Genomic DNA, 70832 nt, shown 5'->3' with positions numbered 1-70832 from the left:
CAGTAATAGAGTCATTTCTCTTTTTAGTAAAAGTCAACACATTTTTCCACACCTAATTTACTCTCTCTTACTTTTTTCTCTCTTCATCTCTCTACCTTTTTCATTTTCCACTTTATTCTCTCTTTACTTAACTCACCTAACACAATTTTTCTTAATCTCCGTGACAAAAAGAAATGCCTCCATTACTATGGAACGAAGGGAGTACTACTTATATCATGTAGGAAATTCATTGAGAAACAACAAAAAATATGGAAAAATTAAGTTATTTATGAAATAAAATCTGAATCAATAATACATAGAATAAAAAATAGTATTTCATATTTAATCAAATAATACAATAATTATTTTCTTGAAACACTGACATTTAAAATATTATTTCATTATATATCATCGAACTAATTTGTTAATCTAAGCCTAAGTTTAAGAAAACTAGTGTTACCACCCGTGCTATGCACGGGTCAAAGAATTTTCAAATAATGAAAATATATTAACAATTAAATATATTAAAATAAAATATAAAGTAAATAATATAAATATATATTTATGTATAAGAATATAAACTAATTATAAAAACTATTCATAACATTAACATATGAGTTTGTTCTATTCTTCTTGCTGAAATTTGGTGCATTTTTCATGGTTTAGAATTTGCAAAAACACTGGGATCAAGAATGTTGGAGGTAGAGAGCGATAATCTTGTAGTGGTCGCTATGATTACACGGAAATTTGAGGTGAATGTCAGCTGTCGTGCGATAGTGGGAAAGATTGGCAGCTTATTGCTAGAGTTTGATTCGGCATCAGTGAGACATGTGCATCGAGAAGGAAATTTTGCTGCAGATTTCTTGTCACACCATGCATACAACTTTGGGAGAGTAGTGCATGTTCTTGAACAGCCGCCCACAGGCCTTGCTATTTGGTTATTACATGATAGTTTAGGAATTTCTTATGATCGGTAGTATGTAGTTTCATTCGGGCATTGCCCGCTTTCATTACCAAAATAAAATAAAATTATGTACTTATCTTGAGATACTATAAACAAACCATTTCATATGTAGCCTACAATTTATACAATTATAATATCTACAAATGTTTAGCATACAATTTATACAATTATTCATATCATTATAAACAATAACAAAAAAAATATGTATTAATCTCAAAATATTATAAATAAACTATTTCATACTTAGCATACGTGCTATTATAATATTTAATATGAGTGTAGTAATATTAAAATAAAAATAATAATAAAAGAGATGTGTAGATGAAATAAAATAAATATATAAATAAAGGAAAATGTACTATTAAATTAAAAAGAAGCAGGATCCTTTTGAACTAATCTTAAAAAAGGATTTCCACATCTCACACAATTTAATACGAAGTACAATTTTAATTTGTGAAAAAAAATCATACAAATAACTCAATGGAGAACAAATAAAGTTGCACTTTCTCTTGTCGCGGTAGTAAGTTCTGCAAAAGAACCAATCATGAATCATAAAATATACTACTCCCTCCATCCCATGCTACTTGCACATTTCATTTTCGGACTATCTGAAACTATTTGCATTATTTCTATTTTAAATAAATATTATGGTATTTAATTAAGGTATTAGAGTTGTTCGAATTTCCTTTATCAAGTGTTGCCTTATTGCACTTAAAATTTTAATTTAATTACACTAACTACTCATATTCAAATTTACGATGTCAAAGTAAAAAGTGCGAGTAGTATGGGGATGGAGAGAGTAAATGTATACATCATATGCATGCGGGATACATCATTTATATCGGGATAATTACATGTTTCATACAAAATATTTTATATTTGTTTCAATTTAATACAAAAAGTATTAAGTTTACATATTTTATATAAAAAGTTTACTTAGTGTTCCAAAATAATACATTCTGTTAACTCCCTACACCGTTAATTCCAATTACATGGTACATACAAAAGGTTTCATCAATTTTTCAAATTTGTACAAAAAGTTTTAAATTAAAACTTTTCCATTAATTTGTACAAAAAGTTTTAAACTAAAACTCTTCACCATCAAATTAACGAATCGCATTTTATTGTCGAAGCTCTCTCACGTAACATGAAAAATACAACTAAAAAGTTATTTAATTTTTTTGTATAAATTAAATATTGTCTGTTTGAAGCTCAAATTAGTCATTTTGTAAATATGAAATATGGACTTATTCTATATCGTGTTCTATATCGAGTCTATTGAGGAACAACTTTTTTTAAATCACGATCAATTGCTGGAAGAATTGATATTTATTTTTTTAGAGTGATTATCAGTATTAATTCTCTAATTATTTTTTTATTATGATGATAAGTTGGACAAATTATAAATTAATTAATGGTGTTTAAATAATTTAACGGTATGTATTAATTTAAAACACTAATGTAATTTTTTGTATGAAATATGTAAACTTAATATTTTTTTAAGGTAAAATATTTTATATAAAACATGTAATTACCTCCATTTATACCTGTCTTTCAATTGATGCAAGACGCTATGTAAATATTATGACAAATATGTTATATGTGTATGAAGCAAGAATATTTAATCTTTATAAACTACTCCCTCTGTCCGCGAATAGGAGTCCCATTTGTTAGTGGAATAGAGGCCCCACTTGTATATATTAGTTTTAAATGATATGTGAGTGAAATGAGTTAGGTGGAGGTGGGACCCTAGTACCATTTATAGTAAAAGTGAACCGGGACTCTTATTCGCGTATGGACTAAAATAGAAAAACGGGACTCCTTTTCGTGGACGGTCGGAGTAAAATCTTAAACTTCATATTCAATATTAACAAAAATATTATGTTCAGCCCAACTAAATTATTATGAACGGGACTAAATTAATTATTATAGTGGACTAAATGAAATGAAATTGGAAAGCCCAACAATTGAAAACAAAATAAAGAAAAACGGCCCATACCTTTTCACCCAAATAAATTACATTAACATTAAAATCAAATTTAAATTAACAAAACTTTAATAATTGTCTCTAGATAAAAGAAAAAAAAACGCCTAAAATAGATTAATGATCATTAATCATATGTAAAAACATATTTTGAGTACGATATATACTTTAATAACCAATTTATATTAAAATGGTTTAAAATAAAAGAAACAGGAGAATCAAATACTCCATAAAACAAATTGAGTAAAATAATAAATACTCCAACAAAATAGAGAAAACATCATCTATTTCGCGCACACACAAATCCTTCAACCCAACACGCTTACGTTAATCCCGATTGCCTAAAGAAATCCAAATCGAAGAAATCCTCACCTTGCACCACGAAATCAGCCTTACACACTCACCTCATACACACTCGTGATTGAAGGAATCGACCGAAATTCTTCAATCGCCTACACACGCCAACTCAAACGATCGACCAGAAAATCACAAATCAGAGATAAACGGGGCAGCATGCGAGAGGGATGGTGGTGCACTGTTTTATGATGGTCTTGATTAAGTTATGTGTTTCTCTTTAATGATATATGAACTGGTGATTAAATGCATTTCATATTGTGGTTTAAGCATTAGGGTAAAAACCAAATTCAGTTATTTCTTTTGTACACATATACTGATCAATCTACTGCAACTCTGGCATTATTTGGATTAATATGTTTTTCGGAGGAAAATAAACTTTTTTAGGAATCAGCACACATATAACTTTCTGAAGCCAATGTGCTATTCAGAAAGAAAAAATAGACACCAAAACCTACGTTTAATATCTTATGTTTCTTAGGATAAGTTCAGATTGGCTAATGTTATTGTTAAGTATGAATCCTGAAACTAAAACCATTAAATTTCCGAACTTCAGAGATTCCACACATAAAATGAAACCTAACCACATATGTAGAATTCAACTTCGAAGTGCATAAAAACTAATGAATGCTTAAGATAGTAGATTTAATACATTGAATTAATGCAGAGCCAATAACGGACATAAAGAAAAGCTGAACCTAACAACTTGACTATAAAAAAGGATGCCAAACAGCTAAAAAAATAACCAAGAAACAGCAACTAAACAAAAAAAGACTAAGATGACAAAATAAAATAAAAGCCCATAAATCCACTAAAGCTTCGGTTCTGGAGTTTCTCCTTCATCCCTGATATTTGTTGGATCTGGATTTCTCAAGTTGTGAAGATGAAGCTGTGATGAAGGAGAATATCAGGGATTTATCAAGATTGGGACAATATCAGGGATGAAGGAGAAACTCCAGAACCGAAGATGAAGCTGTGATGAAGGAGATCTGATCTGATCCAACAAATAATTCACTTAGCCCAACCACAAATTTATATTCATTAGAATCAACTCGGGAGTAAGATATTTGTTTACAACTTCAGATAAGTTGCAAGCTTTGTTAACAGTAAAAGGATTACTAATCCTAAACTCCAAATCATTCCATATCTGCACCTTAAATAGGACATTCTGACCCAAAAGTTTATCCTGTATTTCTTTAGGAATGTAACCAACAAGTTTATCCTGTATTTCTTTAGGAATGTAACCAACTCCATCATCCTTGAAAATTACAAACAAACAATTTAACAAAAAGACATCAATATTCATCATCTAATATAAAATGAAATGAAATCACACCTGGTTATCAGAACCAACAATATCAGAAACTTTTTACCTAATAAGTGGACACTCTAACGATACCAAAGAAGAAAAGTAGCACTGCTTCTACCATCCACAACACACAAACCTAAACCTTGGAATGGCCCAATCATCATTCTTTGCGCAACGTCACAATAAAAGATATTATCAGCCTTCATAACTTTCTTGACACACGTCTTCCATGCCATATGATACCATTCCCCAAAGTGATACTCCACAGTCTCAATCCTCCCAGATGGAGTATCCGTTAAGATCCTACTGGGAATCAAAACCAGATATAAACTAACAAAAAGTTAATTATCAAAAAAATAGTTAAACTCTAACTAACAAAAACATGTCCTAAATAGGTAGAAACTAAACAAATACCTTAAGACATAAGAGATCATTAATAGATTTAAATACCATATCATCAAACTCAGATTTTATTTAGCCTTCTTTCCAGAATACTTGACAATACAACTTTGACCAAGAAAGGACTACTCATTGGAGATCCTTACAAAATAAATTAAAATTAATTTTAAAAAACAGTCAATAGAATATTCAGAACATTACATACACTTTCCTAGAAGATAAAATAAAAAAAAACACTTCTGAAAATCTTTGAATTCAACAAAATCAGTATTAAAGTACACCTTAGATGCATTACAATGCATGGATATACGAACATAATCTACAGTACAAAAAAGAAACAATAATACAAAAACCAAGTAAAAATAGATGTAAGATTAACTTCAGTACTGCAATTTCTCCTTCATCCTTGCTATTGTCCAGATCTTCAAATGCTGACTCAAACTTATTTTTCTTCGTACAGTGGGAGTGATTTCTCCCAACTAAACTGTATTGCAGCATAATAAATAGAGATGGAGCAGATAGTGGTAAACAAAAAAGTGACAGAAGGAGTATTCATTGAAGAGGAATACAGAAGAAATTTGAGATAGAAGAACATAAAGGTAAAAAAATGCAGTGCATAATACTTTTAGTTGCTAAACCCAGATTCATTATAAGTGATTTTTCAGGAAAGAAGATGCAAGGAAGAAGTTTACAGAAAGAGACAGGAAGAAAAAAAGATCAAAACCAGCAATTTCAGCAGCAAAAATAAAGGAGGTAAACACATAACTGAAGTACAGAAACCTTGGGTTGCTTATTACAGTTGATGACTATGTGTCAAACAGTGAATCTGAAAAAAAAAAAAAAAAAAAAAAAAAAAAAAAAAAAAAAAAAAGAAGAAATAAAAACTAAACTAAACAAACCAATATAAACTAATAAAATGTGGCAGGTTTGAGATAACGAAGGAGAACACATGCAACAAAGAAGATTCAACCAAGAATGAAGCCCATAATATTTGGGAGAGAAGAAATAATAAGATAAAAAAACTGAAGTACCGAATACTTTTGTTCCTGAAGCCAATTGTAAATGATTTTGGAAGATGAATATATGGGTATTTATAGGTGAAAATGTGTGGGCTAATAGGGTAAAGAGCCTGCTCTAGTGTGGAGTTCCCAAAAAAAGCACAATAATAGACCAACAGACCTTCCATATAACAAATACGGAGTACTAAAAAATTTATAAAAGCTTTTATTACATACTAATATTTCGGCTAAAATAAAATTAGCTATGTAGTTCAGAACTATATGCTTCGAACCTTTATATTTAGATTTTGAATTTTTTTTTTTTGCTAATAAAATATATAGTGTTTAAAATACAGTGGATTAAATTTCTTAGACTGCATGATAATAGGCTGTTACACTTTTTCCAAATTTCTGTATAGATTTATTTGTGTTTATAATCAGCAAAGCTTTTAAACATGAATTCTGATATATCAATAATATTTTTTTAGGGACAAAGGCGTTGGAAACTGAGGACAAAGGCGTTGGAAACTGATTTATGGATACAGCAGCTGCTTTGGAAGGATAAATAAATAAGCATTGTAATAGAGTAGTTTTTTCTTTATGCGGTACCACAATAAAGCCTGCAAAAATTATTAAATAGGAGTAAAAAAAGGAATATCAGTTCCCGCCAAAACTATGCCATGTGGCAGTGCAAAAAACTGCCACTTTATATATTGATAGATAAATTTTATATTTATTGATATTTTATTAAGAATTTTAATTTAGTTTCAACTGAAATTTTTAACATCATATGAATATATAGGGTTTATTAATGATAGTATCTGAAATTAAGACAATGTAAATTTATAAATTAATACTGCAAAATTGGATACTTTCATAATAAATAAAATCGATCGATAAATCAAGGTAAAAAACAAATAAAAATTAGGAGAATTAGAATACATTAAAAAAAATATCAGAAAATGAGTCTTATAAGGAAGAAAGGGTCTCATTTTATTATTTTCATATTAATTAATATGGTTGATGATAAGTGTATATTATAAAAAAATTAGAAAGTGTAAAGTATAAAATACTAGAACTTATTAGAAAATTACATAAGAAGTTTGTGAAAAAATGTACCAGAAATTACATGTTAACAATATAATGGAATGACAAAAATGTCCTTTTAGGACTTAAGGGCATTTTACTCAGAAAAAATAAGATACGTGATTATGTTTAAGGTTAGGGTTGTGTGGAGGTATTTTTTTCTCTAGGGCCTAAAGTGACACAAACAGAAACATTAAGAACTTTTTATATAGTTCATTCTTTTTTCTTTGATTGATGTGGAATGGTCGTAATGTGGTATAAAAAAAAACGGTTTCAGTCTTAATTGTGCCAACTAAAAGTCATCAAATGTTTTGAAATTTGAACGATACCCTTTAGTTTTACTGCAATTTTTAGTATCCATGAAACACAAATACTTTATTTTTGGTTTTTATTGTGCCTTTACTTCAAGCGAGCGTGTCTTAAAAGAAATAATAATGGTGGTGATAGCCGTCAATTAAGAGAAATGGCGACGGTAAGTTGCATGGTGGCAGGGAATACTGGAGAAGGGGGAATGAAGTGTCGGGTGGTGGGGATAAGACAATCTCCAATAGCGGCTAGCCCATCGGCTAGCCGATTCACGTCGCTAGCCGATCGGCTAGCTGAACTATTGGAATCGCCAACGCAAAATCGGCGAGAGAATAGGCGAGTGCACGCCGATTTGCGAGCACTGGCCGCCATTGTGGCGTGCCGATCGGCTAGCGATCGGCCAGCGCTATTTTTTAATTTTTTTTTATGCATTTTTTTTTATTGCATTTTTTTAATGTAATTTTTTATACATTTTTTTATTGCATTTTTAATGTATTTTTTTATAATTTTTTTTTAATTATGTAATTTTTAAATAGGCACACAGAAGACGGGCTAGGCCCAATACAAAATTAAGACCTAAAACAGCGAGATCCCCGTTCGGCTAGCGGCAAACTATAACGGATTCAAGACATACTAACATTTTTTAATGTATTTTTTTAATAAATTAATGAGGAGTATAGTGGGGCGGTGGCTCGTGTGTGGAAGCCCGAATTTTTTTTTACTATGTAATTTTTTTTTGATTTCTAGTTAATGTACTTTTTTTATTTAAATAAAATTAACGAATTTTTCCCGTACATGTGTCGTAAATTTAATTCCGTATTTTGTGTTTAATTCCGTAAAATGTAGTTGTTTTTGAATTATTTTTATTGCGGCTAGCCTGTGGCTGGCCTTAGACTAGCCTATTTGAGTGAAATGATGATGTGGCAGGTAGAATTTTAGTGCTGATGACGTGGCAGTGAGAGAGAGTGGCTAGCCTGTGGCTGGCCTAAAGCTATTGAAGATGCTCTAAGAGTGGAAAAAACGCTAGCATTTTTTAATGCTACTATCTTAAGTATTTAATTGATGCGTAAAACTAATGTAATTAATACATTATTAAAAAAGACTGGATATTTTTTTAATACAAAAAAAGACGCTAATGTATTTTTAAGTATACTATTAATGTTTCAAAAAGTTCATAATTCTTGGTGTTCCAACCAAAATTACGAAATACAAATGAAAGCGCTTTAGCAAAATAAAAAAAATAGGTAATTTGTCCTCAATTTAAATACATTTTCTTTTATATTCTAAATTATTATTAATTTTTTAATTTTTTTAACGTAAGTAGTTGCATCTCTATTATTGTATCATTAAAAGATTATTTTGTAGTATATGATACTTGTATCAGCATCTAAATTCATTAATTTTTTAATTGATGAGTGAAAATATGTTAATTTAGTGGAGTACTACGTAATAATTTTAAAATGTGATCGTTTAATAATTCAAAAAAATAATGATCTTTACTAGTGGGGCGTGAAATGATAGTGTAGGAAATAAATTGATAAAAATATGAATGATAACTTGTTAAGGAAAAATAATTAAGTTATTACTCATTACCGATAAATAAAATAGATGTTATATTGAACTAAAAATCTCAGTTAAATCTTATATTCATATTTCTAATTGGATATTTCAATTGATTAATTGGTAATCTCAATTCATTTGATTTCAACCGATCTTCTGATTCGATTAATTTAAGATTTAATTAAATACGTTTAGATTTTATAATTGCAGCACATATTATAATCATAAAATGTATTATTATTAATGATATTATGGGGTAATAAATCATACTCATGTGTTTTACTCAATACTTATTAATATTGTTATGTTGTGATACTCTAGTTATTTTTATTCCATATTATAGAATAACTCAATGTTATTATCAATTAATATATACTAGGGTTTGTGTTAAAATGACAACACCTCTTAAAATGATACCGTGACACCACATATCCAGCAATATTATAAACGCTACACAGCAATATTATAAATGCTACACAACAATTTATAGATTATTTTATAGAGTGTTGGATATTGCTGGTCGAGAAAAAATTGGTGTATATAGTGTTGTATATTGCTGGCCGAGATTTTTACACTTGAGCATTTTTTTTTATTGCCACATGACAACTTATTATTTGTCCACGTGTACAAATGATTGACTAGAAATGGTAGTATGATGTCATTTTAACGCACCCATATATACTAGTACTATATATACTAAAACATATACTAGGATGTACTAGTAGTTATTGATTTGTATACTAGTACGATATACTAATGAGTATATTACGAAATGGTATACTACACACCTTATGTTATGTGAGCTTCTTATATATGCATTACATTCGTTCGACGCACCTTCAATATTATTTATCTGTATTTTATTTTTTTAGTTTAGGTTTAAAACATTAAAAAATATTATTAAAAATTTTAACAACACAAAGTATGTTAATATAAAAACACATACTCCCTACGTAAGCTAATAGGAGTCTCACTTCATTCCGGTACAGTTTTTTAAAAATATTAAGAAAAGAGGGTGAAAGAAAGTTAGTGGAATGTGGATCCCACCGGTATATATATATGAGCGAAATGGGCTAGTGGGATGTTGAGTCTCTTTACCATTTATAGTAATAATGATCCGGGGCTCCGTTTCGCCGACGGAACAAAATGAAATAATGGACTCCTATTCGCGAACGGATGGAGTATATATTAATTAAATTTTTGTTGACATTTTAATATTATCGTATTGATATTTTTAATGTGTAGAATTAATAAGTTATCATAGTTAACAGATTGTGCTAGTTAAACCTAATATGACCTAGTAATTTGGAATCAAGATCCTAGTAATTTGGAATCTAGATCCTAGGGTTTTAATCTATGAAAAAACTAGATTTAAATACTGTAATACCCCGTTCTAATTACATATTTGATGCACTAATCTAGATGCATAAAATAACAAGTGGTATTTGAATGTTTACAATGATAAAAGAAAGTCCGACATCGCGAGCGATTAGTAACTCCTGCTTCCATTTTAGAAAAACCTCCTACATAAGAAAATGACCACGGTAATTAGTAAAATAAATATATATCTACCTATGGGCAAAAGAATAGGAAGTGGGGAAGAGATGAATAGTACCTAGACTTGACCTTCTTTACCACCTGCACCATCCCGGGAGCTCCGCCATCAAACAAGCTCCTTGACTCTACTTCTGCAAACGTGATGAAATTAAATAAAACAATGATGATGTTGGGATAATTTACCGAGAAAGACGCACAGCCATAACTTGTGTAGAGAATTAGAGTATAAAGGAAGGTATCAGCTTCCATTACCGACGCCTACCCAAAATTCTCTTTCACTTCCAAACTTTTATTTTCGAGCAAGTAGACGAAGAAGTTCCCAACCTCCCGATACCAAGTGTTCAAACTCTCTTTAGGAAGGAGGATTCCAAGTCTCGTCATAGAAATCTCTTATCATCCTCTCGAGGTAATGATTATCAAACCACGAGCTAAATCCTTTCAAGTTGTTATAAGCATGCCATGTTAGCATGAATTCATATAGAACATAGAATCACAACCAAGCATGCTCCTAGATAATCAATCTTCAAATTCATGTGCCAATTCATGCTGAGCCTAAGTTACGTACTACTTGTTTGTGCAAAGTCTTGGAATCACATAAAAGGTAGGAAAAACTCCTAAATGTTTGACCAGCACCTTCGGAAGTTTATAACGAAACATATAACCGTTAAAATGAAATTTCCTTCGGTCATAATGAAGTTAGATAAGTTGTTTACCTTCCTTTAAAATTTCAGAACGATCGGACTACGTTTGAACCCCCGATCGTATAGAAAATCGACGCTGCTACTGTAGAAACCGACAGCCACTTCCGAAATTATTTCTGGAAAATCTAACCGTTAAAATTTGATCTCCTTCGGTAAGAATTATCCTTTATGAGTCTTCTACCTTTGGTTAAAATTTCGTGACAATCGGAGGTTGTTTGAATTCCCGATCGTGAAGAAACTCGAGGCTGCACCTTGTGTGGCGAAAATTTAGAAAAGAAAAAGAAAGAGAGAGAGAGAGTTAGGAAGAGAATAGAGATAAATGATGATAAGAAAGAAGTTACGTATAGCAGCTAGTTTGACTCAGTAGGTAATTGAAATAATGATTTTGCTCCCTTGACTTTTGGGCCTTTCAAATATCAAATGAGTGTTAGACTAAAATTAATTAGTCCTTATTTGGAATTCATTATTTATGATTGAATTAATCGCTCGAGATAAAATTCTCTTGAATTAATTTTGAGTAAGTGGGTTTGTATGTAAATCCTCAAGTTTATTAAATTAATTAATCTCTCGATTAATTAATACCAATAATTAAATCTACGGGTTTAATTAAAGTGAATGAGTTTATGAATGAGTTTATTTCTTTGAAGCTAAATAGTTTATTATCTTTTATTGGACAAGGTCCATCGCAAGGAATTTAACTCCAAGTGGGTTAATATTGTCATACGGAGTAAGAAGCATACGAGGTGAACTTTCCTATCCTACAATGGATAAAAGTATGAAGAATTATTTTATGATGATTAAGTATGAAAATAATGTTGTCATGCCTTAAATGTTTTGTTTTATGTATAATGCCTATCTGTTTGGTTATACCGAATGTGCTATGCCAAATAAAGTAAGAAATCGAATTCGGGTCCCAGCAAGGGGAGAGTCCCTACTCGGACTAGTGTACACGTGGACCGTGTGTCATCGAGAGGGTTGGCCGGTCCGGTGCTCGTGGAAAGTGGCCACTTTCCCGGCACATGAAAGTTAAGGTGACCGTAGGAGAACACCATCTCTACGACACAAGATGTACAGATATGGCAAAGAACAGAAAGAACTTAGACTGTGCAGTCGAAAAATGGTATTTAGTAAACTCAGGTCTTTTTAATAAAACCCCTGAGTGTTACTGTGATAATGGCTTGACAATATTTTCAAATGTATTATTGTAGTTTTCGGCAATGTGTTCACTGAGTACTTTTATACTCAGCCCTGCATGTACTTCTAAATGTGCAGGTTGAGCTGTGATGGAGGGAAGGGTGCTAATTAAACCAGACCTACTTATAGTTCCATTCAATACTCTCGGAGGTTCGTGTCTTCATACATGGAACCGCGTTCAGTTCCTTCCGCTGTGCATTAAAGCAAGTGAAATTCTTTATTTCTCTAAAGACTCTGATAATTAACCAGTATATTGTATTGTCCCCGACTCGAGTCATTGTGATCGAGCCATTCTATTCATGTATTCAATGTTTATACTCTACAGTCAGAAAGTTCAACCATGAAGTCCATTTTTTTACCCAACCCGCATTCTTATTATCCACCACAGTCACGGTATATCGAACCTTGCTATAGTAAGCAAAGTTGGGTCGTGACAAATACAGAAACGCAGAACAATATTATACGCGTGACATTTTTAGGTCATTGTTGGTCTATATTTAGGTCATTCTTACAAATAATGACCTAAAATGATCTTTTTATTTTATTTTAAAAGCACTCCAAAGTTGCAACATACACAATTCAAGTTTGCAACATACAGAATCAAAGTTTCATACTAGTCCATGAGAATTCAAGTTTGCAACATACAGAAACAGAATCTAAGTTGCAACACACAGTTCACTGCTGCTTAAATTTTTCTTTGTTTTTTTATCATTTTCTACGTGTTGAAGATCGAAGAATATGTGAACATTTGATTGTGAGTGAAAGAGAAGAAAAAGAATAGGGGAAGAACACTTCTTTATTCAATGATCGAATTATACAATATTGGTGGAGAGGATACAACTTGAACAACAACAAAAAAAAAAAAAAAAATGAGCTACATTGCTAGCACTAATACAAAGCTTAAGCTCGGATGTATGAGAGCTACACCGAGTCAATTACAACCGCTAACAAACTGAAACTAACGGCTCAATGATGGCAGTTCAAAATTCAGCTCACATCTTGATCACATGCATCGCATCTCCACCTTAACTTCTCATGCACTCCTGCAGCTCCATCATAGCTTTCCGTGCACTTACACATTGCTGCGTATGACCATATTCTCTAACACTACGAGATTCGATTGATGCAACATTTGATATATGAACAATATCGTCCATTGTATGACTTGGCCACTCTTCTTCACTTGATTTTGATCTTTAAGCATGTCTCGCACATATGAATCGAGGAATTGGGTCAAGATCAATGCGCAGATGACAAAGAAGGCAATCCTCAACACTTCATTAAAAATTTTCACCTCTTTAGTGGCCTGAGAATCAGGTGCATGCAGCCACTAGATTTGGCAACAAAACGGTAAGACCAAGCATGAAGATATAGATGAAAGCTCTAGCAAAGTAACACTTTTTGATTTCAAATTGCACTTTTCCATGTAAGGTAGAAGATCTTGCTTTTGATAACTGATTTTTTTTAGTATTCATCACCAAAAGCCTTCCCTTAGTTTTCATAAGTTGATTTCCCTTTTCTAAAGCAGAGAGCGCAGTGATAGTAAGATCATCCAACTCCATCCACAATTTCTTGAACTTGCCATCGCAGTTAGAGTATAGTGTAGCATTCTTACGATGATTAATGCGATTAATCCCATCCACAATTTCTCGAACTTGCCATCACAGTTAGAATATAGTGTAGCATTCTTACGATGCGATTAATCTCATCCTCAATTAAAGAGATGGCATCAATTTTAGTGAGTACTTCCTTTTGAGAGTTTGCGTTTTGTTCTCCATATTTAACGCCCTGCTTCAAACACGGTAAAACGGTCCTCTTTGCTTCCATTTCGAAGCCGACGAAGGGAAAAGATCTTGAGCGGAGACGAATCTTGACGGCGCCGGAAACGGAAGTAGAAGACGAAGACAACGGCGAAGACGGAGGCGGTCGACCTCCTTCGCCGGCGTCGACGGACGACGTCGACGGTTCACCGCAGCGGTCAGCGGAGGCGATGGAGAGAAGCTAGACAAAGTAAGAGTTCTAAATGACCTAAAATGATCTTAACATGACATTAAACCCAAATCTTAAAATATGACCTAAAATTGCTTAATTATTACTTTCCGTGTTGTTGGTTAATTATTGACCATTAGATCATCTAATCCTAAGGCCAAGATTTAGGTTGCATTTCTGAATTTAGGTGCATTCTTGTTTTAATCATCTCCCCTAGATCCTATATTTAACTAAACAATTTGATAGTTTAATTAAATTTAGACTTTAGACCATGTTGAATTGAATAGTTGAATATTGTAGTGATCTTAGATTAAATTGGAATGTAATATTTCTCGATTAATCCCCAATTCAATTGATTTTTGGTACAATTGAAAATCTGATTGATCTCAGATTAGATTCAATTAAATAATTAAGAATCTTAATTGATTTTTAATTCAATCGAATAGTTGAGATTTTAATTTATCTTCAATCAAATTAAATATAAGGATAGTGATTTAGAGACATAATGTTTTCATGTCATTAGGACTGGCAAATCATATGGATTGGGTCGCTATCGGGTTCATCCAATATCGTCCCAACCCAATAAGGTCAAATCCAACCCAACCTGAAATCATCGTGTTCTTATATAATTAAGATTTGATATTACATGGTAAAATAAGATATTACAAAATTAAAACGAAATAATTTGCAATTAAGAGAATTGAGACATCAATTATTGAATTGTTTTGATGACCCATGATCGTGACTCTTCTATCCGGCCTTTTGATGCCTTACTTAGGGCTGAGTCGATACGGTATATTGTATCGAAAATTTTGTATCGTTATTGTATCGAAAATATCAATATGAAAGAATTTCATAATTTTACCGTATTGAAAGTTTCGGTATATCGAATTTCGATATACCAAAATTTTGCTATGGATAATATCTAGGCCGTTGCAAGTATTGGAATTTCGGTATATTGTACTAACTTCGGTACGATATACCAAAATTTTATACCATTTCGAATACCTTTGTGCCGAAAAATATAATTTCAAAATTGAAAAATTAAACCAAAAATAATACTCCCTCCGTCCCAAGATAAGTGACTTGTATTCCTTTTTGGGGTGTCCCACTATAAGTGACCTATTTCCATTTTTAGCAAAAAGTCATCTCTCTTACTTTATTCTCCACCTACTTTATTCTCTCTTCTCTCATCTACTTTCCCTCTCTCATACTTTACTCTCTCCACTTTAACTTATTTAAATACTATTCCTTAAATCTCGTGCCCAAAAGAAGTAGGTCACTTATCTTGGGACGGAGGGAGTATAATTTCAACAAAATGGAATAAACTTTATTCACATCTTCAAAAATGAAACCAAAAAAGAGAGTTGCCGAAGATAGAGGAAGTTAGAATCGTCATTTTTTACTACCAGAACTATACACTTATGTGCATTCGTGTAATCTCATTCAGAATTATATAGAAGACTATATATCTGCTAGGAAAAAGAACACGTGGGGTTCGCCTACACAAATGAAAAATTAAATTTAAAACAATCGACAAAGTGATTATGTCAATGATGGTAGGAAACTAATGAAGGGGTTGGCAGCGGAAGCGCTCACATAAATCAATTACATAATAATTATGATCTATTTAGCGGATTATTTAGACAAATTCTATTCGCGTAATTATCTCACGTATCATGCTCATAACTCAAATAATAACATGCTTTAAATTAATTGAAACCTAAAACATGCTTTTCTAAGGTTCAGCCATTATACCTTGATGGTTCTCCAAAGAATCGAAGATAGCTAGCGCCTTCTCCACGTGAAGATCTTTAGTACAAAACCACGGATGTTCTGACTGGTTCCCGGACTGTGAACTGATATCAGGGTGGGCTGATCTCACCAGTGCACTAGGACTTAAATAAAGAAGACAGAAATCATTTCCCACGGAGGAGAAAAATTCGACCACTACTAGGAGTAGAGGGGGCCGAAAATTTTGAGTAAAATACAAGTGTATTTTCTGTCTCCTTTATTCTCCTATTTATAATAAGTCACATATTGGGCCCAGACAGGGATCTATGGAAGGCTTTGGATATGGGCTCCTCCAATTAGCTTTTTACTAATTAAATTAAACCCAATTTAATATAAGCTTGAAATTGGAATATTACGAGCAGCCACTACAGAAGTAATATTGAACTCCCCATCCAAATCCGAAATTATAAGTACTTCGGGTTTCCAATACTTCATATTTATTTCCCGCGCTTAAGATAGAAACATCCATTAATAAATTATTGTCTGCTATGGACTTAATTAATCAATATCTTATTTATTCCAAGAGATGACTCAGCAAGAAAATCTTATTTATTATTCATAGAGTAATTAAACTCCAACTAGCTAGGTTCCGAATAATAAAACCTTATTTCAAGCTTCTCTTGAGGATGTTATCAAACGAGACTCACCTTGCGCACGATTCAACATAATAGCAATCCTAGCACCGCTAGATATTAATCACCACTACCCAATATACCAGGCTTATTGGGTTGCGAAAAACCCGCACCATTTGGTAAGTCAAAGTAGTGCATACTCAATACCGTATGCTCAATGCTAACGTACATTGATTGAGAAATCATTTATGAGACCTCGTCTTTCAGTAGATAGCATAAAGACTGTCTCGCTGTTAGATCCATTCAGTGCTATACCACACCAACGTCATCTTATTTCAGTAAGGCTTAGAAATAATCAGACTGACATTGCAACCTTTCACGATAGGTAGTCTAAGCCTATCTAGGTTGTGAAATTATTCTGTTTCTTTGTTTAGAACTGACCGTGTTACCTTAAAGTGAACGACTCCCACAACCGGTCTACTAAAACAAAGACTTAAACTTTGTTAAGTTACTTATACATTTAAATATGCAATAAACATCCATTAAATGTAAAACATAACAATATTATGACAAAAATAATCTGTTTATTCATTTGGAAAATAAGATAAGAGTTTTAACAGTATTCAATCACTCGAAAGGTGATTTCTAGTATACAAACTCTAACAATCTCCCACTTATACTCAAAACAGCTTTCGAGTATACAAAAAAATGTGCACTGCGTCTAATTCTCCCACTTATACTGAAAGCGAGTTGAGGTCTCGAGCGAGTCGAACTCCCATTCCTTCTACATGGCGTTCGAACGGTTTGACCGCCAATGCCTTAGTAAAAGGATCTGCCAGGTTGTTCTCTGACGCAATCTTGACCACTTGTATGTCTCCTCTCTGCACTATATCTCTGATGATATGATATTTCCTCTCAATGTGTTTGTTCGCTTTGTGAGCTCTTGGTTCCTTCGAATTTGCCACAGCACCAGAATGGTCACAATAAATGGTGATGCTCTTGGGCAGATTCGTAATCACACCTAAGTCCATAAGAAAGTTCTTGAGCCATACAGCCTCCTTTGCAGCCTCCGAAGCGGCCACATATTCGGCTTCCATGGTAGAGTCTGCAATGCATTTCTGCTTTACACTCTTCCAAATTACGGCTCCACCTCCTAAGGTAAACACATAACCAGAAGTAGATTTCCTCGAGTCCTGATCAGCTTGAAAGTCTGAATCTGTATATCCCAAAGGACATAGCTCGCCTGCTTTGTAAACTAGAACATAGTCCTTAGTCCGTTTAAAGTACTTGAGTATGTTCTTTACTGCAGTCCAATGTCCTTGGCCCGGATTTGACTGATATCTTGCTACCATGCCAACAACAAAACAAATATCAGGCCTTGTACAAAGCATAGCATATATGAGACTACCAACTGCCGAAGCATATGGTATCCTTATCGTCTCTGCTATCTCAGATGAAGTCTTAGGACACATCTCTTGAGATAAATGGATGCCATGTCTAAAAGGTAAGAAACTTTTCTTGGCATCTTGCATGCTAAAACGACTAAGTACAGTATCGATGTAGGGTTCTTGGGATAAGCACAACATCCTTTTCTCACGATCCCTAAGGACCTTGATACCTAGGATGTGTCCTGCATCTCCCATATCCTTCATCTCGAACTGGTTTGACAACCAAGTTCGAACTGATGACAATATCTTTTTATTGTTTCCAATTAGAAGAATGTCATATACATATAAAACTAAGAACACCACATTCCCTTTTTCTACCTTCTTGTACACGCAGCTCTCGTTAGGGCATTTTTCGAATTCAAACTTATGAACAGTTTGATCGAAGTACTGATTCCATGATCTAGATGCTTGCTTAAGGCCATAAATGGCCTTCTTAAGCTTCCAAACCATGTTCTCTTTGCCCTTCACGGCATAACCCTCGGGTTGTTCCATGTAGATGGTCACCTCAAGACTACCGTTCAAGAACGCAGTCTTAATGTCCATCTGCCACACATCCAAATCCATATAAGCTGCTATATACAATAGAATCCGGATCGATTTGAGCATGGCCACTGGGGAGAAGGTCTCGTCGTAATCGACACCTTCCTTTTGGGTATACCCCTTAGCCACTAGTCTTGCCTTAAAGACTTTAACTCGTCCATCGGGTCCACGTTTACGTTTGCATATCCACTTGCTCCCAATGGCAGTACAGCCTTCGGGTAGGACGGACAAATCGTAGACGTCTTTTTCTATCATAGATTGTAGTTCCGAATCCATTGCTTTTACCCATTCGCAATGATCGACATCCGCCTGCGCCTCTGCAGAATTCCAGGGATCTAGTACATTGTTGTCCGAGGGGTGATCCATGGATTACCCCAAACCAATGTACCTATCGGGCTCATGAGAGACCCTCCCACTGCGGCGCGGCACTACAACATTAGGTGTAAAAGTTGAAGGTTCGGGAATAGGTTGTACAATTGGTACTTGTTCTTGGTTAATGGAACTTGTGACTGAAGTGAGCTCATCTAGAGCTACCTCACTGCTGGGTTTATGATTCATAACAAAGTCTTCCTCTAAGAACGTCGCGTGAGTACTCACAATGACTTTCTTGTCTCGAAGACTATAGAATTCATAAGCTTTTGAACCTTTGGGGTACCCTATAAACAAACATACCTCTGTCCTTGAGCCCAGCTTAGTTGGATCCTTTTCCAAAACATGAGCTGGACACCCCCATATCTTGAGATGCTCTAGATTGGGCTTGCGCCCAGTCCACAACTCATATGGAGTAGCAGAAACAGATTTTGACGGTAAATTGTCTAAAATATGACTCGCGGAAAGCAAGGCATGCCCCCAAAACGAAATAGGTAGTCGTGCATAACTCATCATCGATCGGACCATGTTCAACAAGGTCCTATTCCTTCTTTCAGCTACGCCATTCTGCTGGGGTGTGCCCGGCGCAGTCGTTTGGGATTCAATTCCCTCTACTAATAAGTAGTCCAAAAACTCGGCACTGAGGTATTCGCATCCGCGATCAGATCGCAGGCTCTTGATACGTTTTCCATGATGCATCTCCGCATAAGCCTTAAACTCCTTGAACTTGTCAAAAGCTTCAGACTTAAAGCGCATCAAATAAACATATCTGACTTTCGAGTAATCATCAATAAAAGTGATGAAATAGCGAAAGCCGCCTCTTGCCTCGGTTGACATTGGTCCACACACATCAGTATGAACGAGTTCTAGTGCTTCCTTGGCCCTATTACCTTTCACCCTAAAAGGTCTCTTAGTCATCTTGCCTTCCAAACAGGATTCACATGTGGAAAATGATTCAGTATCTAGCCCTTTAAGAAGGTCTTGATCCACGAGAGTCTGAATCCTCTTTTGGTTGGCATGACCAAGTCTAAGGTGCCATAAGTACGTTTCGTTCATTGAACTTGAAGGTTCTTTTCTCTTCTTTGAAATTTTCGATGCATTATTGAGTTCTAATTTGCGATTATTAAATTGTGTAGATATGATTGTGTACATATTGTTTTCCATGATACCACGACAGATATAAGAACCATCTTTCTTAATAACACAACTGTCATTAAAAGAAATCGAATATCCATCAAAAACCAATTTAGAAACTGAAATTAAATTTCTTCTAAAAGAAGGTATCAACAAAACATTCTTCATAACCAAAAATCTATCACTACTAAAACACAAATAAACGTCTCCCACTGCAACGGCCGCCACTTTAGTAGCGTCGCCCAGCTGGACTTCTATCTCACCATCATACAGCCGTCTTGTCACCTGCATTAAGTCGGGATCAAAACAAATATGATCAGTAGCTCCAGTGTCTATAACCTAAGTATGAGATGAAGTCGAAGCTAAACAAGATTCGACAACAAAAGCTTGGTGCATACCTGTAGCCTTGCCCTTTTTAGGGCAGTCTGGCTTCCAATGCCCCTTCTCTCCACACTTGAAACACTTTCCGGTTTGCTTCTTTCCCGACCTCCTCTTTTTCTTTCCCTTAGCTTCCTTAGGTGCGACCTGGTTCGTCACTTTCTTCTTTCCTGCGCCAGGCCCAGGGCCAGAGGAACGATGTGACGAACTTACCATCGCAGCCTTAGCTTGGTTCATGAGATCCTCTGCCGACTGAAGTTCAGTCAACAACTCAGCCGAGGTGTAATTCCTTTTGTTCATCTCAAAGTTGAGCTTGAACTGCTGGAAGCTAGGAGGCAGACTCTGAAGGATAATAGTAACTTGGGACTCGGCATCAATGACGCCTCCCAAAACCTCAATTTGATTGAGGTGGCTCATCATCTCGAGGACATGGTCCCTCACAGACGAGCCTTCCTTCATAGACTTGCACATGATACTCCGAAAAGCTTGAGACTTAGCTGTTCGATTCTGAGTACCAAAGAGATTTGTGAGATTTTCCATAATCTCGGTGGCAGTTGCCATGGCGGCATGCTGATGTCTAAGCACTGTTGACATGGAGGCCAACATATAACACTTAGCCATCTCATTCGCCTTGTGCCACCGTCTATGGGCATCTCGCGCTGCCTGCGCGGCCTTAGCCGCCGGCACTGGGGGCCGCGGAGTAGTGAGCACAAACTTGTACTCATCAGCCGTGAGAACGATGTCCAAATTTTATTTCCATTCTATGTAATTTTGGCCCTCGAGTTTGTTTTCTTTAAGAATTGCAGAAAGAGGATTGAGTGACATGTTGACGATTTAGGTTGCACTGCAAAACAGAATATTTACTATTTGTCATAAACTTATGTGATGAAATTGAGTAGATTAACCATAAAACTTTTCAAATTCTCACAACTGTAAAATTTTACTGGTCACAATATCGACGAATAGTCCAGAGACCGCAGCACGGCATGGCCGCCAAATGTTGCCTAAGCACGACCATCAGATTTAGCATTACAGTATCTCATTTCTACAACACACTCCCATAACAATGCTCATGCGTTGATAACAAGACCATGCTATCTCGTAAATTCTATTTAGACTTCTGAAACTTGTAATTTCTTAGGATTATTGTCCCCATAGCATGAGTGGCGATAATATTGAAAACTACTTTCTAGTCCATACTATTTACAATTGAGAAGTCCACCTATATGAACTCGCTATTTCTTAGGATTATTGTCCCCACAGCATGGGTGGCGATAAGATTCAGAAATTAGCTACATAAGTTGTGGACCAATCGATGGAGACCATATACAAACTTAGTTCGTAATTATCGCTTAGATATTTAAGTTATGGTTTTTCATTAATTATCCTTAGCCTTAGGGCAGATTAAAGGCTTAATTAAATTCTGTTGGTATTTAATTGACTAGATAATTAAATCTTTTATAATCTTTTAAACATCTTATTAAAGGATATATATTAATTACTAAAGTTTAATCCATATTCATGTCTTCTATAAGAATTATCTAAAATAATTAATTATTTATATCTTTTACGGACATGAATAAATAAACTTAAATTAAGTCCTTATTAAGATTGGGAAGAGAATAATATATTTTATTATTTAATGAAATCCTACATATCTATCCTTATTAGGATTCTAGATATATATATATAATATAATTAGGAAACCATTAAATTATTCTTGTCCACATCATCTAGGATTAAAAGATATCCCTAGATATGGTCAATAATCTAAATATTCCTAAAATCTAGGGAAATCTTCCCAAAATATTTTATTTCCATTAAATAATAATATTTTAATGATATCTTTTAATTTAGGAATCAAATAATCATTAAAATAATATTTCATCGTTATCCCGTCGCACGAGGTTCGCACGTACGACGAACGGCGAAATCACGCCGGGACTTCTCGCCGGATCAGCGGGTTCGCCGTCCAGCTGTCGCCAGTAGTCCGCGCGACGGCGGCTGCTTCCTTTCTCCCATTGCGGCGCAAACGCGCCGCGTCACCCTTGGTCGACGTCGCCCAGCGCGCGGTGGACGCGCGCAGCTCCGGCGATCCCGCTTTGCTCCGTATATCTCGCGCGACGCATCAGCCGTCGTGAATGCCGTCGCTGATCTCGGTCTCGCGTCGCTGGGGCAGAGGCCGATTAAGGTTAGGGTTCGGTTTAGGGTTAGGGTTTCTTGGTCGGGAGAAACCGCCGCCGCTCACGGACGAGCAGCAGCTTCCGGTCAGCCGACCCCCTCTGTCGAACGCCGTCTGATCTGGGGTGAGGGCTACCGCGGTATCGCCGGCGGTGTGGACGAGACCATGCTCGTTTTCACGTCGCCGCACGATCACTCGCCTTCTCCCACTCGACAGCCGCGATTCCCGAGGCTTTCCGGGACCGGCGGTCACGCCGGCGGCGCGCACGAGGCCACCCTCGTCTGCGTGTCGCCGGCCAATTACCTCCCTCCCTCCCACTCGCTCGACAACCCTAATTGGATCGCATGTCGCGCGATTCGTCTCGGCGCAAGCGCCGACGAATCACACGTCTCTTGCGTTCCAAAAATTTGAGTTCTTTGTTTCGATTGTTCTTGAGTTCATCATCCATAAAATATAACAACTAAAAACAAGAACATGCTTCGAAAATAAAAACGCATGCATACATGAATTTCGCGAAATTTAAATCCAAATAATCAGAGCCAAAGACTGGCTCTGATACCAATTGAAGGGGTTGGCAGCGGAAGCGCTCACATCAATCAATTACATAATAATTCTGATCTATTTAGCGGATTATTTAGACAAATTCTATTCGCGTAATTATCTCACGTATCATGCTCATAACTCAAATAATAACATGCTTTAAATTAATTGAAACCTAAAACATGCTTTTCTAAGGTTCAGCCATTATACCTTGATGGTTCTCCAAAGAATCGAAGATAGCTAGCGCCTTCTCCACGTGAAGATCTTTAGTACAAAACCACGGATGTTCTGACTGGTTCCCGGACTGTGAACTGATATCAGGGTGGGCTGATCTCACCAGTGCACTAGGACATAAATAAAGAAGACAGAAATCCTTTCCCACGGAGGAGAAAAATTCGACCACTACTAGGAGTAGAGGGGGCCGAAAATTTTGAGTAAAATACAAGTGTATTTTCTGTCTCCTTTATTCTCCTATTTATAATAAGTCACATATTGGGCCCAGACAGGGATCTATGGAAGGCTTTGGATATGGGCTCCTCCAATTAGCTTTTTACTAATTAAATTAAACCCAATTTAATATAAGCTTGAAATTGGAATATTACGAGCAGCCACTACAGAAGTAATACTGCACTCCCCATCCAAATCCGAAACATCCATTAATCAATTATTGTCTGCTATGGACTTAATTAATCAATATCTTATTTATTCCAAGAGAGGACTCAGCAAGAAAATCTTATTTATTATTCATAGAGTAATTAAACTCCAACTAGCTAGGTTCCGAATAATAAAACTTATTTCAAGCTTCTCTTGAGGATGTTATCAAACGAGACTCACCTCGCGCACGATTCAACATAATAGCAATCCTAGCACCGCTAGATATTAATCACCACTACCCAATATACCAGGCTTATTGGGTTGCGAAAAACCCGCACCATTTGGTAAGTCAAAGTAGTGCATAATCAATACCGTATGCTCAATGCTAACGTACATTGATTGAGAAATCATTTACGAGACCTCGTCTTTCAGTAGATAGCATAAAGACTGTCTCGCTGTTAGATCCATTCAGTGCTATACCACACCAACGTCATCTTATTTCAGTAAGGCTTAGAAATAATCGGACTGACATTGCAACCTTTCACGATAGGTAGTCTAAGCCTATCTAGGTTGTGAAATTATTCTTTTTCTTTGTTTAGAACTGACCGTGTTAACTTAAAGTGAACGACGCCCACAATGAGCCGTATATATATCGTTTTGAAAAAAAATAAAATAAAAAATTCGAAAAATGCTCTCATCCGTCCGCTCATACATCGCCTGACCACAATAGCGGATGAGCGGACGGACGACGCCTCACGACCACGGGCAACCTCTCGTCCGTCCGGGACGTCCGTCATCCGCTCGCCGGCTCCAATAGTGGACATCCGCTATTGTGGTTGCTCTAATAGTTAAGAGTTATTAAAACTATTCCCTCTGTCCGTGATTAAATGTCTCATATTTGACCAGCATAGATTTTAAAAAATTGTTCGACTTTATGTAGTAAAGTGGATAGAAAAGTTAGTGGAATGTGGAACCTACTTTTATATATTGGTTTTATAATAAAATGTGAGTGGAATGAGTTAGTGAAATGTATGGTCCACTTATCAAATATAGTAAAAGTAAAAAGGGACCTTTATTGGCGAACATACGGAAAAAAAAATGGGACATTTAATGATAGACGCAGGGAGTATTATGTATACCATTTACCCTTTTAATTTGAACTTTGGACAATTTAGGTCTTATGTGCATGATGAAGCTATACTTACCTCTTCAAATCTTTCATATTGTACTTATAGTCAAATTTTCTCTCTCTAGCTAATAGTAATACAACATCTCCTTGCCCTCATCATGATTGTTACTAATCAGCTGTTTAACTTGTTCCACGTCACACTGCAACTGACCATCCGAATTAAACGGCTTTTGATAAAAAAACGCATCATTTATCAGCATGCATTTCTGATCAAATTCACCGTAAAATCCGTGAAAACCGCAGGCAATTCCTTCCTGTTTGACGTGTTCTTTGCTACAGCTCGCTTCATTGCCACCAAACATGAGCATTTTGTTGCCTTCCTTCTCTTGATAGTGCTGGAGATCGGCCAAGGCCTCTTGATTTTGCGAAAAATAAGGATACTGAGATGTGGTTAGTGAAAATGTGTTGCAGTAGAAGGATGGCATTGGTTCAACTGATTTAGCAGTTTGGAGATAAAAGGAGTTGAAATCGCTGTATAGATGCGAGTGCGGCTGTGAATATTTGGTGTGGTTTGAAGGGATGAGTCCCATTAATTTCTTCTTGAGCTTGGTGTTCCAGTAATTCTTAATGTCGTTGTCGGTTCGCCCGGGTAACTGGCCTGCGATGATTGACCACCTGCATTTTTTGGACATAACAACAATTCGTTTCAATTGATATTTGAAGAAACAAAAGTATGTTATATTTGAGCATAATTATTGACTAAAAACTGATGTGCATGCACAAAATTCATGTTAAATACAGGAGAATCTGTTGACTTTAACATGTAGCATTGGAATTTCCCACAGTTTATGCCATATTTCAGTTAATTCATTTTGTTTTCGTTTAAAATTGGCAGAAGAAGAAAGAAAACATGGTGTTTTTGTGGTTCAGGTTATATAATGTCAGTATCCACTTGCAGGGCATCAAATTCTATATAAAACACTTCACTGCTGGAGAGAGAGAGGTGTTAATTATTTGGTGTACCTGCTTCCAATGGTTGCGTAGAGTGTGCAAATAATTCTGTCTTCTTCATCCGAAAATTCGCCATGTTTAATGTTAGGTCTGAGATAATTAAGCCATCTCAATCTGCAGCTCTTTCCACATCTTTTCAGACCTGATATTTCCAACAAATTCCCATCACTAAAAACATACTCCTAAGATATAGTATGAAGGGAGAGAGAGGGGATGTATTTAAAATTTTAATTACCAGCTTTTTGAGGAAGAGCGATCCAATTGCCAGCGGTGCCACATTTGTCCATGAACTCCTTAAGCTTAGCATCTTCTTCAGCCGACCATGGGCCCTTCTTCACATTTGCCTTATCACAGCAAGGAGCTCTACCCATCTCTCTCTATCTCTATCTCTTATATTTGGTGCATCTATGTTCGTAGGCAGGAATATCCAGGGTGTTGCGTTGTGTTGTGTGGGATTTGGGCGTTTTATTGATGGAAGATGATTAGGAAATAATGGCAATGCCATCAATTCATATAACAAGTCAAACTATATCTGTACGTTCAAGCTTATTGGCTGATTAGTTTCCGTTTTAAATCACACAGCAAAAATTATTACTACTAGTACTATATATATAAATTGAATAAATTTAATTTGATGCCCAGTCTCTTTCTTGGTTTTCAAGATTCCACTACTTAATTTAACTTTTAAATCTTAACTAAAAGCAGATCAACTAGTCAATGATGTTCCTGTTGCAAAACACTGTAACTCAATATTAATTTATGTATAAATAGTTGAACTTTTCCAGCTAATCAACATTCATGCAATTCCAGCTAATTATTGAAAAATTGTACTCCAGGAAACAGTAAAAAAAGGAGTATCTACTACACTCCTTTTTGTGAAGAGTTGTGGGTTTTTCTACTGTTTGATTATAGTATGTAGATTTTGGGAATCGACTGCTGGAATATATGATCATTTTTTTTTATGATAATGATGACCCATACATTAGATATGTGGCAGCAATATATAGAGCTATGTATCTCTGATGAGTATACATGCATCCATTTGAACAGATCAGACGCCCTTTTGGATTGATTTATCAATGCTTTTTACGTTCTTTGAATTGTCATCAATCAATGAGTCAATGGCCACCATAAGAACCCTAAAGGTGTATCCAAAAAGAATAGCATGCAGTTTAGTCTATAAACTTTACATTAGTTGCTCTAATAATTGACGTAGGATATTGAGTCCGTAACATGCTAAGAGCTTACGTCCTCGTTAGTCGTTAGTTCTTTGTCAGACCACCACTCCGATTTCTCGTTGGTCACGGTGAGCTCTTATTTCCCAGCCACCACTTCGAGTCGGCTCTCAAACATACTCGTTGATCACGGTTTTCTTCCACTGGGCACCATTGCGTACTAGTCGTTTGGGTTTCAATAAATGCATAATGACACACATACAAAACAATAAATCTCATTTCAAATGTTAGGATAAAAACACATTTAAATTATAAAGTCTACAATGATTGCAGGATATTAAATCTGTAACCTAACTCAATTACAATTGATGACTTCTTTAATCATCAAATGTCAAAACAAAAAAGTAAAAGGCTATAGAATCAACGCACCGGCACCATATATACATTGTGCCATGAATAATTTTAGTCCTAAAGTTTCTAATCTGCATATAACTTCGAAATCTGAGCTAAAAAGACATGATAATATGTAGATGACAGCCCATTAAGCATAATAAATAAGAGTATATATAACAATGTATGGTAGGAGATGGATTATAGCATAACTTAAGAGTATATATAACAATGTATAATATGAGATGGATTATAGCATAACTTTTACTATTAAAGTCAAAATACAGATTTATATAAGTTTGCAAATATATTGATATCAATTAGTATTATAAAAATATTAGTTTTTGTCTCAATATCAGTTCGTTAATTCATAAATATTAGTTTCTGACTTAGTAACTGATATGTTTTGTGATTTAAACTAATATTAGTATCAGAATATCAAACTGATATTTTTTAATTAAAGTTCACTTTTTAAAAAAGTTCTTGAACCACTCCCAATATGTGTAATTTATAATCTTAATTTCAATTTATAAACTATTCAAACTAAGTACTTTGTTATGGAAAAATTTGAAATACATTCCTTGCAAAATTGAACAGTGAATCAGATAATACAATTGTTCTACCTATGACATAGTTTGAGATTTATTATCCGTTTTTTGTTTAAGATTTTTTGTTATCATCGATAATGATTTTAATTATACGACTCCCTTTTTTTTTAACTTTATACTACTCCCTTTTTTTTTTAACTTTATACTACTCCCTTCATCCTATAAAAGATGTCTCATTCTTTTAGTTTGTTCTAGTGATGATGTCACATTTTTATTTTTCAAAAAAGTTCTCTCTCATCATATTAATATAAAAATATATTCTTTCTCCACTTAATAAACAAAACAAAACCTCGTAAAATTACTATGTGTTATCCATAAAGATGACATCTTTTATGGGACGAGGAATATTAATTTAGCAATATAGGAAAGCATTTATCTGTTTTTAAGTTGTACTCCTATTTTATAGGTGAGTTAGTTACTAATAATATGTCTTTGTCAAAAATATTAACTCTAAGTTAATATATAGAATCTCGAAGAAGGCTACAATAAATAATCATGTTTATAACTCTATTATTTCCTAAAATTTACATTATCGTTGACTTTTAATAATTTTCTTGCTTTTGTATGTTGCATTATTGTTAATAATTGATTGAATAAGAAAATGTCACTCTTTAAATTTATTTTTGCTTTATAATATTTATTTTGAAGTGACATGCATGGCTCGAATTAGTACTAATTGATTTAAATTATTGCATTATATGAACACGTAGCCTATATGAAAACATAGAAAATACCACGAAATAAAGAGGAAAAACGACTAAATGTGCTCTTCACGCGACTTTTTACTACACAAATATTACTTAAATACGCGTATTTATAGTTATATCGCCAATGTTTTGTCCTCTCTCGTGAGACATCGAATCTTTTGTTTAAAAAACACTTAAATCAAGGGTGTAAAAAATACAATTAATTAATAAAATAAAATTGTACAATCAAATAAACTATTTTGGGAAAGGAGACAAGTGTCCTCGCCTCCATTGACTTTGAGACATCTAAGATTAGTATGTATGATTGGGTTATTATCTTCACAGTACTTAAATCAACGGTTGGCAAACTAAAGCTTGAATTTCAATTTTCAACTACTCCTACTATTATCGCATGGTTTTATAATCGGTTTATTACCATTGAGAACTCAATATGACCTTGACATGATGCTACTTAAGTCATTTAATTTGTTGAAGTGGTCCTCTACGATTGAAAATGTGCTAATAATCCTTTTCCTCAACATTAAGTTACAGTAAAAATGTGCTTAGTTTTACGTCAAATAATTGAATATATCTCTCTTTTAATTCATACAATTGGAAATATACCATTCGCAGCAAGCTAGCGACATTTCCACCGATCATTCTGGAATCGTCAAAAGTTGAGAGCATTAATAAATTCATTTATTTAAATAGTTATACACTCTTTGTCCCATAATAGTAGTTCTATTTAGCTTGGGATGAATTTTAAAAAATGTAAAAAAAATTGAATTGAATAAGTTAGTGAAGTATGAGTCTCATTTATATTTATAAGTTTTATATAATAAAATATGAGTAAATAAGTTAATGAAATTGATGAAATAATAAAATAGGACATTTATTATAAGACCGAAATAGCACGTGCAATACATAATAAATGAATTTATAATATGGCACTCTCTCTGGACAAAAGCATATTGCAATTACCTTATTCAGTGTATTCATCAAAAGCATAATCTCCAACATTTCCCAACTATTTTAGGCGGTCAAACGTTGGAGTATATCGCGAAGGATCGAGTACTTGTTAACCGTGTTACATTTGTGTACTAAATTATTTCTATTTTATTTTATAGTTGTATATGTAGTTATGCAGATTTTATGTTTGGTGTATTAAAATTTTTAGCAGTGTAATTTGGAAGATTTTCTGATGCAAATCCGGGTAAAGCTAAACCAAGGAAAGTGAGGTGAAGGGGTGATAATGAACCAAGCCGCAACTGAGGTCAGATTTGAGCAACGAATCGCCTATCCATATGGTGTCAAAATGCTATTCAAAGTCTACCATTTCCTTCATCGTCGAAAGAGCTTCACGTGCGTATCTTGAACGACTCAATCGGAGCTCGGATGAGGGAGTTATGGTCATTTTACGAAAGTCGCGCAGTCAAGCAAAGGAGGCTCCAGAAAGTTCACGCGGGCGGGTGTTTTGTTGCATGAAAACACCCGACCGGGTAAATTGTGTCCGAGAAGAATTCAAAAGGCGGGATTTTGAAATATTTTGAGTGCCTTTTCATATTCCAACCCTAGTTTGAGTGACTTTTCATCTCCCAATCTCCCACATCTATAAATAGGGCCTTTTGTATCTTTTGTAATAGAGAAGAGATTATAGTTGAGTTTAGAAAAAAGAGTGGCTCCTTTGTGAGTGTCCCTCCCCATGTTGGGTGAGATGAATGTTTGGAAAAATCCATGGTCGGGCTATGGTTACTTTGTGGTTAGCCCGGGGTTAGCCACTTGGTAAATTCACAACTAGCACCATGTAGCTAGTGGCGGAGCTTGAGTGAGAGTATACCCTAGGGGCGGAGCTCGAAAGAGTATACCTCTAGTGGCGGAGCTCGAACGAAAGTATACCCTAGTATCGTGAAGCTAGCGAGTGAGTCGATTTAAATGGTTGCTTGGATGAAAGTTGTCAAGGGTTGCCATCATCTTTTTGGTGGAGGTCCTTCGGTCTCCAAGAGGTCATTTGTTCACTCCTCAATTTCTTCCATTTCGATTCCCCTCGCCCATTCTTTTTTTGTTCTATCTTTTTGTGGGATGGAACACCTATCCTTTTTAATGTACTATTTATTTAAGTTTTCAATGCAATGTGTTTCTATGTTATTGTTGCAGTGTTTTTAGTTTGTACTAGTTTTTAATTGTGTTGCTTTTTACAAGAACAAGTCTTGGGCTAATTTTGGAGGTTCTCATCATTTTCATTGTATCTTTTTTTCCTTTTAGTAATGTTTTTTGACTTTTAATAATGTGTAATTGTAAAATTTCAATAATGTATTTTCTGCTTTCAATAATAATGTGTAATTTTAATTTTAATTATGTAAATGTTAATTGATTTTATATTTAATGAAATAGTAAATATAATTATATTAATTTTAAGGGGTCAAATTATGTAATCTGTAATTCCACAATAAGTAATTATGTAATCAGTAATTATGACAATTGATTCATGATTATCTATCCTCACTAAATTAACCTCGGCTTTACAAGTGTATTCTTGATCTACTATTTAATTCTAATCAAGATCTTTATATTGATATTGGGCTACTAATGGGCCATCTACTTGAGCTGTAAAGAAGTAAAAAGTTGTCCTTCTCGGAAAAAAGTAACGATAAAGGACCAAATTTTGTATAATCAAACAAGATATTATATTAGTAATTTTGACATGTTAATTAAATATTAAAATAATAAATATAGTTAGTTAACAAATTAAAAACAATTTATTAGTCTTTGGTCTCATTTTCAATTTTTTATTTTTATATTTGAATTATTTCTCTATTATTTTTAAAATTTAAATTAAAATATGCATTAATTACATTTTATGGTTCAAAAAAAATTGAAAAATTATACACAAATACCATAATATTATGCACATTCCCTATATTATATATATGTCTATACTTTTGAATTAAATGCATAAATAAATCACTTTTTTATTCAAATAAATCAATTTTTGGTTGTACAAAATTTGGTTCCATAAACTTATTATTTGTTGAGAAAACCCTATCATTCATCAAAACCCAACCACATGATGTAATTGATATCCTTTGTGTCGATAGGCAATACTTCCTTCGTTTCATTCAATATCTTCATTTTCCCTTTATATTTAAAAATAAATTCATCTCTCTTCTTCATTAATATATAATTCAAATACTTCATCAATCCAGTTATAAAGCCGCATTTGGTCGCGCACACATGTTAATAAATATAATAAAAAGTAGTTAAAAAAATGTTAGTGGGAGGCGAATCTTACTTTTATACTATTAGTTATATAATGAAAAGTGAGTGGATAAAGTTAGTGGAGTTCATTACCAAAAATAGTAAATGAGACTTTTATTGGTAGACAAATGAAAATAGCAAAATGAAACTTTTATTGGTGGACAAAGGGAGAACATTTTTCTATCTACATACTCCACCTAACAACTCTTAAAATCTCGCGACACTCAAGAATGTAGACATCTTAAATGGGATGAAGGAAGTACTAATTATACTCTCCCGTCCCATAGAAATATAGACAATTAATATGGCACGAAAATTAAGATACAATTGATAAAATAGGAGAAAGGATGAGAAGGGTAGTTTCAGTGTTAGTGGATAGTAGGATCTACATTTAGTAGTGTTTAATGGTGATATAAATTGTAAATAAGTTGATGTATAGAGGTAATAAATTGATACTCCCCCCATCTCACCTTAGGAGTCCCGGTTTACCATTTTTGAATGTCCCACTTTAGGAGTTCCGATTGGAATATTCCATAAATAGTATTAGGCCCCACATTCCACTAACTTTTTTTCACTCACATTTTATTATAAAACTAATATAAAAAGATAGGACCCACATTCCACTATTTTTTTCCACCAACTTTCTTTTATATTTCTTAATACCCGTGCCGAACTCAACCGGGACTCCTAAAGTGAGACGGAGTATAACTTTCTGAAAATGGAATGCACAGTAAACGAACGAAAATGAAAAGTGCACATACTTTTATGGCACGGATAAAGTATTACTCCCTCCGTCCCACTTTAGGAGTCCCGGTTGAGTTCGGCACGAGTTTTAAGAAATATAAAGGAAAGTTGGTGAAAAAAGTTAGTGGAATGTGGGTCCTACTTTTATATATTAGTTTTATAATAAAATATGAGTGGAAAAAGGTGAGTGGAATATGGGGCCTATTACCAATTATGGAATATTCCAACCGGGACTCTTAAAGTAGGACACCAAAATAGTAAACTAAGACTCCTAATGTGAGACAGAGGGAGTATTAACTTATTGAACTGAATTTACCTATAGTTTCAAAAATCAAGAGATAATCCATAACCTTTCCAATTTAAGTTTTCATTAATAATTATTTTCAATCAAATACTAAAAATAGCCATTAAACAACATATTCTCGTTCTTAATGAAATATAAGGCGTCTAATATCACCTTCACTTGTATTCCTGGCTCAGGCTCTGGTCATATAATTAATTAATCGTAATAAAATGATAATAAATAATATAAACTTAAATAATACTTTGTGAGGCGTATTTCTTTTTGGATAGTGTCATTATAAGTGACACATTTCTTTTTATGGTAAAAAAAGTAACATTCTATTTCTCTCTTACTTTCTAGTATTTTTATCTCTTTATTTAACCACCAAACACCGATACCTAAAAACATGTGCCCAAAAGAAATATGTCACATGTAATAGAACGGAGGGGAGTAATAAATTAAACAAAATTTAGTTCGTTTTTTAATTTTGCAAGTAAAGTTAAAGTAAAAATAAGATCATGATCATTAAAAAAGAAGTTAAAGTAAATTACTATCTTTGTCCTAAAAAAATAGACAAACTTGTAAATGCCATGAATTTTAATATGTAATTGGTAAAGTAAGAAAAGAATGAAAAAAATAAGAGACACATGAGGGAAAATATAGTGGAAAGAATATTAGGATTATTATTTATTGAAGTATTTAGAATTAGTTTATTTTAAAAGATAATTTAAAATGATAAAATTATTTTTTTTAAGAACTGAGGGAAAATAGAAATAAAAAGGTGAATTAAGTATGGGTTGGTTGGTAATATTGTAATTTTAAGGTTCTACCAATTGCATAAAAGAAGTGACACGTTTCGAGCGCAGAAATAGTGAGACCCACACACGCACAATTCACAATTATGCGGATGAGGATCTTCTACCGTGCACAAATGCACAGACAAAAAAAAATAAAATCAATTAAATTAAATTAAATTAAATTATTATTTTATTATATTATGAGGAACAACAAGGGCTGCTGTGCATTTGTGCACATCAGACGAGCCCACTCCCCTCTCTTGGCACACGCAACCCCAGACCTGACCCACCCACACCCACTACTCTTATTTTTTTCATACTAAAATTTAAAATAATGAGAAGGAAAAAAGGATGCTGCACTTTAGACTCTATCACTGCGTAAATTGTTACTATTAAAATTTAAAACCATTGTCTATAAAATAAGAGAGTTGATCTGCTGCGCACCCATTCTAAGCGACTTATGGGCAACAGTTGACGTGGCAATCTCACAATTAATTTTTTTCCTTATCAAATTCGATCCTCCACTGTCTCGTATCATTAATTTTCTCCATAATATATTTATTTCTTCCATTATTAAATTCTTGTTCTCGTGACCTTGTCGCCGCCATTGCAGATAGATTGCACCAAACCTTTAATCTCTCTACTAATTTCTCCTCCTCACTAAATATATTAATGTAATCAATGAATTTTTTCTCCATAAGATCGCCACTTCCCTCAATTTAATGAATCAAACTATTCTTACTATTGTTGTAGAATTAGTAATTTCGCACATCATCAATGGGTTTCTGCACATATTTTTTCTCACCAAATGAGTTTCTGTTGCAAATGCTTTCTCAAATTTTGTGAAAGTCAAACAGCTTTAGCAAATATTTCAATTATGCAAGAGGGATTTTAATTTTTTAAAAAAATTGCAGCGAAAATTTCATAGTCACCGTAACCAGCTATGGAAAAAGCAAATTCTGTCATCGAAAGTGGAGTAATAGAGATTGAGAAAATGATTTTGTGAAAGACCCAATAAAACTAAAATTTGAAGATTAATGAGGGAAATAGGTAGGAGAAATAGGGAAGGGAAATAAATTGTTAAGAGAGATAGGGAATGGAAAGGGAAAGATGGCGATGAAAATTGAAAACAGTAGAAAAAATATTATAAGTAAAAGAATAAAAATATAACTCCACGTCAGCTGTCGCCCATAAGTCGCTCACAATGGGTGCGCAACAGATCAACTCTCTACAAATGTATAGCTTACGGTTCGTATTCTTAATTAAGTGACACGACACACTCACACACTCCCTGGGGTTCGACTATTGAGAAAGAGATATTTTGATAAGTTTCTATTTTTTTTTAATACTATATCCCCAGGGGAGGTGATCAAATGAAAACTCTAAATATTATACAAACTCAAAACTATGATCTGGAACATTGAAAAATATCAACAGATCACAAAAAAACATCAACAGGAAAATGTCAACAGAATTTCAACGGTAGTCAATGATTGATGTTATGTTGATATTGTGTTGATATTCTGTTGATATTAAAATTTTGAAATTTTACATTGTGTTGATATTATATTGAAACTGTGTTAAAATTGTGTTGAGAAATTTTGAGTTTGTACAATATATAAGTTTAATATATAAGTTTGCATTTTATCTACAACCCTATATCCCCAAGTATATATCTAAATCAGAAGTTCTTATAGTGCCTAGTGTGGAGTTTTGTAATTGAGTTTTTTATAATATGAACTTAACAAAAAGAATGAACTGCAGATTTAGTTACTGCATATTACCATCGTCTCTTAATCAACTCTTTTATTTAATTATTCATAGACCCACATAACTTTTTATTTTATTTATTATTTCTTATTCAAGAGACAATATCATCTCTCCACCATATTTTCTCTGAACTATTTATGGATATCAGTACTCGATTTTTTCAATTTAAAAATACAATATTAAAAAAATATATATTAAATACTTAGTTAAAAAAAAACCTAAATTATTAAAATTCAAAAAATTAGAAATTTAATACTAATAACAAAGTTCTTAAAAATAGATTAAAAAAAAATATTCCTACTACGACGACGGCAGCAGCGACGCTGGAGATGCTCAACAACCTGGTCATGTGCCAATTTCTGTACCGGCATTATACGGGTAGTATCGTCCATGGTGATTTGTACCAAATATCCCATAAAATACTAGGGTAAAGTCGCCCATTGTGATTTGTACCAAATATCCCATAAAATACGAGGGTAAAGGGGAGCTTGGGGGGCCTCCAGGCTTGGTCTGGCTTGTCGTCGAGCATTCATCCAATCGAACGTCACGAACCAACTCAGGACCCCCTAGCACCGGTCCCCCGAACTGGCTCGCGACCTCCTCACATGTCGGCTACAAATGAGGTTGGGTTGACTGCCGCCACTTGATGATTAATGACCACCCGACGCTTACTTCGTTCGTTTAGGGTGCGAGGCCAAACTCAACTGGGTGCCACCTGCCCACTTATTGATCCCCTGAACACTCTCCCAGGTTTTGACATACTTAAAGGGCCTCTTGACGTCTTGTTGGTTGATCTTCATCACCGACTTCAAAATGTCGGCATCACACGCTCCGCTGCGGTACAATCTTTCTTCATTGTTGGAGATGCCGGCGAATCATTGGATTTTTAGGCTTACTCGATCGAAATGACTCTGAAGCATCTTCAAATTGCAGGAGAGCTCTTTCCGGCTTCGTTGTTGGTCAACAAAAATTGTAAGTATAAATATGATTATCAAATATTTTTCTATTATGTTTAAGCACTCAAGTCAAAATAGTTGCATAGTTAGAAAAAATAAGCACAAACACAGTTCTTGAAAATTTTAAGTCCAGTGAATTAAGTTAAATGTCAAGGCTGATAAATAAAAATGCTCAAAAATACAAGCAAATTATAAATGGACAAAACTCCTCATCACCCCAACAACAAGCTAGTATTCTTTAGAGCATGAGTAACCCTGGCCCGGATTTGGGCCGCAAGTCCCCTCCACGTCATCATTCCCTCAAATTAGGGGTTCCAGGCCACAACTCAGGCCACAACTATTCATCTGCACTATTCACAACATATTTTAATCGTAAAATAGAATACGTTGAACAATTAAAACCGGGAAAATTCATTGTTCAGTCGGAAAATAGAAAATTACAACATTGAAATTTAAAAATTCAAAAAAAAAACAATTTTAAAACATAAGTCAATTGCGGTTCCAAATTTCTTCAATTACATCCGCTTGGAGGCGTGTGTGTTGATCTTCTTGGCGCAACGCCGCTGAACGGGTCATGACATTGCGCATGTCGGGAGGAACACCTTGCACGGCCGGATCGGTGACAGTGTAGCTACTGCTGGCGCTGACGAGCGGATCGTCGCTCCAAACAGTGGCGTTGTCTCCCTCGTCCTCAACGATCATGTTATGCATTATGATACATGCATACATGATGTCAGCGATTAGCGGACGGTGCCAACCACGGGTCGCTCCCTTCACTATAGCCCAACGTGATTGGAGAACTCCAAATGCGCGCTCCATATCTTTCCGAGCCGCCTCTTGCTTTTTGGCAAACAACTTCCTCCTATCCGTAGTCGGACATGTGATGGTCTTCACGAATACGGGCCATCTAGGGTAGATCCCGTCTGCCAGATAGTACCCCATAGTGTACCGACGGTGGTTGGCCGTGAACTCTACGGTAGGCGCTCGCCCGGCACACAAGTCGTTGAACAAGGGAGACCCGTTCAACACATTGAGGTCGTTGTTCGACCCAGCGACTCCAAAGTAGGAATGCCAGATCCACAACCGTTGGTCGGCAACGGCCTCCAACACAATCGTTGGATGTGTGCCCTTGTGCCCGCTAGTGAATGCTCCTCTCCAAGCCATTGGACAATTCTTCCACGGCCAGTGCATACAGTCGATGCTTCCCAGCATCCCCAGGAAGCCGTGCCTGTCCTCGTGCATTCGCACCAATCTGCGAACATCGTCGGACGTTGGCTTTCTCAAGTATGTGTCCTTGAATGCTTCGATCACTGCCCGACAGAATTTGGCTAGGCAAGCGCGTCCAGTATGCTCGCTCACATGGAGGTACTCATCAAACATATCTGCAGCTGTTCCGTAAGCGAGCCGGGCCGGTCCGCAAATCGCGAGTCCCGGCCCGAGAACAGCGTTGGAGGAGGTTGCGGCTCGGCCCGGGACGGTCCCGAGGACGCAGTTGCGTCCCGGGGCCGCTCCCGAGTCACGTCCCGGCCGGCGTTATGCGTGCCCGGGCCGCATCGGTTGCGGCCCGTCCCGGCGTTAATTGCGTTCGGCCGGGCCGCAAGTCCCCACCGAATTTTTTTTTTTTTTTTTTTTTTTTTTTTTTTTTCTATTTATACACTATATTTGCTCATTTTTTGTAACTCTTCCACACAAACTCTCACTTCACTCTCAATCCTCTAGCATTTCAAGACTTTTTGAGTTCTATGGATTGGTTTAACAGCGACCAACGACGATTTCGTGAACTCCCAGAACTGGCGAGTGCCGCCGACACCCGATCCAGATACAACACCTAGTCCCGGGCTGCCTACCAATGTAGACATGGAATCGCCGGTTAACACTGATGAGTACGATATCAGCGATATGGAGCCAGCTCCACGGAGGGGCAAGGGCAAGGTTGCCGATGAGGATGAGCCGAAGAAGTACAGTCCGCAGGAGACAATGTGGCTGGCCAAGAACTACGTCGACGTCTCCGAGGACGCTGTGATCGGCAACCAGCAAAGCGGCAAAGCGTTCTGGCAGCGGATTGCGGATAAGTACAACGCTGGTCGACCCGAAGGCTCGTTCGAGCGTACCTACGTGAAGCTACGCAAGCATTGGGGTTGGGTGCAGAAGAAGATTAACAAGTGGAATGGCAAGTGGACTAACGTAGTCCGGATGTGGCCGAGCGGGCACAGTGAGATGGACCTTGTGGACAAGGCCAAGGCAGATTACTTCGCTGACGGGAAGAAGCACTTCAAGTACTTCGACGTTTGGAAACTTGCCGAGAAGAGCCCGAAGTACACTGGTGGGGCTGAAGCGGCGGCGAAGAGAACCAAAGTCGCCGCCGGACACTACACTTCAAGCGAAGGAGGTCCGCCAATCGACCTCAACGTGACAGACGATGACTTCTTCCTCTCATCTCCTGGTACTGAAAGCCGTCCGATGGGCACAAAGGCGGCAAAGAGGAAAACAAAGGGGAAGGCAACTGCGAGCTACTCCGCTATGCTGCCGCCGCCACCCAATCCTTCCTTGGACAAGATATCAGACTCTATGTCAGATATGAGTATTACGTTGCGGATGGGCCAGCTGACGGAGTTGACATCGAGGGATACCTCGAGAATGTCGGAGTACGAGCTCGAATTGCACCGTGAGATGATCGAATACCTTCACGCACAAATGAAGAAAAAGTAGTTCTTTTTTCTAGGATTTGTAATTTTCTTTTTTCTAGGTTTGGTAATTTTCTTTCTCTAGTATTGGTAATTTTTTTTTTCTAGGATTTGTAATTTTCTTTTCCTATTTTCTGACTGAACAATGAATTTTTCCGGTTTTAATTGTTCAACGTATTCTATTTTATGATTAAAATATGTTGTGAGATGAATAGTTGTGGCCTGAGTTGTGGCCCGAGTTGTGGCCTGCGGTGTTAATGGAGTTGTGGCCTGAAACCCCTAATTTGAGGGAATGATGACGTGGAGGGGACTTGCGGCCCAAATCCGGGCCAGGGTTATTCATGCTCTTACCCTCGCCACTATTTTGCTTCTTCCATATGTTATGCTTTATTTGTTTATAAATAGTACTAGTACTTGTAATTAATTTCTTTTATTCCGGCGACGATGATTAAAAAGCTCTTGCGCGATTGTTACTTATTTCATACTCTAATTTACTTTCTAATACTTTAATTCGTGTGCTAATATTTGTCCTTCTCAATATGTCATTTGTATAATTGTTTCCGACTCTAGGTAGTAGTGCACAATATCAAGTGGTTGGAATTAATTAAGCTGGCCAATTAAACTTGTCATGTGATTTATGTTTGATTAGTACTACTAAACTGACTCTCGAGTCAAGGGCTTAATTCGGTAATCCTGCATCAAAGTTCATTGATTTTGAATTAGACCCTCTCTAAATTTATATGTTCTACATTATCAAATTTTTAATGTCTAATCAATGAAATATTTTTCATTCGGCAAAAACAATCGTTATCCATTTCTAATCTATTCCAAAAATAGCAACAAAATTTCCTTGGTGAATTGCATTAAGTATTCTAGTATATATTTCTTTAATATACAATCCTAGTTAATAGTATTCTGCGAACTTGGACGAGAAATTAATAAAGGGAATAAATAGTGGTAATTTAATACTCCTTTTTTCCTATTTTAAGCACGTGCAATATATGAAGCAGCAAATGCAGTGCAGCTTCATGTGAAACAATGCATCACTGGTTATTTTCCACCATGTTTGACATTTGCTTCCATCCTCATCCTTTATTAAATGCTAATCATTCCTGTAATTACTCCATCCGGATCTTATCCATAAAATTGAATTGATATTTGATACATCTCGTGACGATTATAATAGAATTCCTGAATCGGATATAAAACATCGGACTACGGATTGACCAGCTCTAAATGCCTCATTTATATTTTTTAATATAAGAATAATTGAGGGCAGCACTACAATCCTCCATTGTCCAAAAAATCAGAAGGAAGAAATGGTTGAGGCGAAAGTTAGTCCAATGAGCTTGGCGTTGCACGTGGTACGCGGGCGGTGGTTCTCCCTCTTCGCGTCGTTCCTGATAATGGCCGGCGCCGGCGCCACGTATCTCTTCGGCGTCTACTCCAAGGAGATCAAGGCCTCTCTCGGCTACGACCAGACGACGCTCAACCTCCTGGGCTTCTTCAAAGACCTCGGCGCCAACTTCGGGGTCCTTTCCGGCCTCATCGCCGAGGTCACGCCCACGTGGTTCGTGCTCCTCGTCGGATCCGCGATGAACTTCACCGGCTACTTCATGATATGGCTGGCCGTCACCGGCCGAATCGCCACCCCCAAAGTGTGGCACATGTGCGCGTACATATGCATCGGAGCCAATTCGCAGAACTTCGCCAACACCGGCGCGCTCGTGACCTCCGTCAGGAACTTCCCCGAGAGCCGCGGCAGCATGATCGGCCTGCTCAAGGGCTTCACAGGGCTGAGCGGCGCCATCCTCACGCAGCTCTACCTCGCCGTCTACGGCAACGACTCCAAGGCCTTGATCCTCCTCATCGCCTGGCTCCCCGCCGCCCTCTCCGTCCTCTTCGTCTACACCATCCGCGAGTTGAAGGTCGTCCGTCAGACCACCGACGAGCTCAACATCTTCTACCAGTTCCTCTCCGTTTCCATTCTCCTCGCGCTCTTCATCATGGCCATGACTATCCTCCAGAAATTCGTCCCCTTCTCGCCCGCGGCCTACGCAGGCAGCGCCACCGTGGTCTGTGCAGCACTGTTTCTACCTCTGCTCATCGCCATCAGAGAAGAATCCAAAACTTGGAGGGATCAGATTCAGATTCAGACCATCACTCCTCCTCCCCAAATAACCATACAAAATCCGGTTAACGAGGAAGAGAAATCAACAGCCAAAGCATCTTGGTTCACTCACACATTCTTGAATAAGCCCGAGAGAGGGGAAGACTACACAATACTCCAAGCCCTCTTGAGCACCGACATGATTGTCCTGTTTGTCGCAACCTTCTGCGGATTAGGTACAAGCTTAACCGCCGTGGACAACCTCGGCCAGATCGGGGAATCGCTGGGCTACCCGCAGAAGACGATCAACACATTCGTCTCACTTCTCAGCATATGGAATTACTTCGGGAGAATCTTCGCAGGATTCGTGTCGGAGAGTCTTCTCACCAAATACAAGTTCCCTCGGACGCTAATGATGACATTAGTCCTGTTATTATCCTGCACCGGCCTCCTCCTCATCGCCTTCCCATTTCCAGGATCGGTCTATGCAGCATCAGTGATAATCGGGTTCTCGTTCGGGGCTCAGCTGCCGTTGCTCTTCGCCATAATCTCAGAGCTGTTCGGCCTCAAGTACTACTCCACATTGTTCAACTGCGGGCAGCTGGCGAGCCCGCTGGGGTCGTACGTGCTGAACGTGAAGGTGACCGGGCCGCTCTACGACAGGGAGGCGTTGAGGGAGCTGGGGAAGAAAGGGTTGAGCAGATCGGCGACCAAGGAGCTCATCTGCATCGGCGCCAGATGCTATCGGTCGGCGTTTGTGATTCTGGCTTCGGTGACCTTCTTCGGAGCGGTGTCATCTCTTATTTTAGTGGCGAGGACGAGGGAGTTTTACAAGGGAGATATTTACAAGAAGTTTAGAGCCGAAACAGAGACTACTACGACTACTACTCAATTGGATGTGTCCACCAATCACTAAATCAATGTACAGTTTCAAGTTTAGGTGATTGTTTTAATGTAATAGCAGAAGCAAGAATATGGTTTATCTCTTCTGTTGTTCATTGTATTGGATTTTAATTAATATGATCTCTGTACGTCCAATTAATTCATCTCGCATTGAAAAGGAAGATACAATATATTAGTATCATCATTTGGTGGAGACGCGTGAATTATATACAAACAAGTAGGAATAGTTTAACATTATTTGGCACGTGATTTGTCTTATAAGGAAGTCATAATCATTCACATGTTGTTTTTCACTTTTTAATGCTCTCACTTTCTTCATGAACATCACACTTTGGCGTATTCTGTATGATTAAGTTCTAAGCCCATCTGTGTTCAGCAGACAGAGAACAGATTTTGTGTGTTCGAGTGTACCAGTTCAAAGGATTGGTGCAACAGCCATAACTCAAGTTTGTTTTCTTCTCGCTCGTGTCATCTTTACTTGTACCCTCGATAATGTTACCATACAATAACATAGTATTCCCTCCGTCCATGATTAAATTTATCATATTTGATCGGCACAAGTTTTAAAAAAGAGTGAATTACATATTTAGGACCTATACTTGTACTTATGCACGTTTTAAAGTTCTTTTTATTTTTTGACATTTTTTAAGACGAAAATACCCCCAAATGGATGAAGAGCAAATTTATACACTATCTTCTCTCCTTTTCCTTTCTTCTTCCTTTTTCCTCTTTGTCTAAATGACTTGTATAATTATAAGAAAATTTGAGAATGGATATAGTTAAATAAGGAAATAAGACACATCAAATGTTCAGCTAAGTAGTTTATTTTACATTATTTTGTTAGAATTGCGAAGAGAAGTTTATGATATGAGAACCCACATAATCGCCGGGAGCCACCCACTTGCTAAATACACACAACCAAAATAACCATAATTTCATCCAATCCATTTATCGCTTATTAATTATTCCTCACTTTACAATTAATTAGATTCATATATTCACTTGTTGAAATTCGTCATTCAAATTTTTAATCTTTTATTTACGGGATCTTTAATTAAAATACTCCACATTCGAAGCATAATCACAAATACTCTAGTGTGATAAAGGAAAACGACGTGAAAATGTAAAATTTATCATCATATGAATAAATTGTTCAAAAAGTTTAACAAAATACAAGAAAATAAGATTAACAAATCCATAATTTCAGTTCTAATTTTGTTATAGTAAGACGAAATAGGAAGAAGGTGTAAAGAGAGAAAATGGTGAAGAAATTTGCTCTTTACTTCTTTAGGGATTTTTGTCCAAAAAAGGGTCAAAAAGTGAAAAGAACCTTGAAACGTGCATAAGTACAAGTATAGAGACCGTAAACGATATTTTGCAAGTATAGGGACTACAAACGTGCGTCGTGATAAGTATAGGTCATAAATATGTAATTCACTCTTTAAAAAATTGTTTGACTTTATGTAGTAAAGTGACTAGAAATTTATATATTGGTTTTATAATAAAACGTGAGTGGAAAAAGTTAGTGGAATATAGAGTCCACCTACCAAATATAGTAAAAATTAAATGGGATACTTATTGGCAGATAGAATAAAAAAATGAGATATTTAATGACAGATGAAGGGAGTAACAAATAAGTACTCCTCATTTAGGGTGTCCACAATGGAGGCCCTCTTGGGCATGCCCAGGCCACCATTTCTTGGGCATGCCCAACAAACTTGGCCCTTGCCCTCAAAACTTGGCCACCACAATGGTGGCCCTCCGGGCCACCATTTTTTTTATTTTATATTTCAACAATTAAAATTATTTTTATACATTTTTGGTATATTTTAATATTACTAGAATAAAAATTATATGCATATAAGAAGTAAAAAATGCATACTTAAAAAATTACTAAAATAAATTGAAATCAAATTGTCGTCGTATTATAGATAGGGTAAAATTATACAACGACAATGTATTAAATACAGTAAAAAAAATGACGCACACCGCCCGACTACTCAGTGTCGTCATCGTCATCCATCACATCATCGTCACCGCCTCCACCGTCGCCACTGCCACTTGCACCGACCCCACTGTCGCTGGCACCGCCCATCTGCGACCCTTCGGCCCATCCCAACTTTGACCTCAGTCGAATAATGAGGTCGTAGTAGAATCTCCTAGTCTCCGGATCAGTTGACTTCTCGTACAAGGCCAAATTCTCCTGAAGTTGCTTCATCATCTGCACCTCTAGGGTATGAGCCAAAGCCGCCTGCGGTGTTGAGGGCATTGTTGTAGAGGTCGCAGCGGAGAACTGACAGCCGGTTCTAGATTCCCGGATTGCGGCACGCTGGCCCTACGGACGTGGGCGCCGAGAGAGTCTGGAGGGGGGCTCCTCCTTCGAAGCATCATCGTTCAGGTCGAAGGCGCGTGAGTCACCACTACTGTTGTAGTTGCCGGCGATGCCCAGTCTAGTCCGCTTCGGCCCAGAGACAGGATCTTTGTCGATGAGGACCCTGAATTTCGGGCAGTCACGCAGAACAAGGTATTCATCCTAGTAGGTAAACTTCGGCCACGATTCAGTATTGTACAACTGATACGACAACGCTCGTACGTCGGCTTCGGTGCGGCCGCTCTCAGCAAGGCGGAGTTGGGTCTCGTATATGCCATTGAACCTCTTCAACGCTTTAGTAATCCTTCCGAACTTCTTCCGGACCTGGCTAGCTGTACGCTCGACACTCCCATCTGGTTTGAATTCATTGTACACATCGAGAACGCGATTCCAAAAGCAAACGTCGGTCTGATCCGTACCGACTATAGAATCGGTCGTGACTGCATACCAAGCTCTGGCTACAGCAATGGATTCTTCATTGCTATAGTAGGTCGACCACCGGCTTCCACCGCTACCGCCTCCGCCATCGCCATCGCCACCGCCGCGTCCGCCGCCTCGCCCACCACTTCGGCCGCCACCTCCTCCGGTGCCCTGCTCTCCTCGGCGGCCGGCGCTTCGACCACCGCCGCCGCTTCGCCTCCCACCATTTCCGCCATTTCGCCCACCTCCGCCGCCTTTTCGCCCCCCAACGCCTTGATTTCGCCCACGGCCGCCTTGAGTACCGGACACCGGGGTCTCTGGTGGTGTTCCCATCAACTGTTCCAACGTGAATCTATCAGATTCAGATAGAGGGGATTGGGTGTATTGGAATTGGGAGGATTGGAATTGCTGAGAAGGGTTGTTGATCGCGTCCATATTGGGTCGGTAGTCGCCGAACCCCGATTGGGGACGACCCACGTTCCTCTGCGGCTGAGAGGAGGACTGACCCCGGAGTTGGGGTGTCTGTTGCCACGGCGGCGGCGATTGTGGACTCCACAAGTGCGTTGGAGGGGGGGTCGGACTCGATCTCCACGGTTGGGAAGACGAAAATGCGCCAAATCCTGATTCTCCATAGCCGGGAGAATCATTTCCACCTTGCATTTTGTAGACTTTGAAAATGGTAGGGATTGAAATTTTAGAGTTTAGAATTGAGGAAGATAACAAAAATGGAATGAATATAGTATTTATAAATATAATTTTCGAATTTAAAATATATATATATATATATATATATATATATATATATAAAATCGGTGGGTAGGGCCGCGGCTCTCGGCCCTTGCAGTGGCGGGCCGAGCCGCGGGCCCAAGAGCCTCGGCCTGGCCGAGCGCTCGGCTCTCCCTCGTCCACCCCCCCGAGCCGCGTCCACTGCTCGCCTCAGTAGTGGGGGGCCGCGGGCTGCCCAAGCCCGGGCCGAGAGCCGCGGCCCTCCCACTATGGACGCTCTTATCTACCTGGTCATACTCATACCAAACGAACCTGGAAGAATATATATAACTGAAAGTAGAGAAATCTTTGGGCAATTTCAAAAGAGAAGATGAGTTGTAATCTACGGATCTGGCAACCAACGAGGCTTAAAGTATTTTTTCAGTTCGGTTTAGACATCAAAATCGTAAAAACAATGAGCCGTTATGGACTGAATAAATCAACTTGTTATCCGATGATTGTCAATTGACCCGATTATGAAATTTGTTGGGGAAGTGATGTTGTTTCAAACGTATAAGTTGACCATTTTACATTTTTACGGATCATTCATCATTATCCGAGGTTGAGGGCGCCTGCTGCAACAGGAAGTTTGAAGTATGAGGAGCTCGGAAAAAAATAGGATTTCATAACTAAATTTCTATTTTAATTTTAAATTATATTTAATAGTAATTTTGGTGGAGTGCATAGGCTGTTACACTCATTCTAATATATTTTAGAGGAAAAAATTAATTGCGATGAAAAAGGTTGATACTTCCTCCGTCCTTGATTAGGAGTCACACTTTGACCGGACACGGATTTTAAGAAATGTAAAGAAAATTGGTGGAAAATGTTAGTGGAATGTGAGACCCATTTTTTATATTGGTTTTATAATAAAATGTGAGTGGATTGAGTTAGTGGAATGTGAGACCTACTTATTATTTATGGTAAAAATGAAGTGTGACTCTTAATTGGAGACGGACCGAAATGAAAAAGTGTGACTCCTAATCGGGGACGGAGGGAGTATAAAATAAAATCTGCGCAATGAGTTTGTGCCAAACACACCTCCCGAGCCTATTGAAAATTAGGTTCAGACACCGTTATTCCCCGAAAAGATTGGTTCGGAAATCCGTTGGAACCTAAAGAAATTTGAACATATTCTTTTTCAGTTTAATCTTTTACTTTTTCTTCCTTTTCCTTTCTGAACATTTTCATTCTTTTTCGTCGCCCACGAATTCATTCCGTGTCTACTGTCTAGTTTACTATTTCATCCTGAGAGTTGGCGGATTTCTTGTCTCAATTCGGAAAATTTAATCAAACCCCGATCGGTACTGATTCATAACCAATTTTGTTTCCACTCATTTCTTGGAAACCTTTTGTTTCTACTCGAATTCTTGTTTGTCCAACTGAACTAAGTTCTTGTGCTTCAGTTTCAACTTCTTTTCTTTTAAAAGCCCTCTCTGTTTATTGAAACTCGTTCTATAATTTGTTCTCGATTAGATGAAAGGGGATAAAATGGCAAAAAGATCTTCATTCGGAAGCATGGTGAGAAGAAGGCTCTCTGATATTACTAATTCCCTGCCTCAGCCAAAATCGCCAGCATTTCCTGAAAAACATTTTCTATCTGATAATGCTTCAGCTAACCAACACATTGACTATCTTGTTAAGGTATATGTTTTCTACTATTTCTTAATTGTTTTTCTCTTGTTTAATTACTATAATTCATCCACCTTTTCTTACTGTTTATTAACTCTGTCACAGGAAAAGATGGCCTTGATGAAGCTCATTCAAGAAAAGAAGTAAGTATATTTCCTAACGAAGAACATGCTTTGATTTTATGTGTTTATAACGATTATAGTTATAAATTGCGAATTTTTAAACAGCAAAGTTATAGAATTTAGTGGAAGTGAGGTCCAAAATTTGAAAACATGTCTTCAGAAAATGCAGCTGCAAAACTGGACTCTTGCTCAGACAAATAGTCATATGCTAGCGGTTAGTTTTTCCCTCCCAAATTCTACTGAAAATAAGGATGATGCAGCAGATTTACAGCTCTGTTAATTTTACCTTGTGCAGGAAGTTAATTTGGGCAAACAAAGGGTAGGCTTTTATGGAGATGCTTATTAAAATATAAAGGTATAACATATCCATGTCTCTTGTATTGCTGATCCTTCTCTTCACAGTTGAAAGCATTACAACACGAAGTAGCCTGCAAAGACACACTTCTCAAAACAAAGATATTGCAGCTCAAGGTAGGCTTATTTGTAGTCTATGTTCAATTTGCTTAAATCTTGACTACTGAACCATTAGCTGTTGATGGGGTTCAGTTCTGATTGTTGTGTGTTTGTCAACACGAGGAACAAATCTAATCATCGCAATTTTTCCAAGTGAATGTCACGGAATAGACTTAGAAAGGGGATCATATCAATTGAGAGTTCATGTTTACCTTTGTCTAGCTTACTAACATTGGTGGTGACTTTTTTTTAGGGGAAAGAGGAAGTGAATGTAAAAAAACAAGTTATTCAGGTATTATTGCAGGCAGGGCTGTAAATTGGTTGTTCAAATATCTATGATCTATCATTCCTATTTAAGGTTAATAGCTATTGAATACCTCTCTATTGGTGTGAAGGAAGCAGAGGAGGTAACAGAGGGTTTGGAAATGAATGACGATACTAGGCCTCGAGCTGCCAACGGGAGGCGCCGTCTCTCCAGAAGTGCATGTAAAATCTAGAAAATACAATTCAGCTTTTGAATCTTATGAAGCCTTAGAGATTGTTACCTAATGATACCTGCCATTTGTCAATATACTGCAGCTCTAGGCAGCTCAATGATATCTCAGCAATATGCTGAAATGGAGACAGCACTAAGCAAAAGGTTTCCAACTCTGTGTTTATCTTATTCTAAGCTATGTAAAGATGTTGGTCATAGGATGATGTATGTTTGCTCACATATTCATTATCGTAGGCATTGTGTGAGAAGAGAATCTGGTGGTGGTATGTTGGACAGTATTGAAGGGCGGAGACCATCCATCTCCAGACCATTGCGTATGGCAGTGGAAAAGGTTCAGTCTTACAAAGAAATACCTCTCAACATCAAAATGAGGAGATCACATTGAACTGGAGTTGCAAAATCCTACGCATTTTCCACTTAATTTGTTTTACATACATATATGTCCGTATGACCAAGTTTAAATTAAATTCTGTATAATTTTCTGCTGTTTGCTTATATCGATGGAGATTTATTCTACGTTTCATGATTGTTCACTAGTTTTGCACGATATTGAGCAACGGAAAGAAAATTAAAAAAGGAATTAATTGCGATGGATGGTTATTATTGCTCCATAATAATAGAATCATTTTGTCATTTTGGTATGTTACATAAATAATGGAGTTATTTCTCCTTTTTAGTAAAAATCAATACGGAGTACATTTCTTCTCGTACTCTCTCTTCATCTCTCTACCTTTTTCATTTCTTACTTTATTCTTCATTTACTTAACGCACTTATCACAATTTTTCTTAAATCACGTACTGAAAAGTAACGCATTCACTACCGTGTAACGGAGGGAGTATTATAGTATAGTAAATTTCCTGAATTTAGAGAGTGATCACTAATAATGATTACGTCCTGGATCGTAAAGGTTTGTCTTATGGCATGTGGTTGTAGGTTTTTGTTCCAAATTAATGATATAAATTTAACCTTTGTCAGTTATACTATAACCGTTGAATTAGGATGAAGTTCGACGGTAGATCTTCAAAGTTTTAAAAATCATTTAGTGTCTATAAATCAAGACTTATATCATAAGTATATTGCTTCTACTGCTGATTTTATCGCCATGGGTTATATATAGGTATAAAATATACACATGCATGGATTTAAGAAAATGGAAGTATGAAAAGAAGTAAAATAATTTGTCTCAAAACAAAAAGGTGTAAATTGAATCAAGGAAAAAGAGAACTACTACGTTGTGCAAGTTATATAAAATGTCGTATGATTGTGTGAGTGCCATGTAACATCGATCCCACGCTATTTAAAATTGACCATGAGTTACAAAAAAAAGTTATTGTGAATTAGTACATTAAAATTATTGTATAAGCTGTTTTGAAACGCATGAAAAAAGTATTACTTCCGTTAATAATATAGATCGCCAGCTTCAGCTTTTCATCTCCTCCCATCCAATTATCCAAACTACTTTGCCTCTATATAAATGAAATGAAGAGAAGCCAAGACAAGACGAAAAGATAAATAAAAATAGAGTAATGGCGGATTCTAAAGTGAGCATGAAGCTGCTAATCGACAACAGAAAAGTGAGACGCGTGTTGTTCGCGGAGGCCAGCAAAGACTGCGTTGATTTCCTCTTCAACATACTGTCTCTGCCAGTTGCCACCATCATACGGTTGTTGAAAGAGGAAGGAATGGAGGGATCCCTTCCCAACCTCTACAAAAGCTTAGAAGATCTCAACGACACCTACTTAATGCCTAACCTGAACAAGGATGCCTTTTTGAAACCTGTGGTGCCGGTCTCCAGTTCCTCAGTTCCGCTTTTGGCCCTTCCTGCTACTCAGACTCGGAAGAATTTTTACAGATGCGGCAATTGTAGCGTTAACAATTATAACGGTACTTACAATCATGTTTCGGATGACCCACGCGCCATTTGTCCTTCATGCTCCCGGGTTATGAACACGCAATTGGCCTATGTGGCTCCTCCCGCCACGGAAGTGGCATCGAAAGAGGGTGGTTTGGTGAAGGGGGTGGTGACTTACATGGTGATGGACGATTTGGTGATCAAGCCAATGTCTACTATCTCCAGTATTACTATGCTCAATAAGTTTAATGTGAAGGAGGTCGGTTCTTTGGAGGAAAAGACTGTCGATCTGGGAATGAAGGAGGTATCATCTCATCTCATCTTTTCTTTCACTTATTCCCAGTATTTGGATTGTGTACTTTATCAAACTATGAAGACCATATATGTTTGTTTGTTGGTTAGGCTATTAAGTTGTTGAAGACTTCATTGGAGACTGACAACGTTCTTACAACCGTCTTCTGTTAGTTGATGAAATGTTGACAGAGTCTGCTGCTGCTTCATCTGTTATGCTTTTTTTTCCCTTTTTTGATTGTTGGTCTTCTCGAATGTAGTGCGTGCATGAAGTATTAGAAAAAAATGCATTGCGTGCGTAATTTGTACGCTCGCAAGATAGATTATAGCAGCATATATGAATTTAAATTAGTCTATATATGGTCCAAGAGGCAAGAGACGCTAGTGTTATATTTTAATTCCCATGAATGCCTTCAACATGCAGGACATATAGAGTAATAAGTTGAACTGAAGCATTGTGCATTTATCCCTTCTATGCATAATTACTCTGGAAATGAAATTAATCTTGGATCTCTATGTTATTTGCTATACAACACCTGGGGGCCGGGATACTCTATATATACTTAATAAATAAATAGTGAAACGAACTCGGTTCAAATCCTTCATAGACGTCGATGACTCAGAAACATAAATATGTACATGGAGATAAATAGTCAACTGAATTTCAATCATCATCAAAGCAAACATTAACAAGTACTTTAGATGCAAAATAACCTAATTGTAGTAGTAGTACTTGAAAGGACATACTAGCCTAGGTAATATTAGCACCAACGATCAGAACAAATAAAAGTTAGCTTAGAATATATGATATCATATCACACCATATTTGAGACATCGGTCGCGTATAGGAGAAATTGGACGTGATTCTATGGTGGGGTTGGGTAGGGTAGGGGGTGACTCTGGGTAGGGGTCTGGCGGCTTTGGGACGCGCATTGCATGGTGGGGTACTTGGGCAGGGGGTTGTGGGTGTTGAAATTAAATTTTTGTGTATAAGTTCTAAGGGTCATAGCACCCTAATATAAAATCAAGATCAAATCTTCACCCTTAGATTTTAAAATGAGTGGATGAGATTAAATCTTACGAATCTCAATAAATAGTAGACAAAATATCAACTAAAGGATAATATCGTCATTATGTTATCATATGATAATTTTCGTGAATGTTTTTTTATATCAACATAGTGTATTACAAATATCAACAATATGACATAAGAATATCAACACTAGTACAAGAAAATATCAACACATTTATTGAGATTTTTACATGGTTCTATTGAGATTTTTTTTATGTATATTTGTTGATAAAAATCTGGATATCAACATTTACGAAAACTAAAAAAAAAATATCAAATTTTATTATCCGAACGTCGTCGGAACATTTGCAATTGAGATCTCGTTGGAATCCTTATAAAATTATGTTTAATTTGATATATTTTTTACGAAAAAATAATTTAAATCGAGAGAGTTACGTAAATTTAAAGTTTTAAGATTATTTTAATGAGAGAGAATTGACATTAATACCCTCTAATATTATTTATTAATTTTCTTAATTAAAAATATAATCTATGTGGCATTATTTCAACCACTAGATCTTCTAATCTAATGATTAAGATTTAATCTTAATTTGGGATTGCTAGTTAGCAATTTATCACTCCCCTAAGTTCTCATTCTATATGACTATGTCTATAAATACCATCTCACTTCACTCTAATTTCATTTCGTATTCTCAATCTTAGTTCTTTTAGGACAACATAAGTTTTAGCAATTTTTTCATTTTGAAAAACATTATCTACAACGTGTTAAATATATATTAGTAGTAAGACATATTGTAGGAGATGGTAATATGGTATATATGATCCTTTCATATTACAATCATTCAATTATTTACATTATAATAACACCACATGAGCATTTAACAAACCAAACATAAAGCATATGGCCAATTAAGATCAATCCAATCATACATTAAGATCAATCATACAACTAAGATTAATCATACATTAAGATCTTAAAATGTATATAGTATCCAATCCACAACTAAGATCAATCATACATTAAGATCTTAAAATGAGTAGATGAGATTAAAGCTCATGAATTTTTAATAAATATTAGATAAAATATCAACAAAATAGTAAAGTAGTCAATAGGTTAAAACATAATTTTAACGATTTTTTTCCCATCAACATAGTAACATGAGAATTTCAACATAAGTACCTGAAAATATAACACAGTTTTATTGATATTGTACATGCATTATATTGAAATTTTTTGATGCATTTATTGATATAAAATCTGTTTATCAACACATACGAAAACTAAAATAAAAATTATAAAATTTTATCATCCGATCATTGTCGGAACATATGCAATTGAGAATTCGTTAGAATCCTTATGAAATTGCCTTTAATTTGATATATTCTTTATGAAAAAATAATTTAAAACGAGAGAGATGCAAATTTAAAGTTTTAAGATAATTGTGAGGAGATAGAAAATGAATAGCTTTAACTACCATATATTATAAAAGAATTAACGTTAAATACTTTTAAAATTATTTAATAATTTTTTTAATTTAAAATATAATCGACTATATTATTTCAACCTATGATCTAAAGACTAAAATTTGATCTTAATTTTGGCTTGCTAATTAAGTTACTAGTCTATACATATATAAAAGGCGAGTTTTGGCCGTAATTTGATATATTTAAAAATAATGGGGTGAATTTGAATTATTATAAAATATGTAACTCTCATGAATATTTATTTAAATATTTTAATGCTTTGACTAATCTTTAAATAGGATAATGAGCATTTAACAAATTTTGTAACCTCTATTCTCTTAATTTTATAATTTATGATGTTTTAATTTCATGATTTCTCATATTCTAATTTTGCGCCTATAAAAAGCATAGAGTTGTAGATGAATTACACATTCACCATTCTCTCTCAAGCTCTCAACATTTTATTGTATATTTTAGAGTATTGCTCAATTTTTGGAACTCCATCAAGTTCATCGGTGCCAGCGGGTTTGAGAAGTTATACACATTAGGAGGAAGACGTTTCATCTTTGGGGATAATACGTCAATTCAAAAGTACTAACCGTGATGTACTTTGTCGTGCGGAAAGAGGGTTTTTCTCAACTAAACTTATAGTTCGGTTTATTTTATAATTTTCGTTGTAATTTCCATTTCATTTTTTTTATTGCAATAGTTATAGTTAGAGTACTGCGTGTATATGGTTCGAGAATTCTATGCTAATATTTTTTACAGTTTTTAGAGATGGAAGAATTGTAACATAACTCAAACAAGCATAATGTTTATCTTCATCTTTACACAATTTATTATTTTATATATTTATATTCCAACTTGTGCTGTAATTATATTATATGGTGTCTCAAAAATAATATTTTATGACTTATGATGAATTAATAAATGGTGCATAATATGTATATTTTCAATGAGATAATTAAACCTTTCAAAATAGAGTTGATCAAACAATTAGTTGTTCAAACAAAATAAAATAGTTTACAACCAAATTTTGGTTTACTAATAATACTATTGTTGAAATTAGGATTTGGCACTTAATTGTTCCGGGATACAACTGATTTTCTGATTTTCTATAGAGATTCTAATTATCTTATATGTAGGTGATCAACTAAGTAAAATATATACTTATATTAAATATATTTTACAAAAAGAAAATTTGCAGCATTGAGAATTGTAAAGTAGCATAAAAAATAATATAGATTTTTCATATTCCAACAAGCCACGTTTAAAAGTACAATAAATAAAGATAAACGTTCCAACATTCAAAAGGGCTATCATTATTCATTAATATAATAGTGTTAATTCAACCAATTAATGTAATATTTTTTGTATAGTTTATCATTTGAATTTTTTTATGTTCATAGTTTTGACATTTTGAATATTATGAGTTATCGATTTATTATTTTGTTAAAAGTGTGATATACATTATTTTTAGTTGAGAAATATGAAGGATTGTTTTAAACATATTTTTTAAATGTGTCTAACACTTGATATAGTCTCTTCATCGTTGTCCAAATAATTATGTCTACCTTGATTCCATTTCAAATATGTTTAATTTTATGTTTTTAAGTGTAAAATGCATCGAGGAGCATATATTTATTGAATTTTTATTATATGTATATTTTTCTATTTTTAAATTTTATATAGTTATATTTTCATATTTTAATTAATCAATTAACAATTTAAAAATATGTGATAAAAAAAATATTTTATCGTGCATCGCACGTGGGTTAACGCTAGTATATTTAAACAGCAACAATATTATAAATAGGGAAATTTATTCTTATATATCTTCAGAATTTGAATCTCCAAATCAACAATTTTTAAAAAGTATAACATGGTTGCATCACATAGAGATTTATTTCAGGTGAAATCTACGTACAACTAGAAATTAACAATTCACACAAACTACACAAACAAAACGTATAGGTTTTTTACTGCAGAAACTGTGACCTCTTTAACCCAAGTGCGGAACTATCATTCAAAAGTAAATGAAATCATAATCTACATTTTCACATCTGTAATACATCATGGAGTATAAAATAGATACATATATAAATCCTAATGCTCATTGGTAGGTAGGTCAAAATCACTGATAAAAAGTAAAGCCTTTATAGAAGGAGAAAAACATATGGAAAGTTTGATTAAAAAGGGGGAAAAAATAAAAGACATAGTAGTATAATTTAAGAGACAACACATCTAGTAAGTGAAGCCTCAATTATCTAGTTCTAAAAATAGGTCGAAAATAGCCCTCGTGATAGGAAGGGCAGAAAATCCATGTGGCCACATCAAAATGAAATCGCTCCATCTCCATCAACAACAATCACAAAGCTCTGAATTTCTCTAACCTGAGGCATAACGCCAAATGAACTCCCCCCTCCATCTCCACGCATCAGTCCCTTTCTCCAATCCTTGTCTCTCTACTGTTTAGTCACTCTTCACTCCCCTCCAACCTCTGTCGCCAACACTCACTGCCCACACTACTACATTTAATTTCGCCTGCCCCTTCTCTCAGTTTACCTTCGCTCTCTCTCAGGTTGCCGCTCTTCGCCTTTTTTCTTAAAAATTCAAAATTTTCAGCTCACATTCCTCTCTTCTTCTTCCTGACTTTGACTTTTGAGTGTTATTTGTGATTTACTGTGTTAATCTGCTGCCCCTTTGGTTGAAAATTATGTTTAGGCTCACGTGGTATGTTTTCTTGCGAGATTATTGATTTAGGACGTTTTCAAGGTTTTGCTGCTATTATAGTTCCTGTCTAGATTTATTGAACCTCTAAAGAATCATTTTTTTTTTCTGTTGAATTTCGGTATTCAAGGATTTTAGGGATGTGATGATAGTGTAAGCTTACATTCTGGAATTTTCGACCCTCTTTCATTTGAAGGAAAACTTAAAGGGTAGTGGGTCAATTTCAGTTTTCAACTGCTTTTTGGTGCAATAAATGGAGAGAACGAAGAAGCATAGGCAAGTGAGCCCAGAAAGGGCCAAAGTGTGGAAAGAAAAATCGCCCAAGTATCAATACAATCACCACTGCGAACTGCAGAGCCAGAAGGTAGCTGTAATTTACTATCTATCTCGAAATCGACAGCTCGAGCATCCCCACTTCATGGAGGTCCCCCTGTCCTCTCCCGATGGCCTTTACTTGAGAGGTTAATTTACAATATGTTTGAACAGAAACTATTATTTGGTGAGGTTTGTGTTCTGAATTTTGACAATTGTGTTTGTTTTGTGAAGATGTCATTGAACGGCTTAATGCTTTGAGAGGCCGAGGCATGGCTTCGATTTACTCCTGGTCCTGCAAGAGGTAAAAATCATTTCTGCACTCTCTTTTTCTGTGCCATTGTAATTTGAATTCAGTATCTCTTTTTGGTTGTGGAATATGTTTTGAGGGTGATTTGTGGATGTAGGAGTTACAAGAATGGATATGTATGGCATGATCTGTGCAATGATGATTTGATCCTACCTGCTCACGGGAATGAGTATATCCTCAAGGGCTCGGAGCTCTTCGAAGATTCCAATTCTGGTAAAATGTAGTACTAGTATATTTTGCAGTGGTTTATATATCATGCAATTTGTGTGCAAAATAGGTTCAGAATCAATTTATATGATCAGGCTTGTTTAATCATGTTATTGTTTCATGATTTTCAATACAAAAGGGCTGTAGGTTTTGTGCTTTGGTAGGAATTCTTTATTCCTGTGTCAAACCATGCCTTTCTTTCACTGTTGATAATAATTTTCACTCTCACCTATGATTATCGCCAAAATCCTGTTCAAGGGTCCTCTTTGAGCTTCTTCATTCGTTCTATATAAGTAAAATAACAAGTTTTGCTGTTTTATACTGATGGAGTTCATGCCATTATTTCTTGATTTCATGCACAATCTGACTTCCTAATGATTAATGCTTGATTTGTAGGTAACTTTAGTCCTGCTGAGACTGTCATATTACACAATCAGAAGGCACTTCCAGAACCACCATCTTCAAGAAGCCAAGAGGAGTCGTCATCTTCTTCCAGCTTGAACGACAGGACTACAAAGACTTCTCAGGATGATGAATTATCTCCTCCGGACCAGCGTCCTTGCTCCTCATCCGTGTCTCCCGAGTGCAGCACTGAAAAGAATTCGTCATGGAATGGCTCTTTGAGCCTGACCGAGTATAAAGTCTACAAGAGTGATGGTCTTGCTGATGCTTCCACACAAACCGAGGACAATACTAACAGAGGTGCTAGAGCCCGAGATACTTGTATGAGAGGTGTGTCCACAGATGATGGATTAGCAGAGCCTGAAAGTAGTGGTGCTCGTCCTAGCCAAGCTCCTTGCTTGAAAGCTACTCCAGAGATTCGCCGAGACTTTGTTTCACCACCTCCTTCTACATCCAGTGTTTCTTCATCATGTGGCAGGACTGATACCTTGGAATCTCTCATTAGAGCTGATGCTAGGAAGCTCAACAGCTTTAGGATACTTGAAGAAGAGGAATTTCGAGTGCCATCCCATTCTAAATTAAAGGCTTCGAATATGATAATGCAACTAATATCCTGTGGTTCAATATCTGTCAAAGATCACAGCTTTGGCCTAATCCCGACCTACAAACCAAGGTTTTCACACTCCAAATTTCCGTCTCCACTGTTCTCAACATCATTAATGTTGGGAGAGCTTGATTGCCTGGCAGAGAATCCTCGTCTTATGGGCATGACTTTGGAGGACAAAGAGTACTTCAGTGGGAGTTTGTTAGAAAGGAATATGATGAAGGAAGGAGCACCCAAATTAAAAAGATCATCTTCGTTTAATGCTGACCGGTAAGTCCTGTTCACCTCAGTTAGCTTTCATTTTTTGTAAAGGAGTTCAGGTTCTGCTCTAAATAACATCTGTTAGTTGAACCGGATTTGGATCTCAACCTCCATACCGTACCTCCCAAATATGTGGATATACCTCAATAACTTGCCATAATCTGGATTTTTCATCATCTAAGTTTATGACTGTTAACGTGTCATGTTTTAAGAGATAAGATCATTGAGTACCTCCTAGGATAGGAGATGATTTGCAATCTTGCTTTCTTGCCTGGGATCCTTTATCTCTTAGTTATAGTTTTTTTTTAACAAATGTTTCAATTCCTAGCAAAATAAAGACCTGAAGAAAGAAAAAGAAGAAACAAGATCCTTGATAACATTCTGATCTTGAGATCTCTTAAAGCTCAAGATTATGTCTTTGAAAAAAACCCCTAGATTAGGTGTTGCAACAACACATTTATTTTTGGTTTCTGCTGGTTATGCTGTAGTACTTGAGATTGAAGTGATAAATAGTTATAGTAATTTGGCAAGGATTGAAATTTGTTTTATACTCCCTCCGTCCCACGTTACTTGAGTCACTTCTTTTTTGCACTTGTTTTGAAAAAATAATACTAATAAATAGTTAAAGTGGAGAGAAAGTAAAGTAAGAAAGAGAATAATATAGTTAAGACTCTTCTCTACATTATTCTTTCTCTTACTTTTCTTTCTCTCACCTTTAACTATTTATTATTATTTGTTCAAAACGAGTGCCAAAAAAAATGACGCAAGTAACGCGGGACAGAGGGAGTAGTTTATTTTTTACTGGTATCAAACAATATGGATGCATAGCTATTTGAGGTGAAACGTCATGCTTGTTTCTTTTGGATTATAAATTCTTTGTTTTGCTCTTCATACCGAAACTCTAAATCCTTTCAGAAGTACCGAGCACCTAGACTCTACTGAAGACAAAGAAGAGGGAGGTTCCACCCGCACAAAGTGCATCCCTAGATCAATTAAAGTTGCTTTAAGCAAGCAGTCAAGATGTGAATCAATGCGGTCCCCTGTTTCCGAGGGACCAAGAATCTCATCTGACAGAGTGGGAAGTTCACGAACGTCCACACCTGCCTCTTCCATTGGCGGGAGCAAGAGACTTACTGAGCCACTCTCAGGGAAAAATTTATCGAACAAACTAGATTCTTCCAGAAATCTGAACGAGAACGTGATCCAAATTGAAGAAAGTTAAATGCCAACCCTTTATTTTACCACTAATAATTCAATTTCAAAAGTCCACACTACTTTTCCCTCTTCATGTAGATTGAAGTATTCTTTTCCATTTTGTTCAACAGGCTTACATCAGGAGCTCGGGTTATAATTCATTCAAAAGTATGTTCTGACGTTGAGGGTAACTCATAGTGGACATGTACGAGAGTAAGGAGATTGAAGAATTTACATGGAGTACTATTTTCTGAAGGAATTATTCATGTTGATAAATGAATGGCTGAAGCCTTTTGAGGTGACTCTTCATCTACTACATAAGCAATTTTGTTTCCCTTGAAATGTTTTTGAGTTAAGTTATACTGAATCTTCGACACTACATAGTGTCGTTCTTGCTGTAAGAGAGTTAGTGTAGCCGTGTAGGAGTAACAGACATGCCAGGATGGTGAGAGAAAATTCAGCTTGCGTTATTAAGCTATTAGTTTACAATGGTTTTTGTTCTATTTTTTGAGGCGTAAATTTGGAGATTAGCGCTTAGTTATTACATAACCTTGAGAAGGCCATGATACTCAAGAATTTGTCTGTTGCTGCTTATTTAAAGGCAAGTTGAAGAAATACTAAAGGAAAAATGGCACATAAGTTGTTGAGCTATCGAAATCAAGAATATTTAAAAGTTGGGAGTTTGACTTAATTCAAGAAAGCATTGGATTCTATTTGAGTAAAACCATTTTTAAACTGCTTTTGCATATGTGGGAAGGAATATCAATATTCCAAGTTCCTGAAAAAGAAGAAAATAACAAAACCTGGATGTTGTACTACAGCAACATTTTAATATTTGACATGGCATAATGCTCCTTTAACATTTGTTTGCATATAGCCAGGTGTATACAATATTAAATGTATGGAATGAAAGGTTGATAGAATTATATAGTCCGACAATTTGCATAGGATGCTGCAATCTGTTTTATTTAAAGAATTTTCTGATTACTGATTATTTTGAGTAAAAGTGGGAGTGTAGAAGGTATTTAATGAGGTAGCATGATTGTCGCTATTAGCAATTTCTGTATGCACCTTTTGGTTGTTATAAAGCAGGACAAGTGCATTAAAAGGGGGGTATGTTTTAGTCAATTGCAATAAATTGGAGTTTGTGGCGGGATCTATTATATTTAAAATTTTAAGTTTGGGAGGGGAAGAACGAAGAAGGGCATTTTAGTAAAAGCCTGTATCCGCCCACATGGTTACATTATTAAGTGTGACAATAAAGTTAGTAGTGGCTCTCAAAATAATTTAGAGTTACACATTGGATCTTCTTGTTCTATCTCAATCTCAATTATGAGGGTCTTCATCTCGTCAGCACTCTTCCCTATAGTGGACTTTGTATAAAATACCCTTATAAATCCCTCAGAAAAAGAATCCTTGATATATTGCAGTAAAAATCGAAACCACTGAGAGATGTAAAAATCTATTTGGATATTCACTTTATATATAGGAAAAGTCAAGAAAAACATTGTTTTATAGGAAAATTAAAATTTTTAACTTCATTTCTATATTTAAATATCAAACGATCCCTTACAAACAACCAGTACTCTTATCTAAAAATTAGTAGCTACTTTGCTCGCTAGAGATTAATCCCAACGTTTAAAAATGGGTTTTGAGCTAAAATAATTGTTGCGAAACCAAAATATAGCTGTTTCATTAAAGGTAATATCGCTTTAATCTAAAACTATATATATTGAATTTACCAAAAAAGGTTTCGAACTTAAAGAATAATTTATTTAAATTTTGAACTGTCGTTTCAGTATTAAATTATCCTGCGTCCTTTTTTCAGTCACGTAAATCATAGGAGTGATATATATTGCCAAAAAACAATGCATTTTTAAGTATTAGGGCACAAATGATAAAACGATGTCCATTTCATTTTACTTAAGATTTTCAACAAGTTGTAGTATTAAGATTCAAGAGGCCAAAACGTAGACGTATGACATTTTTAATATAAATGAACAGTTTGGGATTTATCAAAATAAATAATTCATAAAATTTTGAGGCATATTTTTATAAATGAGTAGTATAATTTAGGTTTTTTAATAAATAGTTTTTTAATTAAAAAAATGTCTTTCGTTGAAAACCGTGAAATTGGGTAACTAGGAGTAGACGGAAGGTTGGCGGCTGGCGCTATACATAAAATAAGCCCATATATGAATATAACGATGGGCCTGAAGTTGGGCATGTTTAATACGGTTTCTTTGGGTGTTGGCCCATATCGCGTGCAAATTTGAGTAAATGGAAATTCAATACACAACTCATTTTCTTTATTTATTTCGTAGCTACTGCCTCACTGGTTCATTTTCATGTGCTATTTGAATCAGGGATTGGTTAAAGCTTAGTAATAGAATAAAGGAAATAAGGGATTGGTTTAAAGCTTAGTAATATGATTGGATTAAAGCTTAGTAATAAATAAGGCTTAGTTAGGCATACTCATTGTGATTATCCATCTATGATTAAGTTATTGGTTGAAGAGCGCTAGCGGAACTTCATGTATTAGGAGAGGGGCTTTAGCCTCTAATGAATTGATTTTTTTAATTTTTTTCTATTATAAATTTTTCAAATTTATTCATATTATATATATATAATTATATAAAAGCTCCTATTAATAATCTAAAAATTAACTAAAAATTTATTTTTAAGTAAAATTTTAAAAATTTAGCCCCTACTTACGTTTATTTTTGCGACCGCCATTGTTGAAGAGGGTGTGATTATGACTTTCTATTATCATATAATTATTTATTTAGTATTAATTTGTGAGATTCAATATCAACCAAACATAACACATATTTAATTGTGAATATAATTTTGAAACCGAATATGTCCTTTATAAGACTAAAAAAGACTTGTGAGCAAAGTATTGGTTACAACAATCATTGGCGGAGGGAGACGGTAACAAGGGGGTTTGAATGACCCCCAAAAAAATAAATTTATTTAGTACTACTATTATGTATATATATAGAAAATTTTAATTTTATATTAAAATGTACCCCTATTCCTATTCGACTACTCCTATTTGGTATGTTATATAATGATTTATCATATGACTCGTACTCCGAATATAAATTCCTGGATCCGTCACTGACGACAGTCATTTAACATGACCAACGCGACTCATATCAACTCACTCGTATCTGCAAATAACTTTTCTATGAAAGACAATTTCCCAAAAAAAACATTTCATTGTCATAGACAGAGATGTCAACTGATTAAAGTAATCACAATTAATTATAATTTTTAAAACAACAACGATGTCAACCTAATAGGCCACATAACAACTGTAACATCACATTTTTTTCTCATAAAAGTATTCAAACCTCTTATAGTCTTATTTATGTAATAATCAGATTATTCATCAGGAGATCATTATATTATTACTTTAATCTGAGTCATAGTTGTGCTGTCCTTTTCATCCGTCATGCTCTATTTATATCAATTTTGTAAAATATCATGACTATAAATTCTTTTAAGGAGATTGTGAAAAAAAAAAAAATTAAAATGATGAAACTTCTTCTTTCAGGAAATATTATTGTACATAAATAAACGATTTTTTCATTATTTTTTATTTTCGTCAAAAATTTTAATCAAAATATAAATTTTTCAAATTCTTTTGATCTTTTCTCGATATACAATGCAGATAAAATAAAAACTGAAATCTCACTCATTATTGAGACATGTTGCGTTTGTCATACTCATATACTCAAAGGCGGAATTACATGGACATATATAATAAAGTGCTGAAGCACCTACTTAACTTTAAAAAAATAATATTTTATTTATATAATATAGTCGAATTCTCAGTATTTTGTATTAATCGTTGTGCAAAAGTCAGTATCATCACAATAAAGTATAGGCTAATTATTTTCTAAAAATTTTAAATTCAATTTTAGCTCATAACAGAACAAATTTTTGCATCCGCCCCATTCATACTAGAAACATATATGGTTGTTATACTCCTATCCGAGTTTTAAACAAAGTATATGAATTTAGGGGAAAATCTACCATTGAAAAAAAAAAAATCTCTAAAATTCATGGAGAATCTGAAAATATCAAAAGTTCATGTATTTATAGGAAAAATTACCAACTTTAGAAAAACAATGTCATTTTAGTTATAATCATGTTTTGCTACGATGACACTTTCGATAATACGTGAGATTCAATTTAGAAAAGTAAATTACTAGGATAGTATTTAATGTTTAGGTTACATTTAACTATAGATCTCCCTTTTATTTGTTTTTATTTAATTATGACTCTAAAATGTGTATATCATCACTATCATTTCTATTAATTGCTGTGTACATAATTGCTCACCATACAATAATAGACTAATGGAGAAAATAAGTATTTGACCTAGAAGCAAGATATTATTTTGTTTGTGGTCGGCCAGTATATGCATTTTGTTACGTGATCCATTACAACTGGAGAACCTAACAATGTCTGAATCCAGGCAACCTTTGTACTATAATAAACAATTCAATGTCAACCAAGAGGCCAGCAATATCTTTTCAAAATTGTCAACTCTTTTACTCTTTAAAATCTCCATCCCAAAACCAAAATCAACTCACACAAATCAGAAAATGGCAGAGAGGGTTGGAGAAGAGACTTCAATCGAAGAGCAATACGCAAATCCCGATTTCGAGATCGCATATTTCAGCGATCAGTTTATGGATCTATTCCGCAAATCCGATGATCCTATTCTCAACTTCACTTCTGACATATACGACTTCGATTGCCTAAACGACGACGTTACATTGATGAATCCGGTTGCAGAGTTCAATAGCCCTCAAAACGACGACGTAGAGGAGACGGAATCCTCTCCCGAGAAGAGGAAAAAGAGCGATAGATCCACCACTTTGATTTCGGAGAGACGCCGCCGCCGGCGGATGAAGGAGAAGCTCTACGCTTTGCGCTCTTTGGTTCCTAATATTACCAAGGTAACAATGCATTCGAATCAATACTGCTCTCATACATTTAAGAATAATACTAAATTCTTACAAAAATATGGGGATACATAATGGTGTAGATGGATAAAGCTTCGATAGTTGGAGACGCAGTTCTGTATGTGCAAGAACTGCAAAAGCAGGCAAAGAAGCTAAGATCGGAGATCGCCAGCTTCGACTCATCATCCTTACTACTAAGTAAAAATAAATCAAAGGTGAAGAAAACAAGTGCTCCTACTCCCACACTCAAGAAGGTTTTCAAGGTATCTTAACTAATCAATACTACTATTTCTTAATTAAATTAGATCACCTATAGATATAGTTAATTCATTTTGCAGATGGATGTATTTCAAGTTGAAGAAGGATGTTTTTACGTGCGTATAGTGTCCAACAGAGAAAGAGGAGTTGCTGTGCTTCTCTACAGGGCTCTTGATTCGCTCAAAAGAGTTCATGTTAGAAGCTCTAATCTGGCTTCTCATGATGAAAATTATGTATTGACCTTCACTTTGCATGTAAGTCTCCTTAATTTCATGTTTCTATTACTACATGTACTGATGAAATCAAATACGAAACGACGATTTTGAATCCTATGTTGCACATATATAGGTTGCTGCAGAAGATCAGGTGGAGACGGATGTGAAAATGTGTGTTGGAAGAGCTTTTCTTGGTCAAGGATTTGATTTCGAAACATCCCTACCTGCTTAAGTAAATCCAATTAGCACCTCTTCTTATTGATTTCAACATTTTGCATCAGATTTTTTTCCCTCTTACCTTAATTTGAGTACATATCAGTAACTAGTTCACTGCAGTTGTTTCTGTGCTGTTCTATTTAGTCTCTTTGACTTTTAGTTATAGTTCTTTGATTTTTTTTATAGGCTTATGCGTGTAACTCTCAATTTACATAGGTAAACAATGACATAAGTATCAATATAGCTTTCATACACTAGGGAAGGATGCCTTATACTTAATTAATTGATGGGGGCTAAGTTTGACTTAATTAATAACAAGTTAATCTGAAATTTATACTTTTCTTACTATTATCCTTAAAAAGAGTCTCTTTTTGCCATTTTTGTTTATCAGGTAAAATTTGTGTATGCCCATTTTCGAAAACTTTTCACAAGTAGTGTACTAATTATATGGGTCTCATGATCCACTAACATTATTTTCCATTTCCCTTTCTTATTACTAAGTTTGTAATAAAATGTGTCGTCTAAAGTCTCGATTTGTAATAAAAAAAAGTGGTATTCGACAGTTTTTTTATTTCTCTGTGCATGGATCATCTTCATTCTTCAATGCCAGTAAGACCATCAAGTAAGATCATTCTTATTTATCTTTGATGTCGAGTGTTCCTCGGAAGATGAACATTAAATTTTTTAATACTACTACTACTATATAGAAAAAAATTGTGTGTATTTGTAGTTTTGTACTCCCTCCGTCCCAAGGAAGATGACCCCTTCTTTGGGCGTCACGGAGTTTTATGCAACTTTAGTTTGTGTGTTGAGTAGAGAGAATAAAATAGGAGAGAAGGAATAAAGTAGAGATAAAAGGTGTTTCCATTTTAAGTAATGGGTCATCTTGGTTGGGACGGATGAAAAAGGAAAGTGAGTCATCTTTAATGGGACGGAGAGAGTACTATGCATCCACTAAGAAAAATAAGTTAAAATTTAATAAAAAATTATTAATCTCTAATTCCCTTTCATTAATTACAACTAAATTATAATCAAATCAAATACTTTATATTCATCCGAATGTAATGAATTGCGATTTGTCATCAATCTTAAAGCCAGTACTACTATAATCTGAATGCATTTATCGGCTGACAATTCGACTCCATGTACTGGACTCAACACTTGGGCCCATTACGGGATTGAGCTTTTCTCAACAGATTGGATTTTTTGAGTATGAGAATAGAAATATGCATCTCAAATAAATCAAATCCGGAGTACTATGAATTTTGGAATGAGCAACATACTATTCCTTCCGTCTACTTTCCTTTTTAATTTATCTTACAAAAAATGTCATATTTCCTTTTTTTTTTAAAAGTTTTCTTACACGTTAGTATAAATATACTATCTTCTATCTCCACCTAACACATAGAACAACTTTACCTAAAATCTTGTAGCAATTCCCGAGTGAGTGCTATTATTGTTGTTTAAATAAACTATAGTATTATTCTTTTTTTTAAGAACTATAGTTATTATTCTAAATACTCCTTATCTTTTTACAATCTCTTAAAAATAGTTGTCCTGTTCATGAAAATTTTGGCACAATTTCATTTTCAATCAATTCCGATTTTTTGACGGAGGGAATATTGATGTATATTAAAAATAAACTGGACAAATCAGCTAATATCATGAGTTACTCCCACCGATTTATAATGCTAGTATTTTTTTTTTCCTTATAAAGTTATAAGAAGGTTTTGAACTTTCTCCCAGTTAACAATTAAGTCTATCAAGACATGGGATACCGGTACCCACCGATTTATAACCAAGATAAATAAATAATGTACTACAAAATTGGATATTTCATATTTCCATCCTTATCCATCAAAATTAACAAATTTTATATTTTGTCTCTATCAAATTCTGATCCAAAAAACTAACCTGAGGAATCGGCACAAATCGGTATTCTCCACATGCATGATAATGGACTATTGAAGAGGAAGCGAAACCTTTCGTATCTGATCATTCACCACGTTCGATACTCTGTCTTGCTCTCCTTATTCTTTTTTAATTTCATGTACATATTGGTTCAAAAAATAGTAGTACTGCGCAGGGACGGAGCTAGGAATTTATAAGAACAAGGGCAAGTTTACCTATGAAAAAAATTTAAGAATTTGAGGAGGAGCATTTAGTGAAAAATTAATAGAAATAAATTTTATCATAGACAATATATATATGGAGTAAAAAATTTGAGGTGGGACAAATGCCCCTCTAATGTTCTTACTAGATTCGGCCATGGTACTCCGTATAATAAAGTTTATACTCCTATAAAATTTCACATGAAATGTTAAATTTACACGAAATTATGAAAACGTATAAAAGATTTAAACTGAAAATTGAAATATTAACGTTTAGAAAGTTTAAAAACAATTTAGTTAATTGGGGGTAATAACCCTCCTTTCAAACACTAAATATGCAATATTGGACTCGACATGAATTTTACTAAAATGATCGGTAAATAATCAAGATTTTAATGGATAAAGGGTATTATGATTCAAATTGCAGTGCAAGAAAAATTTGTGGCGGCAAGAAATGGTACATCAATTTTCACATCCATCCAATTTTGCTTATGAAAATTAGTGATACCGAAATTTGAGCCCCCACTAGACACAGTCTTTAATTAAGAAATAGTACTGTATTCTTTTCTGAATAAGTATGGTTAATTGGGATATAATAATGGTTCATCGAAAGACTTATTCTCCGTGTCCGTCAGAGTTTAAAAAGTAGTCAAGCTATCCACAACAACATATATACATAATACAAGAATCATGATTAACATATTTGTTCACATTAGAAAAGTCGTCGCCCGTCGGTTCTAATCCGATATATGCTAACAATTTTATTTTTTAAATATTTTTTCTAGAAATCACGATAATGCGACAATTAAGTTTATAACAATTAAATAGAGCTTGTAGTGCCACGTGTTAAGAGGCTCATTACAGACGAATAGTGCACGTACGTCCTAATTCAATGCAGTAAATGCTAAATAAAATATAATTAAGCCACACATTACTACATCAGTATTGTGTGATTGATGGCGCTTCTTATCACAATACTCCATAAATTATTACTAAATGCTAAGGGCATCAGCAAGACCGCAACGCAGGTCGCTGGCATCTCAATCTCGTCTTGCTGAGACGAGACGATGGCAAGCTAGTGTTGTAATAACTAGGCTCGAAGAGCCTCATGCGAGAGAGAAGTAATTAGCGAGTGAAACGAGTTAGTGTAAATGAGGTTCACTTACCCAAAAATTATTGGTGGGGACATGTAATGACAAACTGAGAAAGTATTAAATAATACTTCCTCCGTTCCATAGTAATGGATATGTTTCTTTAAGCACGAAGATTAAAAAAATTGTGTTAGGTGAGTTAAGTAATGAAAGAATAAAGTGGAAAATGAAAGAGGTAGAGAGATGAAGAGAGAGTAAAGTAGGTGTGGAAAAATGTGTTGACTTTTACTAAAAAATGAAATGACTCTATTACTATGGAACATACCAAATTGGCAAAATGACTCTATTACTATGGAACGGAGGGAGTAGTATAGTACTCCCTCCGTCCGCGAATAGGAGTCCCATTCATCTCCAGCACGGGGTTTAATAAATGTTAAAAAAGTGGGTGGAAGAAAGTTAGTGGAATATGACTCCCACTTATTTATATTGGTTTTAAATGATATGTGAGTAGAATGAGTTAGTGGAATGTGAGGTCTCTTTACCATTTATGGTAATTATGAACCGGGACTCCTATTCGCGGACGGATCAAAATGAAAAAACGGGACTCCTATTCGCGGACGGCGGGAGTACTTACTATTTAATTATTTATTTGATTTATTTTTTTTAATCTTATTATTAATAGTACATAACAAACTACAATAGATCGAAGAGAAAAAAACATTTACAAACAGCGGTAACTTATAAAATTCGGGGCAAGATCTTCAACTAAGTACATCACTACATTGAGGGTTCCTTTTCTCGTTGTTTATTTATTGAAATTTTTTGTTTAGTTGTCGGAAATAATTTTCGTAGTGCTAGGTTGTTGATAGGTGATTTAACAACGTTCTCCAACTCAATTGAAGTTTGGTATAAAGGCATTTAACGTGCACGTGTATCATGTATGCATCATGGTTGCCAAGTGGTTCGCTGTAGAAAGACGAGGGGATTCGGATCTCATTTCACTTTCAAAAATGATAATCCCTACTACTTAGTTGTTTCTTTCAATTAAAAAGCCATAGCATTATTCATGCCATCATCAACTACAAACTTATTTATATGTTGTTATATTTGTCAAATTTGCAAATGTTTGTCTACACAAATTAACATCGATTATTATATTATTTTTAAGTATCTAATTGTCTATCCCGACATGAGTATGTTGAGAAAGTTAATGATAGATTATAAGTTTTTAACGCAAGAGAGAACTTGACATGTGTAAATGAATAAAACATTTCTTTGGCTCCAAATCAATAAATGTTGTCATATTTTTTGAACTTAATTAGTAGACTTGTGTGATGCACGGATAAAGAATTCAAGCCATATGAATTTCTGATGTCAAAATAACAGTTGTAAATCGGCCGAAATAATTAGTAGGATTAGCTATATATTTTTTTTTTATTTCATCAGTTTTACTGTGCTATCTCCATTCTACGATAGAAGTCATATTTAGTGAGACACGTATTTTAAAAAGTCATATTTAGTGAGACACGAGTTTTAAAATAAATTATTGAAATGTGAAACCTAACCTACTTATCATTACTTTATGGTAAAATTTAAAAAGTCATATTTAGTGAGACACGAGTTTTAAAATAAATTAGTGAAATGTGAAATCTAACCTACTTATCATTACTTTATGGTAAAAATAAAATATAATTTTTATTATGAGATAGAAGGTAGTTAGGTAGCATTTGGGATGCGTATGGTATGGAGTAGGGTGTATAATGATTAATTTCTAATTGAACGGACAATTCCAAGCACATATGTGTTGGCCATAGATGGTGCTCGAACATTACAAACAAAATAGATAAGAGTGCCATATTATACTGTTACAAAATTACATTTTAACATACAGGAATTGTAGACACGATAGTCATAATATACCAAACTGAATTTTTTTTTTAAAAAGAAAAGGAACAAAGAAGACAGAGAAGAAGTAAATAGAGAGATTTCGTCCAACCATCTGACGTGAAGAAAGATCATTTATGGAATCAGTAATCGCCGCCTGGCAACCGCTCATGACCGGAGTGGCTAATGAAGAAGGCCTCGTAAACAATACCAGCGATGGCGGCGCCGATGAGCGGCCCGGCCCAGAAAACCCAATGGTTGGTCCAGTTGAAGCTGGCCAGAGCCGGCCCAAAAGACACGGCCGGGTTCATGGAAGCGCCGGTGAAGGCGCCACCGGCGAGAATATTTGCCGCTACAACGAAACCAATTGCGATGGGAGCAATAGTCCCCAATTGGCCCTTATTGGGATCAACGGCCGTGGCGTACACAGTGTAAACCAATCCGAAAGTCATAACGATCTCAAACACAAGGCCGGACCACACCGAAACTCCCGCCGACACTGTGAACGCCGGCGTTTCCTGCGTTTATTAATAATCACTTAATATACTACTACTACTATCTAATTTGATCCAAACTTTAAAATTAGAAATTTTTTATTTTAAATAATTGTATTATCAATAATAAGGTTGAAAGGTTAAAAATTACTCTCTCCGTCCCCGAATAAGAGTTACTCTCTCCGTCCCCGAATAAGAGTTACTAATTTTCATTTGGTCCGTCCCCAAT

The 70832-nt window shown here is 35.5% G+C and overlaps 8 protein-coding genes and 2 long non-coding RNA genes across 16 annotated transcripts in view; 6 read left to right on the top strand and 4 right to left on the bottom strand.

The window, feature by feature from the left end:
• Window positions 1-10309: 10309 nt before the first annotated feature.
• LOC125185516 (uncharacterized) lies at window positions 10310-11536 on the bottom strand. 2 transcript variants are annotated; one of them, XR_016130751.1, is made up of 5 exons: window positions 11379-11536; window positions 11210-11313; window positions 10759-10931; window positions 10555-10627; window positions 10310-10462 (listed from the first exon to the last, which is right to left on the bottom strand). It is a non-coding gene; the product is annotated as an uncharacterized LOC125185516 (long non-coding RNA). The 2 variants fall into 2 exon arrangements; XR_016130752.1 differs by lacking the exon at window positions 11379-11536 and having other exon boundaries at window positions 10749-10931.
• On the top strand, window positions 11242-12736 carry LOC125185517 (uncharacterized). The gene is made up of 3 exons (XR_016130753.1): window positions 11242-11349; window positions 11876-11940; window positions 12470-12736. It is a non-coding gene; the product is annotated as an uncharacterized LOC125185517 (long non-coding RNA).
• Window positions 12737-25058: 12322 nt separating this feature from the next.
• Window positions 25059-26576, bottom strand: LOC125185169 (transcription factor MYB36-like). The gene is made up of 3 exons (XM_048081666.2): window positions 26307-26576; window positions 26084-26213; window positions 25059-25735 (listed from the first exon to the last, which is right to left on the bottom strand). The coding sequence occupies exons 1-3, from the start codon at window positions 26440-26442 to the stop codon at window positions 25186-25188; spliced, it is 816 nt and encodes a 271-aa protein (XP_047937623.1). The 5' UTR covers window positions 26443-26576; the 3' UTR covers window positions 25059-25185.
• A 7013-nt stretch (window positions 26577-33589) lies between these two features.
• LOC148933216 (uncharacterized) lies at window positions 33590-37977 on the bottom strand. The gene is made up of 2 exons (XM_089059607.1): window positions 37255-37977; window positions 33590-33610 (listed from the first exon to the last, which is right to left on the bottom strand). Exons 1-2 carry the CDS (start codon window positions 37975-37977, stop codon window positions 33590-33592), a joined length of 744 nt encoding a protein of 247 aa, XP_088915733.1.
• A 2571-nt stretch (window positions 37978-40548) lies between these two features.
• On the top strand, window positions 40549-42575 carry LOC125224560 (protein NUCLEAR FUSION DEFECTIVE 4-like). The gene has a single exon (XM_048127981.2). It carries the CDS (start codon window positions 40739-40741, stop codon window positions 42443-42445), a length of 1707 nt encoding a protein of 568 aa, XP_047983938.1. The 5' UTR covers window positions 40549-40738; the 3' UTR covers window positions 42446-42575.
• A 4551-nt stretch (window positions 42576-47126) lies between these two features.
• On the top strand, window positions 47127-49227 carry LOC125185485 (shugoshin). 2 transcript variants are annotated; one of them, XM_048082013.2, is made up of 10 exons: window positions 47127-47292; window positions 47465-47632; window positions 47726-47763; window positions 47848-47956; window positions 48038-48061; window positions 48145-48213; window positions 48449-48487; window positions 48591-48681; window positions 48775-48835; window positions 48926-49227. In XM_048082013.2, exons 2-10 carry the CDS (start codon window positions 47465-47467, stop codon window positions 49074-49076), a joined length of 750 nt encoding a protein of 249 aa, XP_047937970.1. In that variant the 5' UTR covers window positions 47127-47292; the 3' UTR covers window positions 49077-49227. The 2 variants fall into 2 exon arrangements, with proteins under 2 accessions (XP_047937970.1, XP_088919366.1); XM_089063240.1 differs by lacking the exon at window positions 47127-47292 and having other exon boundaries at window positions 47299-47632.
• Window positions 49228-50218: 991 nt separating this feature from the next.
• LOC148933215 (uncharacterized) lies at window positions 50219-51009 on the top strand. Of its 2 annotated transcripts, XM_089064934.1 has the most exons (3): window positions 50219-50615; window positions 50679-50848; window positions 50947-51009. In XM_089064934.1, exons 1-3 carry the CDS (start codon window positions 50219-50221, stop codon window positions 51007-51009), a joined length of 630 nt encoding a protein of 209 aa, XP_088921060.1. The 2 variants fall into 2 exon arrangements, with proteins under 2 accessions (XP_088921060.1, XP_088921059.1); XM_089064933.1 differs by having other exon boundaries at window positions 50219-50848.
• A 4597-nt stretch (window positions 51010-55606) lies between these two features.
• LOC148933214 (protein SOSEKI 3-like) lies at window positions 55607-59855 on the top strand. 4 transcript variants are annotated; one of them, XM_089063361.1, is made up of 7 exons: window positions 55607-55913; window positions 56290-56523; window positions 56609-56678; window positions 56782-56897; window positions 57288-58167; window positions 59074-59375; window positions 59484-59855. In XM_089063361.1, exons 2-7 carry the CDS (start codon window positions 56316-56318, stop codon window positions 59507-59509), a joined length of 1602 nt encoding a protein of 533 aa, XP_088919487.1. In that variant the 5' UTR covers window positions 55607-55913; window positions 56290-56315; the 3' UTR covers window positions 59510-59855. The 4 variants fall into 4 exon arrangements, with proteins under 4 accessions (XP_088919487.1, XP_088919488.1, XP_088919490.1 ...); XM_089063362.1 differs by having other exon boundaries at window positions 56259-56523; XM_089063364.1 differs by lacking the exon at window positions 55607-55913 and adding an exon at window positions 55920-56065.
• Window positions 59856-63936: 4081 nt separating this feature from the next.
• LOC148933213 (transcription factor FER-LIKE IRON DEFICIENCY-INDUCED TRANSCRIPTION FACTOR-like) lies at window positions 63937-65142 on the top strand. The gene is made up of 4 exons (XM_089066750.1): window positions 63937-64328; window positions 64418-64597; window positions 64673-64846; window positions 64941-65142. The coding sequence occupies exons 1-4, from the start codon at window positions 63972-63974 to the stop codon at window positions 65037-65039; spliced, it is 810 nt and encodes a 269-aa protein (XP_088922876.1). The 5' UTR covers window positions 63937-63971; the 3' UTR covers window positions 65040-65142.
• Window positions 65143-70053: 4911 nt separating this feature from the next.
• The window catches only part of LOC148933212 (aquaporin TIP1-1-like), a 1774-nt gene continuing 995 nt past the window's right edge, over window positions 70054-70832 (bottom strand). The window contains exon 2 of the mRNA XM_089062778.1: window positions 70054-70627. Within this exon, the coding sequence (XP_088918904.1) occupies window positions 70253-70627 (375 nt within the window). The 3' untranslated portion in view covers window positions 70054-70252. The remainder of the gene's footprint in view (window positions 70628-70832) is intronic.

This window comes from Salvia hispanica, chromosome 1 (genome assembly GCF_029641045.1).
Source record: "Salvia hispanica isolate PSC_SH4W2 chromosome 1, Shi_PSC_v1, whole genome shotgun sequence".
Taxonomy (NCBI): Eukaryota; Viridiplantae; Streptophyta; class Magnoliopsida; order Lamiales; family Lamiaceae; genus Salvia; species Salvia hispanica.
The sequence above is the reverse complement of the archived record's forward strand: the minus strand, read 5'-3'. Positions and strand labels throughout refer to the sequence as shown.

Bases quoted from the DNA above. Each gene is read 5' to 3' on its own strand.
- LOC125185169 (XM_048081666.2), bottom strand. From the start codon at position 26,442: ATGGGTAGAGCTCCTTGCTGTGATAAGGCAAATGTGAAGAAGGGCCCA. The intron at 26,214-26,306 runs GTAATTAAAATT...TGGAAATATCAG, and splicing joins CGCTCTTCCTCAAAAAGCTG to GTCTGAAAAGATGTGGAAAG. The intron at 25,736-26,083 runs GTACACCAAATA...CAAAAAATGCAG, and splicing joins TACGCAACCATTGGAAGCAG to GTGGTCAATCATCGCAGGCC.
- LOC148933216 (XM_089059607.1), bottom strand. From the start codon at position 37,977: ATGCACGAGGACAGGCACGGCTTCCTGGGGATGCTGGGAAGCATCGAC. The intron at 33,611-37,254 runs GTAATTGAAGAA...ACATGTTTTTAG, and splicing joins ACACACGCCTCCAAGCGGAT to GTATCGGTGTTTGGTGGTTA.
- LOC125224560 (XM_048127981.2), top strand. From the start codon at position 40,739: ATGGTTGAGGCGAAAGTTAGTCCAATGAGCTTGGCGTTGCACGTGGTA.
- LOC125185485 (XM_048082013.2), top strand. From the start codon at position 47,465: ATGAAAGGGGATAAAATGGCAAAAAGATCTTCATTCGGAAGCATGGTG. The intron at 48,062-48,144 runs GTAGGCTTTTAT...TTCTCTTCACAG, and splicing joins TTAATTTGGGCAAACAAAGG to TTGAAAGCATTACAACACGA. The intron at 48,682-48,774 runs GTAAAATCTAGA...AATATACTGCAG, and splicing joins CCGTCTCTCCAGAAGTGCAT to CTCTAGGCAGCTCAATGATA.
- LOC148933215 (XM_089064933.1), top strand. From the start codon at position 50,219: ATGGCGGATTCTAAAGTGAGCATGAAGCTGCTAATCGACAACAGAAAA. The intron at 50,849-50,946 runs GTATCATCTCAT...TTTGTTGGTTAG, and splicing joins TCGATCTGGGAATGAAGGAG to GCTATTAAGTTGTTGAAGAC.
- LOC148933214 (XM_089063361.1), top strand. From the start codon at position 56,316: ATGGAGAGAACGAAGAAGCATAGGCAAGTGAGCCCAGAAAGGGCCAAA. The intron at 56,524-56,608 runs GTTAATTTACAA...TGTTTTGTGAAG, and splicing joins CGATGGCCTTTACTTGAGAG to ATGTCATTGAACGGCTTAAT. The intron at 58,168-59,073 runs GTAAGTCCTGTT...AAATCCTTTCAG, and splicing joins TCTTCGTTTAATGCTGACCG to AAGTACCGAGCACCTAGACT.
- LOC148933213 (XM_089066750.1), top strand. From the start codon at position 63,972: ATGGCAGAGAGGGTTGGAGAAGAGACTTCAATCGAAGAGCAATACGCA. The intron at 64,329-64,417 runs GTAACAATGCAT...ATAATGGTGTAG, and splicing joins TGGTTCCTAATATTACCAAG to ATGGATAAAGCTTCGATAGT. The intron at 64,847-64,940 runs GTAAGTCTCCTT...GCACATATATAG, and splicing joins TATTGACCTTCACTTTGCAT to GTTGCTGCAGAAGATCAGGT.